The sequence below is a fragment of the Oncorhynchus keta genome, chromosome 4, assembly GCF_023373465.1.
Source record: "Oncorhynchus keta strain PuntledgeMale-10-30-2019 chromosome 4, Oket_V2, whole genome shotgun sequence".
In the NCBI taxonomy this organism is placed as follows: Eukaryota; Metazoa; Chordata; class Actinopteri; order Salmoniformes; family Salmonidae; genus Oncorhynchus; species Oncorhynchus keta.
The window spans coordinates 65,421,968-65,494,056 of NC_068424.1; the positions used below are offsets into that span (position 1 = coordinate 65,421,968).

The following is a 72,089-nucleotide window of genomic DNA, read 5'->3' on the forward strand; positions in this document are numbered from 1 at the left end:
GCAACTTTTAGAAGGTATTGGCTCACAAGCTGCTCCTGGAGAATATCCTGATGATCAAGAACCAGAGGGTGGAAGCTGAGGTGTAAAGGCTATGCAGACAGCTGTCCATCAAACTGGTGGTTTACAGTATTTAGCTGACCTGGCGAATACATGACCCTCTTGAAAATAGCCATAGAAGTACTGGCGCAAGTAGGCCTGCCGTGTTGTGTAAGAGGGTGTGTGTGACTCAATGGGCAGTAGTAATTACATCTGCCACACTGTGTTGATCTGTAATTGTAGGTCAGTAAAACCAGTTAATTTATCTCATTGAGCAAACCCCCCCAAAATGACATAATTTAGAATAACAGAATGTATCACTATATAATATCTGCTAAGTATGTGAGGTGATTGTATACATAAATCATGTATGATCAAGTCAAATAGGATGGAATGTTTATTTCATCATAAATAAAAACACAAGCATCATATTGTTGTAAAAATCTACTTGGGAGTTTCACAGTGTTGACACAGTCACTTGGAGAATAAAGGATTATTTGTCAGAATGTGCAGTAATCACGGGGAAATATTTACAATCAAAACAGTACGCGTCACGACAACAGAACCTCACTAACAAGGTCTCTGTGGCACTTTTCTACTTTGCTGAGGCATTTAAGAGAGAATACATATTTAAAGACTACCTTTACACACTTTTCAAATGGGCTATTGTTATTAACAATTATGTTATTATTATAGTTATTCACCACACACACACTGCATGTCTTTGTTTTTCAATGTAACTTTACCAAGTTGTAGTCAACAGTAAAATGTTATACATTCAAATGTATAAAACGAGTGCAGTACACTATCGAAGGACAAGAATGTCCCAAATTAAATAAGTATAATGAAAAACACAGCAGACTTCTCTCTCCCTATTGGTACAATGATTCACAATGAATCACTGCTTTGGTTGAAGCCACATTGATAGATATTTAGTATAGTTAAGGACTGTGAGAGAAAATGTTTGGTATTGATGAACATCTTCTTCACTTATTGACATTCTCTATTATAATCAACTCCAGAAATGACTGAAAGACCAGGAAGTAACATAATGATGAATTCTGCAACAGTTAGTATAATGGCAGGTGTTTTGGAAGGTGAAAGGCTCAAATCTCTTCATTAGATGTGTACTAGAGAGCTCTTCTCAACGGTCGCTTCTGTGACAGTTTGGGCAGCGCATTGAGGGATATCGACATTTTTAAGTAGATAATTTCTTCTTCTTGTACTTCAAGTTTGAGTGTAGGTAGTTTGAAAATAAACTGAAAAGGTGCATACCAACAGCTACTATGCTGAAGTGTGTAAAGAACAGGTATAAAGTCAAGGTTGGTGATTTACTGCCACCTGCAGTTACGGAATATTTGCTCAGGAGTATAATTAATTGGTTGACTGACCCTGCTGTCCTGGATGGAATTCTATGATCCTTCCTTAACTCATAGCAAGTCCTACCCAGTTGATGACACCAAAATGGGGAAAGCCCTATGAGGAGCTGCCCATGCTGTCACAGAAGTGGCCATCGAGAGGAGCTCTCTACTACACATCTATGGTATATAATAATAATACAAATAATAAACTTGGTGGGTGCTTACATTTGTCCTATTTCACACAAGTGTGTATTAATTGGGAATGTGTTTTTTGCATATCCCACTCTCCCTGAGACACCTGTGGAGAGTGGAGTCACGGGTCAGGGTCTGCCATTATCAATGGTGACCATGGAGCAATTTGGGGTAAGTGCCTTACTCAAGGGCACATCAACAGATTTCTCACCTTGAGGATTCGAACTAGTAACCTTTCGGTTACTGCCCAAACGCTCTAAACGATAAGACTACCTGCCGCCCTTATCTTATGATTTTAGTAGTCTAGAAGCAGTCTGACACTAGCTAGCATTATGGGTACTGTAGTTCTTGGGAGTATAATTATAATATTATAGTCATTTAGCAAACACAGTTAACACACATACAGTACACTATTCAGTATTATGTGGCCCATGTGGCAAACCCATAACTCAGTGATGCAAGCACCATGTTCTGAACAACTAAGTCATCAGAACTATAGATATACACATGGGTGTTAAAGTTTATCTTAAAGGTCCAATGCAGCCATTTTTATCTCAACATCAAATCATTTCAGGGTAACAATTAAGTATCTTACTGTGATTGGTTTCAATTAAAATGGTAAAAAGGAAACAGAAATAGCTTCTTAGCAAAGAGACTGTCTGTGAGTGGTCTGAGTGGGGAGGGGAAAACAGAAAACGATCTGTTATTGGCAGAGAGATTTGGAACTCTCTTTCTTATTGGTCTAACTAATTTACCACCTGGTGATGTCAACAGGCAGGCCAAAACTCCATCCCACCAAAACAGGCTGACATTTCTGGCAGTCGTTTCAAACAGCTCTTACACGATAAGGGCATTATTAGGATTTTCACAGTATTATTCCAACCTCCTAGTGCGGAAATATATATCAGACACAGGACATCTAGATTTGACTGCACTGGACCTTTAAGGCATTTCAAATATAGTGTTTCTTGCTGTGTGTGTGTGCGTGTGTGTGTGTGTGGGGGGGTTATCATTCCAAAGTTTCAAACTCGTCTGGGCTTTTGTGGTTTTCTCTACCACCAATCTCTTGAATATTTACCATCAATGAATTGAAATGTATCACGATTAAATACAATCAATGGCAATCCATCAATCAATAGTCATCGTACAGTTGCACAAATCCTGCATGTCTACTTTAATTATCTTTGGTTAGCATAAGTTGCCTGGCTGATACCAAAGATCCAGGCCTCTGAGTCTGGGGAGGGAGGCTGTTTGATGTTGTCAGCACGATGTGTCAATAATGAAATGGGCTGTGCTTTTTCTGGTTGGTTCTCATCTGTCTATCGTACCCAAACACCCACAGGCACAGCCACACACATCTGCCGGGCTCCGCCCCCTTCCAATACAATTGATGGCTTTTCAAACCCCCAGGAAAAAGTTTCAGAGAACCAACCAATGTAGCTGCTCTCTGAGACAACCGGAATATGACTTTCTGAAGACTGTATTTAGACCAGTGGGGCGCAGTGTGTCGTGTACCACGTGGGTTTGGGCGTCAGCCAGAACATAATACAAGAGGGAGTTTTGTCTAAAGTAGCCAACATAATATATCTGTACAAGGAAGGATAATGTCTCATTTTCTCTTCTCATTACAGATATCATAACGACCATCTCAATCAGTACATCATAGTACAGTACATTCCAGTATATTCTTGGCCATGTTCTATAGCAAAAGGAAACTGTTATAATCCTCATTGAAAAACTACACACTAGATTTGTCTTAATTGTCATTTGGAAATGACCCAGTTACAGTCAGACCTACTGATTGCTGTAGCTCCCTTAGTTTGCGAAATTCTGTATTACTGTATGTAACCCTTTTCTAAAATTTTCCACAAAGCAATGGCAGAAGGAAGACTGAGGGAAAACTAGCGTTGTAGTTTTACAAACAGTTGAATGCTTTCATGTAACTTAATAAATGCATATTACAACATTGGAACATTTGAGCAGAACCCCCCCAAGAAAATAAGCCCCAAAAACAGCTGTTTTAGAATGTTCAATGGGGAGACTATTTCCTCTTGAATGTTGTTTGAATGTTATTTTCCTGCCCTGCTCTGTAGCATTACGGAAGAAGAGCAGGTTAGTACCAGTTGGTTCGGCCTACAGTTCTAACATTCTCATCCTCATTGTCTTACGTCAGATAGCGTTAGTTTCATCTGAACCAGTGTTATGATACTGATGACTTGTCACCACAGATGGTCTGTTTAGGATTCTACTGTTGTGGCTTGATGGAGTAGGCCCACATCGCCATCTAGTGGGCGTGTCGGGGACAACAGTTGTTTACAACTAGCATTGTAGCTAAGACTAACTCTAACCCTTTTCCTAACCTGCCACACTAATTATCCTAACCTGCCACACTAATTATCCTAACCTGCTATGTAAACAAACCATCTGTGGTGACAAATCAGCAGCATCATCACCTCGGTTGAGGGACTAACATCGCGTAGGAGTGACGCCACATGTTAGAAGACAGTGGTCAGGATTAAATCCAAGTCGCATTGTAGAGCAACGCCCTAAACAGCCAACAATGTGCCCTTTAAAGCTAATTTACGCTTGAGACAACATTTGCAGCGTTCACCATGAATGCGATCTCTGTGAAATTGCCTTTAAAAAGGCGCACTGTCGGCTGTCTAGTGTGCTTCTCAATAACGCACCTTGGATTGAATCCTGACCAAGGCTTCATTCCTTCTCCTTTCAATCCCCCAGGCCATTGTGAGAGCCCTTCAGGTACACTTCCTCCTGTGACAGGGGCCCGTCGTAAGCCTCCATGTAAAGACTGCTAGTGCTACTGCCACTGCTGCCCAGGAAGGTGCCCACGGCCCGACCCTGGCGAGCATGGCCCACCGCGTCGCTGAACACCTTGTTGATCTGCTCCTCAGAAGGCATCCACCAGTCCGGGTTAGAGGCACAGTGCATTCGGATAAACTCTGAGGAGTACAAGTAAATATTTGTTATGATTAGAAAAACAAACTGCACAAAATTTGATGTTGCCAACATCTGTTCACCAATCTCTTTAGAAGCATACATGTTGCTGTAGTACCCATCTCTTCAGTTTAATAAAAAAAAAAAAAAATATTTCACCTTTATTTAACCAGGTAGGCTAGTTGAGAACAAGTTCTCATTTGCAACTGCGACCTGGCCAAGATAAAGCATAGCAGTGTGAGCAGACAACACAGAGTTACACATGGAGTAAACAATTAACAAGTCAACAACACAATAGGAAAAAAAAGGGGAGTCTATATACATTGTGTGCAAAAGGCATGAGGTAGGCGAATAATTACAATTTTGCAGATGAACACTGGAGTGATAAATGATCAGATGGTCATGTACAGGTAAAGATATTGGTGTGCAAAAGAGCAGAAAAGTAAATAAATAAAAACAGTATGGGGATGAGGTAGGTAAAAATGGGTGGGCTATTTGCCGATAGACTATGTACAGCTGCAGCGATCGGTTAGCTGCTCAGATAGCAGATGTTTGAAGTTGGTGAGGGAGATAAAAGTCTCCAGCTTCAGCGATTTTTGCAATTCGTTCCAGTCACAGGCAGCAGAGAACTGGAACGAAAGGCGGCCAAATGAGGTGTTGGCTTTAGGGATGATCAGTGAGATACACCTGCTGGAGCGCGTGCTACGGATGGGTGTTGCCATCGTGACCAGTGAACTGAGATAAGGCGGAGCTTTACCTAGCATGGACTTGTAGATGACCCGGAGCCAGTGGGTCTGGCGACGAATATGTAGCGAGGGCCAGCCGACTAGAGCGTACAAGTCGCAGTGGTGGGTGGTATAAGGTGCTTTAGTGACAAAACGGATGGCACAGTGAAACTGCATCCAGTTTTCTGAGTAGAGTGTTGGAAGCAATTTTGTAGATGACATCGGCGAAGTCGAGGATCGGTAGGATAGTCAGTTTTACTAGGGTAAGTTTGGCGGGGTGAGTGAAGGAGGCTTTGTTGCGGAATAGAAAGCCGACTCTTGATTTGATTTTCGATTGGAGATGTTTGATATGAGTCTGGGAGGAGAGTTTACAGTCTAGCCAGACACCAAGGTACTTATAGATATCCACATATTCAAGGTTGGAACCATCCAGGGTGGTGATGCTGGTCGGACGTGCGGGTGCAGGCAGCGAACGGTTGAAAAGCATGCATTTGGTTTTACTAGCGTTTAAGAGCAGTTGGAGGCCACGGAAGGAGTGTTGTATGGCATTGAAGCTCGTTTGGAGGTTAGATAGCACAGTGTCCAAGGACGGGCCGGAAGTATATAGAATGGTGTCGTCTGCGTAGAGGTGGATCAGGGAATCGCCCGCAGCAAGAGCAACATCATTGATATATACAGAAAAAGAGTCGGCCCGAGGATTGAACCCTGTGGCACCCCATAGAGACTTCCAGAGGACCGGACAGCATGCCCTCCGATTTGACACACTGAACTCTGTCTGCAAAGTAATTGGTGAACCAGGCAAGGCAGTCATCCGAAAAACCGAGGCTACTGAGTCTGCCGATAAGAATATGGTGATTGACCGAGTCGAAAGCCTTGGCAAGGTCGATGAAGACGGCTGCACAGTACTGTCTTTTATCGATGGTGGTTATGATATCGTTTAGTACCTTGAGCATGGCTGAGGTGCACCCGTGACCGGCTCGGAAACCAGATTGCACAGCGGAGAAGGTACGGTGGGATTCGAGATGGTCAGTGACCTGTTTGTTGACTTGGCTTTCGAAGACCTGAGATAGGCAGGGCAGGATGGATATAAGTCTGTAACAGTTTGGGTCCAGGGTGTCTCCCCCTTTGAAGTGGGGGATGACTGCGGCAGCTTTCCAGTCCTTGGGGATCTCAGACGATATGAAAGAGAGGTTGAACAGGCTGGTAATAGGGGTTGCGACAATGGCGGCGGATAGTTTCAGAAAATAGAGGATCCAGATTGTCAAGCCCAGCTGATTTGTACGGGTCCAGGTTTTGCAGCTCTTTCAGAACATCTGCGATCTGGATTTGGGTAAAAGAGAACCTGGAGAGGCTTGGGCGAGTAGCTGCGGGGGGGGGCGGAGCTGTTGGCCGAGGTTGGAGTAGCCAGGCGGAAGGCATGACCAGCCGTTGAGAAATGCTTGTTGAAGTTTTCGATAATCATGGATTTATCGGTGGTGATCGTGTTACCTAGCCTCAGTGCAGTGGGCAGCTGGGAGGAGGTGCTCTTGTTCTCCATGGACTTCACAGTGTCCCAGAACTTTTTGGAGTTGGAGCTACAGGATGCAAACTTCTGCCTGAAGAAGCTGGCCATAGCTTTCCTGACTGACTGCGTGTATTGGTTCCTGACTTCCCTGAACAGTTGCATATCGCGGGGACTGTTCGATGCTATTGCAGTCCGCCACATGATGTTTTTGTGCTGGTCGAGGGCAGTCAGGTCTGGAGTGAACCAAGGGCTATATCTGTTCTTAGTTCTGCATTTTTTGAACGAAGCATGCTTATCTAAAATAGTGAGGAAGTTACTTTTAAAGAATGACCAGGCGTCCTCAACTGACTGGATGAGGTCAATGTCCGTCCAGGATACCCGGGCCAGGTCGATTAGAAAGGCCTTCTCACAGAAGTGTTTTAGGGAGCGTTTGACAGTGATGAGGGGTGGTCGTTTGACTGCGTAGCATACATGTTCCTGGAGTACCCATCTCTTTAGTAGCATACATGTTGCTGTAGTACCCATCTCTTTAGTAGCATACATGTTGCTGTAGTACCCATCTCTTTAGTAGCATACATGTTGCTGAAGTACCCATCTCTTTAGTAGCATACATGTTGCTGTAGTACCCATCTCTTTAGTAGCATACATGTTGCTGGAGTACCCATCTCTTTAGTAGCGTACATGTTGCTGTAGTACCCATCTCTTTAGTAGCATACATGTTGCTGTAGTACCCATCTCTATAATAGCATACATGTTGCTGTAGTACCCATCTCTATAATAGCATACATGTTGCTGTAGTACCCATCTCTATAATAGCATACATGTTGCTGTAGTACCCATCTCTATAATAGCATACATGTTGCTGTAGTACCCATCTCTTTAGTAGCATACATGTTGCTGTAGTACCCATCTCTTTAATAGCATACATGTTGCTGTAGTACCCATCTCTTTAGTAGCATACATCTTGCTGTAGTACCCATCTCTTTAATAGCATACATGTTGCTGTAGTACCCATCTCTTTAGTAGCATACATGTTGCTGTAGTACCCATCTCTATAATAGCATACATGTTGCTGTAGTACCCATCTCTATAATAGCATACATGTTGCAGTAGTACCCATCTCTTTAGTAGCATACATGTTGCTGTAGTACCCATCTCTTTAATAGCATACATGTTGCTGTAGTACCCATGTCTTTAGTAGCATACATGTTGCTGTAGTACCCGTGTCTTTAGTAGCATACATGTTGCTATAGTACCCATCTCTTTAGTAGCATACATGTTGCTGTAGTACCCATCTCTTTAGTAGCATACATGTTGCTATAGTACCCATCTCTTTAATAGCATACATGTTGCTACAGTACCCATCTCTTTAGTAGCATACATGTTGCTGTAGTACCCATCTCTTTAATAGCATACATGTTGCTACAGTACCCATCTCTTTAATAGCATACATGTTGCTGTAGTACCCGTGTCTTTAGTAGCATACATGTTGCTATAGTACCCATCTCTTTAGTAGTATACATGTTGCTATAGTACCCATCTCTTTAATAGCATACATGTTGCTACAGTACCCATCTCTTTAATAGTATATATGTTGCTGTAGTACCCATCTCTTTAGTAGCATACATGTTGCTGTAGTACCCATCTCTTTAGTAGCATACATGTTGCTGTAGTACCCATCTCTATAATAGCATACATGTTGCTGTAGTACCCATCTCTATAATAGCATACATGTTGCTGTAGTACCCATCTCTTTAGTAGCATACATGTTGCTGTAGTACCCATCTCTTTAATAGCATACATGTTGCTGTAGTACCCATCTCTTTAGTAGCATACATGTTGCTGTAGTACCCATCTCTTTAGTAGCATACATGTTGCTGTAGTACCCATCTCTATAATAGCATACATGTTGAAGTAATACCCATCTCTTTAGTAGCATACATGTTGCTGTAGTACCCATCTCGTTAATAGCATACATGTTGCTGTAGTACCCATCTCTTTAATAGCATACATGTTGCTGTAGTACCCATGTCTTTAGTAGCATACATGTTGCTGTAGTACCCATCTCTTCAGTAGCATACATGTTGCTGAAGTACCCATCTCTTTAGTAGCATACATGTTGCTGTAGTACCCATCTCTTTAGTAGCATACATGTTGCTGGAGTACCCATCTCTTTAGTAGCATACATGTTGCTGTAGTACCCATCTCTTTAGTAGCATACATGTTGCTGTAGTACCCATCTCTTTAATAGCATACATGTTGCTGTAGTACCCATCTCTATAATAGCATACATGTTGCTGTAGTACCCATCTCTTAAGTAGCATACATGTTGCTGTAGTACCCATCTCTTTAGTAGCATACATGTTGCTGTAGTACCCATCTCTTTAGTAGCATACATGTTGCTGTAGTACCCATCTCTTTAATAGCATACATGTTGCTGTAGTACCCATCTCTATAATAGCATACATGTTGCTGTAGTACCCGTGTCTTTAGTAGCATACATGTTGCTGTAGTACCCATCTCTATAATAGCATACATGTTGCTGTAGTACCCATCTCTATAATAGCATACATGTTGCTGTAGTACCCATCTCTTAAGTAGCATACATGTTGCTGTAGTACCCATCTCTTTAGTAGCATACATGTTGCTGTAGTTCCCATATCTTTAGTAGCATACATGTTGCTGTAGTACCCATCTATTTAATAGCATACATGTTGCTGTAGTACCCATCTCTATAATAGCATACATGTTGCTGTAGTACCCGTGTCTTTAGTAGCATACATGTTGCTGTAGTACCCATCTCTATAATAGCATACATGTTGCTGTTGTACCCATCTCTTTAGTAGCATACATGTTGCTGTAGTACCCATCTCTTAAGTAGCATACATGTTGCTGTAGTACCCATCTCTATAATAGCATACATGTTGCTGTAGTACCCATCTCTTAAGTAGCATACATGTTGCTGTAGTACCCATCTCTATAATAGCATACATGTTGCTGTAGTACCCATCTCTATAATAGCATACATGTTGCTGTAGTACCCATCTCTATAATAGCATACATGTTGCTGTAGTACCCATCTCTTTAGTAGCATACATGTTGCTGTAGTACCCATCTCTTTAATAGCATACGTTTTGCTGTAGTTCCCATATCTTTAGTAGCATACATGTTGCTGTAGTACCCATCTCTTTAATAGCATACATGTTGCTGTAGTACCCATCTCTTTAATAGCATACATGTTGCTAGTAGTACCCATCTCTTTAATAGCATACATTTGCTGTAGTACCCATATCTTTAATAGCATACATTTGCTGTAGTTCCCATCTCTTTAATAGCATACATGTTGCTGTAGTACCCATCTCTTTAATAGCATACATGTTGCTGTAGTACCCATGTCTTTAATAGCATACATGTTGCTGTAGTACCCATGTCTATAATAGCATACATGTTGCTGTAGTACCCATCTCTTTAGTAGCATACATGTTGCTGTTGTACCCATCTCTTTAATAGCATACATGTTGCTGTAGTACCCATCTCTTTAATAGCATACATGTTGCTGTAGTACCCATCTTTATAATAGCATACATGTTGCTGTAGTACCCATCTTTATAATAGCATACATGTTGCTGTAGTACCCATCTCTTTAATAGCATACATGTTGCTGTAGTACCCATCTCTTTAGTAGCATACATGTTGCTGTAGTACCCATCTCTATAATAGCATACATGTTGCTGTAGAACCCATCTCTATAATAGCATACATGTTGCTGTAGAACCCATCTCTATAATAGCATACATGTTGCTGTAGTACCCATCTCTTTAGTAGCATACATGTTGCTGTAGTACCCATCTCTTTAGTAGCATACATGTTGCTGTAGTACCCATCTCTTTAGTAGCATACATGTTGCTGTAGTACCCGTGTCTTTAGTAGCATACATGTTGCTGTAGTACCCATCTCTATAATAGCATACATGTTGCTGTTGTACCCATCTCTTTAGTAGCATACATGTTGCTGTAGTACCCATCTCTTTAATAGCATACATGTTGCTGTAGTACCCATCTCTATAATAGCATACATGTTGCTGTAGTACCCATCTTTATAATAGCATACATGTTGCTGTAGTACCCATCTCTATAATAGCATACATGTTGCTGTAGTACCCATCTCTATAATAGCATACATGTTGCTGTAGTACCCATCTCTATAATAGCATACATGTTGCTGTAGTACCCATCTCTATAATAGCATACATGTTGCTGTAGAACCCATCTCTATAATAGCATACATGTTGCTGTAGTACCCATCTCTTTAGTAGCATACATGTTGCTGTAGTACCCATCTCTTTAGTAGCATACATGTTGCTGTAGTACCCATCTCTATAATAGCATACATGTTGCTGTAGTACCCATCTCTTTAGTAGCATACATGTTGCTGTAGTACCCATCTCTTTAGTAGCATACATGTTGCTGTAGTACCCATCTCTATAATAGCATACATGTTGCTGTAGTACCCATCTCTTTAATAGCATACGTTTTGCTGTAGTTCCCATATCTTTAGTAGCATACATGTTGCTGTAGTACCCATCTCTTTAATAGCATACATGTTGCTGTAGTACCCATCTCTATAATAGCATACATGTTGCTGTAGTACCCGTGTCTTTAGTAGCATACATGTTGCTGTAGTACCCATCTCTATAATAGCATACATGTTGCTGTTGTACCCATCTCTTTAGTAGCATACATGTTGCTGTAGTACCCATCTCTTTAATAGCATACATGTTGCTGTAGTACCCATCTCTATAATAGCATACATGTTGCTGTAGTACCCATCTTTATAATAGCATACATGTTGCTGTAGTACCCATCTCTATAATAGCATACATGTTGCTGTAGTACCCATCTCTTTAGTAGCATACATGTTGCTGTAGTACCCATCTCTATAATAGCATACATGTTGCTGTAGTACCCATCTCTATAATAGCATACATGTTGCTGTAGAACCCATCTCTATAATAGCATACATGTTGCTGTAGTACCCATCTCTTTAGTAGCATACATGTTGCTGTAGTACCCATCTCTTTAGTAGCATACATGTTGCTGTAGTACCCATCTCTTTAGTAGCATACATGTTGCTGTAGTACCCGTGTCTTTAGTAGCATACATGTTGCTGTAGTACCCATCTCTATAATAGCATACATGTTGCTGTTGTACCCATCTCTTTAGTAGCATACATGTTGCTGTAGTACCCATCTCTTTAATAGCATACATGTTGCTGTAGTACCCATCTCTATAATAGCATACATGTTGCTGTAGTACCCATCTCTATAATAGCATACATGTTGCTGTAGTACCCATCTCTTTAGTAGCATACATGTTGCTGTAGTACCCATCTCTATAATAGCATACATGTTGCTGTAGTACCCATCTCTTTAATAGCATACATGTTGCTGTAGTACCCATCTCTATAATAGCATACATGTTGCTGTAGTACCCATCTCTATAATAGCATACATGTTGCTGTAGTACCCATCTCTTTAGTAGCATACATGTTGCTGTAGTACCCATCTCTATAATAGCATACATGTTGCTGTAGTACCCATCTCTATAATAGCATACATGTTGCTGTAGAACCCATCTCTATAATAGCATACATGTTGCTGTAGTACCCATCTCTTTAGTAGCATACATGTTGCTGTAGTACCCATCTCTTTAGTAGCATACATGTTGCTGTAGTACCCATCTCTTTAGTAGCATACATGTTGCTGTAGTACCCATCTCTTTAGTAGCATACATGTTGCTGTAGTACCCATCTCTTTAGTAGCATACATGTTGCTGTAGTACCCATCTCTTTAGTAGCATACATGTTGCTGTAGTACCCATCTCTTTAGTAGCATACATGTTGCTGTAGTACCCATCTCTATAATAGCATACATGTTGGTGTAGTACCCATCTCTTTAGTAGCATACATGTTGCTGTAGTACCCATCTCTTTAGTAGCATACATGTTGCTGTAGTACCCATCTCTTTAGTAGCATACATGTTTACATTTACATTTAAGTCATTTAGCAGACGCTCTTATCCAGAGCGACGTACATGTTGCTGTAGTACCCATCTCTATAATAGCATACATGTTGCTATAGTACCCATCTCTTTAGTAGCATACATGTTGCTGTAGTACCCATCTCTATAATAGCATACATCTTGCTGTAGTACCCATCTCTTTAGTAGCATACATCTTGCTGTAGTACCCATCTCTATAATAGCATACATCTTGCTGTAGTACCCATCTCTATAATAGCATACATCTTGCTGTAGTACCCGTGTCTTTAGTAGCATACATGTTGCTGTAGTACCCATCTCTTTAACAGCATACATGTTGCTGTAGTACCCATCTCTTTAACAGCATACATGTTGCTGTAGTACCCATCTCTTTACTAGAGATGCCGCCAGTACCTCTGAGGCAGGTGACTTTGACGGGGTTGAGGGGCCGTCTCTCCGGCCCAGGCTCTCCTGAGTGAACTGAGCGTTTCCTCTTGCCCAGGCCGCACGAGTACTTGAGCTCGTCCGTAGTGAAGACGAACCGGATCAGGTAGCGCAGCAGCCGCCGGCCATCTTTCTTGGACGAGTTGACTGCCTCGTCCCACTGCTTGTTGGTGATGAAGAGGGGGTAGTTCCCCAGGAGCTGTTTACTGCCCTGAGGAGGGGTATGAAGAAGTGAAGAGGGTGAGAATGACAGGAGGTAGGTGAGGGAAAGATGGCTCATAATAATGGCTGGAATGGAATGGTATAAAACCATGTTTTTGATGTGTTTGATACCATTCCATTTATTCAGTTTCAGCCATTACTATTAACCTGCCCCCCTTTAAATTGCCACAAACCACAACTGGTGAGAATGGAACGGCTTAGTTATGAGCTCTGAGTACCCTGCCATAGAGCCACCAGGGTTGGGGAAAATTCCATTTCAGTTCCGCCAATTCAGAAAGTCAACTGAAATTCCCTTTCCATTTTTTTCCTCATGAAAAACAATGAAACGAAAAAGGAAAATTGGAATTGGATTACAGTTGATTGACTGAATTGAAATGGAATTGACCCCAATCCTGAGGGGCACTAGCAGGGTATTGAAAAGTGCATTCAAGCTGTCAGAGCATTCAAAAGAAGTGCAGTCATTCATGTGTTATAACAAGGTTGTTAACGTCATGCTCAATATGTGATGGAGAACTATGATATTTTTTAGTTAGTCTAGTTTCTCAAATGAATCTAAAGCATTAATTGTGCTATACACCTGATAGCAACAATAACCAGTTCCTATCGTTGTAAACCCATTGCCCCATAGAACAAGAAGTTATTGCCAGATGTAACGGCAATGTTGAGGAAAAGGCGGTGGTGGTGTCCATGAACCTTTTCTCCATTTAACAGAACCTATTTTTATCTTGTTATGCAACACTGTTGCAAGATGATATTTTCACATCCTTAATAGAGAAGCTGATTTGAATGGCAGTTTCACATCTTGTGCCACTAGTTTCGGTTTTATCTATAAAGCTGCTGTGCAACTGAGTTGAACATCACTTAAAGGGAGTCAGTGACAACATCCCAAAAAAATCTATATATCCACTCCCCTATTTAACTGAGCTTTTAAGTGATTGTTTACTCCAAAATCAAAGTGTGTTAGACTGTCAGAGAGGAGTCCATGCCCAATGCCATTTGATGTGTCGGTCTAGCTATATGCTCGATTAAAACATGAATGGGAAAGATAGGCCCCAGTTAATTTCACATTTTAAATGGATCTATATAACAGATTGTGAAACTCTTTCTAATAGTGGACTACTTTTGACAAACTAGGATGGGGGTGGGGACGACAACGCTTCTCATGCTTCTCATGCCGAGAAATCCACCAAGGTGAGTTGGTGATATTTAAGGCCCATTAGAGTAAGGCACATTAGAAAGACACAAACTAAGTGAGGGGTCATTCCCTTACATACAGTAAGAAAACACATCTGGAAAACACAAACCTCATATAATGTTTTCTGTTCTTCTTCCTGTAGAGATAGAGCGCTCTTTAGATCTAAAAGTTCACCCTGGTGTCTTATTTTGCATCTCTCATGTAACATATATAATATACACATTGGCCGTGTCCGAATAGCCGTACTAAGCTTCTAAATAGTAGACATTTTGAGTATGCAAAAATAGAACGTTTTATGGTATGTGAAATTTCAGAAATGTAGTATGCTATATAAAGGATGTCATACTGTACTCACTTCGGCTTTTCTGAATGAGTATGGCTGGGGTCCTCCCTGGGTCAGCCCTAGCCCTCCCTGACCCTCTCCACCCATCTCCCCGGGGCAGGGAGCTGGCTGGATGGAGTTGCGTCCCCTGGCAGCCTTGGCAGGGTTTGCTCCGACTCCCCTCCCTGGGGGTCGCCCCCAGCCCTACCTGGCCCTCTGGAGCTATCTCTCATTCAATTCAGTGAAGCCCAGGTAAATGGTTGGAGTGACTAGGACTCTCTTGGAATTCATGATTCACCTGAGAGGGCCCCTGTCGGCCGGCTTCTAAATGGTTCCTCGCTCCCCACGTGGATTGGCCTCCATCGGTGGAGGCACTTTCGGAGACGGTTCACCTTTGGTGACTCTCGATAACCTTGAGCCGATCGCGCGCCCTTTGTGGCGGTGACGCTCCAATAGCGTATCTTAAAGTTGCTGCAGTTAAAAAGCCTATAGTTGGATCTCGGGACCGCCTGTCCCAGCCCCTGCTTCTTGTTGCTCCCTTGATGTGCCTAATTGAATGTCCTGTGTGGTCCAAAGCGTTGACTTTGAAAACATTTGTGTTCAAATTAGGCCCGGTAACTTGAATACCTTAGCTAGGATTAATGGAATAGGACTTTGGTTCTATTTTGTGGGTTTTTCTTCTGAACTGGCGCCATGATTAAGAGGGACGGACGGAGTTCAACCCAGAAAGCGCCACAGTTTCTTAATTGAGAAAGGTGGTAATGACAAGGGCAAGTCCTCATTCAAGGGTAATGACTGTTTATCCTGGAAACTGAATGGAGAGGACTTGCACTTAATTGGGCGTGAGGAATCCTAAAAATATCTTGGAATGCAAGTGAACCCGTAGGCAGGCATTGTTAAACTGAAACTGATCGGGCTACTTCGTGACTGGATATGCAAGATCGGATGGGCGGTGCTAAAACCTTCTCAGAAGGTCTTTCACTGTCCCGAGGCTAATCTACAGAGCTGACCACAGCAACCTAAAGGGGATCGACCTGACCAAAATAGATGGAATGATAAGAACCGCTGTGAAAGAATGGCTCCCCCACCCACGAGCACATGTAACGGGTTGCTCTATGTGAAACACCGATACGGGGGTCTAGGTATCGTGAAGCTGGCCCCCCAGATTACATCGATCCAGGCCAGAAGGATCCACCGGCAGATCAGGGAATATGGCTGCAAGCCGGTGAGAGCGACACAAAGATGCCCTCCCTCGACAACAACACAACTGGCTTAGTGACGCTGCATTTCCCAATACCGTGTGATTGGAGGCAGGAAGAAATGTGAAAATGGATATGCCTGTCAACTCAAGGTGTGGGGACGCAGGCCTTTGGCCGAGATAACATCAGCAAAACTAGGCTTACCTCCTCAGTGGGATTCGGCCAGTATAACAATGGACTGAAGTTGAGGGCAAATGTCTATCCTACTCGGGAGATGTTCAAAAGGGGAAGGCCGGAGAAGGATTCCCCTTGGAGGCACTTTCCAGCCCTGTATGAATCTTGCTGACATATACTGGGTCGATGCCAGTTGATCCAAGGAGCCTGCATAAATAGGCACAACAGGGTGTGTGACCTATCAGTAACGGAAGCCGAAAGAAGCGGATGGAACGTTATCAAGGAGATACATATCTCCATGCTGGATTGGAGACTAAGGAAACCAGACTTGATATTCGTGAGAAATGGTGCCGCTTTGGTGGTTGACGTTACAGTGCGATACGAAGACGCCGTTGACACCGTCGAGGTGGCTAGATCGGAAAAGATTGCATACTACATCACTGTTGCTGCATCAATCATTAACAAGCTGCTGGGAGTCGATAGGGTCACCTTGTTTGACTTCTTGAGAGGGGCCCTGAGCAAGTGGCCTACTCCTAACGATTAAGTATTGCAAGCTATGGGACTATCTTGGTCTTGAAGGGCGGACTTCGCAAAGCTGGAAAAACAAAGAGTCCTGCTCTACTCCATAGATCTGCTAAGAGATGTCAATCGTGTAGATCGGCTCGGCGAAGAGGCACAGAGTGATGAAGGTGTTTAAACCACATCAGGCAAGTGGGTCTGATATTCCTCCCTACTCCATAGAAGGAAAACCCTAACCGTGGTCGGGAGTCCACTTATGTGTCCGTCAGAGCATGGTGGAATACAAGGGTTTGTCGGGACAAGATCCGATAAGAAGGGTAACTGACCGGGGCTATGTGTCCATTAGTGATTATCATGGGTAACTGGGATCCCGAGACTGTTTTATCAGAGTTGGTCCCCGTTAAGATATAGTACCTTGATGCTTAAACTATTTCCACTCTTTATCTCCCCCGTTATTCATGATCGATCTGTATAATCATCAACTTGATTTAGCCAAATATAGGATATATTTATTATATTAAATATTCTGTCATTCCTTAAAGGAGGTTATCTAGCAAGCTTAGCAACTTTGTTCATTTGACTTTTGTTGGACTGCCATTACAAAGTTTGTATGATTCGACAACGCTATACGAGGGGTGCACTCCGTGTGTCCTAATTTAGATCTGTGTCCAGTTAGCCGACTGCTGAAATGCTCTGAATTAATTGAGGAACATTATGAACGGCCTGTTTTGCTATTCAAAACAATGTTGTTGGCCATCAAAGATAGTTCCTCTATCATTACTGAATATCAGTTTAATTTGCCCTGAAATCAAGGTGGCGCAGCGACAATCTTATTTGCGGAGAACCCTGGCATAGTGACCATATCTTCGTTGTACACGCTTTAAATGGGCACTTGAAAATATGAATCCCTCCATGGAACAGAGTCCTGCAGGGGTAAACGGCTAGGTTGAACTCACATGGCCCCTGGATCAGCCTAAATGTACTGTATGTCAAAGTGAAGCTATGGGACCGGCCTCGCCCAATAAATATCAAAGGGAAGAGGGGACCATGCACAGAGAAGGAAGTAAACACTGGATGACACTATAAGGGCCGTCCTCTCGCAACACACATCCACCCATACTCACACACATACAGTACGGTAACAAGCATCACAAACACAATCACACTGGCAAAACACACAGTCTTACACTTTCATATATTGGCCGAGGGCGCTACCATCCGATTCCTAGCCAAATAATCCCTCTTGTGTTGCCTTAGGTGTTCTCAAGTGCCGGACAGAAACAAGCAGTGAAAATAATACTGATTACCGCTCACCCCAGCTGAAGCACGCCGGTTAGTAGTGTCAGCCCTTGGCTCTCTCTTCTCCAGGGAAGTAATGCGTAGCACATTGATGACTAGACAGGGCGACTGACAGCCAGTCTGGAAGCCAGAAAAGGATCAGAACTACACTGACATGTGGCTAAACCGAATGATAAGCCTCGTTTAGCCAGTGCTCCTCATCTCAAAGTGAAGAAATTCAATGAAGCGGGTAAACGGTGGGCAACTTTGAGCCTCTTTAGTTAGCCAACTAGTTACCAGATACACTGCTGGACCCCCAGCCCACTCCCGAGAGCCCCTGGCCATTGACTCCCTGTCAAAATTAATGAATGGCGGGAAACATTGCAATTGCACATTAGATGACGCATTCTCAGAATGGATGAGCTTAGTATGTTGATATTTGCACGTACTGCATTCGTTTTTTACTGAACAATACATTCTAAATATAGTATGTAGTACAATTAATACACAGTGTGCAGTAAGCAAGACAGATTTCAGACACGGCCAGTATGACTAGTGATAAAACATAAAAGGTACAGTACAGTACCTGACAGAAACTGGAACAGACCAAGAGTATTTCTTTCTAGAAAGACACAGTCTGTGTTTTGAGACAAACTGATTTCTTGCCTCTGTTAGTTGTTCCTCTGCCATGGGCTGTATAAACTGGTCATGGTGCTGGAGAACAGTCTTGAAGAAGTCCAGCACATTCTGGCAGGGAGCTGGAAGGAAATCAGGGTTATAAAAGCCATCAAAAAGATTTGATTGAAGACACAGAAAGAATGTGATATATAAATCGAGTCCGGGGTGTCTAACTCTAAGTCGCTCTAGATAAGAGCATCTGCTTAATGACTAAAATGTCAAATACAGCCCCCCCCGAAATGATTGGGACAGTGACACGTTTTGGCTCTGTACTCCAGAACTTTGGATTTTAAATGATACAATGACTATTGACTATTGAGGTTAAAGTGCAGGCTGTCAGCTTTTATTTGATGGTATTTTGATCCATATCAGGTAAACCATTTACAAATTAAAACAGTTTTTGTACATAGTCCCCCCATTTTAGGGAACCAAAGGTATTGGGACAAATTCACTTCACTCAAACTTTTCTCCCCAAAGTTTCTTATTTTATTTATTTTTATTGACCCTTTATTTAACTAGGCAAGTCAGTTAAGAACAAATTCTTATTTACAAGGATGGCCTACCCCAGCCAAACCCTAACCCGGACGACACTGGGCCAAATGTGTGCCGCCCTATGACTCCCAATCACGACCGGTTGTGATACAGCCTGGAATCTAACCAGGGTCTGTAGTGACGCCTCTAGCACTGAGATAAAGTGCCTTAGACTGCTGCGCCACTCGGGAGCCCAGAAAAGTGCTGGAGTACAGAACCAAAACAACAACAAAAAATTCCAGAGGGCACTGGAATTCTTGAACTTGACATAAAAAGTTAGGTACTACATCACATGGTTACCCCCCTCATTTGGCACTGTGTCATTATTGTGACATGTCAAGTCACAGGGTAAAGACCCAAATCCACGGAGTTGTCTTGGGCAGCAAAATTAGCACATCGTCTCACTTGAGGCTTTTACGGGTGACAGCCTTCTATAGTATCCACATACCAAGTCACAATCTCACATGAATCTGCCTTTACTGGGTTCTATGATCCTGAAACCCCGGTACTGTACCTGGTATGTTGTCCATCTTGTTGCGCAGCTCTTCGTTCTCCTGCTGCAGACACAGCACCTCCTGCTCCAGCTCCACACAGCGAGGGCAGCAGCTCTCCTCCTCCTCCTCTTCCTCCTCCGGCAGGGTGGACGAGGGGTGGCCATACGAATCTGAGGGGGCCGGGGAGTTCCAGCCCCCCAGGTTGTGGCCCGGCGACCCCCCAGACTCGGGCTCAGCTGGTGGGCATCGCTCTCCCTCGAGGCCCGGGCCCGGGTGGGGCTGTTGGTTCCCGGTGAGCAGATAGCTCTGGAGGGACTCAGTGAAAATGCGCAGGAAGGCGGATGTTTGTTGTTGGCTCCAGTGGCTGTGCTGGGCTTCGTCATCAGGGTCGACGGTGGCGCTCTTGTCAAGATGTGGCGTGCCCAGGGTGGGGTAATTACCCCCCTGACCCGCGACTGGCCTTGACTCCGCCCCAGGTCCAGAGGGGCAGCTGTCCTCCTGCTTGATGTGGGAGGAGGGCAGAGGAGCTTGAGGCTCCACAAACCGGCCGTTGTTGTTGAGAAGAGTGAGGACCCGGCTACACTGCTGTGCGAAGGCATCCAAGATGAGGCGATTTTCTAGAGGAACAGAGAGCGAGTAGATAAAGATAGCCAAGACGTTCACTATGACATGAAGGCCAACCAGCATATTTTGGAGTCAAAGTTTGGGCATCAACACATTTCTACATTTCCACAGTCCTTGATTACTTGGCATTGAATTGATAGCATGGATTTTTTTTTAAACACAGAAGAGCGTGGACTAGATTAGTTGTTCATAATACTACAGTAGGATTGGTTCAGTCTTATCCCTTTCTCAGTCACCTCTACTTGACTCTCAAATTCTATATAAAGATGTTGGCGTTTCTGCTTCGCTGCTCTGGCTTCCTCCCCTCAACACCCTCACTCCCTCTATCTGGCTCTTCCTCTTTCTCTACAAGACTCATATTTTACCCGAGTACAGGTTCCCTCCATTCAATGGCACTCTTGTACAAGGAAGCTGGTTGAGTCAGACGTCAATATCTAGGCCTACACTAGTCCTTCCCTTGCCATTGTTGCCTGCGCTTGCTCTTTGAGGGTTATAGGCTTTGGTTGCAGTTGAGCACTTTTTGACAAATGCATTTGATTTGATGATATTTGATGCCCCCCCCACCCCCTCCTCTTGGGCTTAAATAATCACCCAAGCCAAACAAATGGGTTTATGATGCTACTGAGCGATAATATCATCCATAACAGCTCATAAAAACAGCTCTCCCTGTGTCCTTCTCCCAGCAGTCTCAGCACATCGGAATGAGATGATCTCGCACATCTCTCCTCTAATGATTACGAATGTGTTGCCTTCACACACAAAGAGACAAGGCAGGTAATTATGAGCGCAGACAGCTACCCACGGCGTCCTCGCTGCAACTGGGCGGGAGGCCTGGCACTCTGGCAGCCGCTGAGACGTGTCTATCGGCCTGGCGCAGATGTGTCGCATTTATTAATATGCGTGCCGTCTTTGTTTACCCGCCGAGATGTATCTGATATCATCCCCCGTGCCTCCGTCCCTCCCACCCGCCCCTCTTCTCTTGCTCCCTGGTAGTGTGCACGGGGAGACAGCCTCATAAAATGTCATTAAATACAACATGCTCCGCAGAGGCAAATTTATGAGCACCATTTATTTTCATCACAACTCTTTGGAAAAGCTTTTAAATGCAATTTGCTTTATTGTGTGTGGATCTCAGGGCTGGCGTCCTTGGGTTCCTCCTTCTGTCTGTGGGATGCAGAATGGGAAAGAAACACCACCTCTGTCTGACTGTCACCTCCAGGGAAATGTGCTCTTATCACTGGAATCATTAAATCACATGAATACTTAGTTGTGTTGGCTAGCTTTTGTCGTATGGTTAACAAAATATATACCCTTTTTGTACTATTGCGCCAAACTGACCCAAACGTTCTTGCTCGATTATTTTCTTTATGCGTTGTTCCTTTCAGCATAATTACAACAGCTTGGTTTAGGTCAACTCGGTTGGCTCAGTGAGTGAAAAGTTCTGTACTGTATCGAATGCAGATACCTAATAACTGTGTAAAACTGGGCTTTGAATTGGGTTGTTAATTAAGACAAAATTGGAAGCCCCAGTACCATAGGAGCAGGTTAGTTATAACGTAGTGATTGTTCAGGGGAGCCTATAGGCTTACCATAGAGCATGTAATACTGTATGAGGCCTGTACTTTGTCACTGCCCTGGATAATGGCATGAGGCGACATTACAACTATTATACCAATTTGGCTTAATGCTACAGCACAGTGCTAACACAGTATAAGCTAGATAGTGCTGTGTCAGCATAACAACAATCTCAGAATACTGAGCTCAACCTCCCCTGCTAGTGGAGCGATAAAGAGATCTATATCTGTGGGGGAAATATGATATCTGTTTAATTTAGTAACAACACTGCTTCCGGCTCTGGTCAAAGGTAGTGCACTATAATAGGGATATGGTGCCAATTGGGACGCAGATCAAGGTTCCTATAGAAATAGAAGTGTAGTGTATTTCTATGCTTACTCTTCCTTTGAGAAACCAGTTTGCCCGCTTTTGCTCAAAAGAAGTGCACATCATTACAATGGATATTCACACAGACATAAACACAAACACACTTCAACAACTGCACAACCCTATCACTCATTTGAGCACACACAGACCCTATAGTGGGCCTACTCAGTCATGGCTGCTTATTTTCAGTAGTACATAATATCTATCACAGGAAATTATAGAGAGATCGGAGATTGATGGAGATATGGGGGGATCAAATGAAATTTTGTCACACGCAACCAATACAACAGGTGTAGGTAGACCTTACCATGCTTACAACAAGCCCTTAACAGCAATGTTGTTTTTTATAAAATAAGAGTTAAGAAAATATTGACTAAATAAACTACAGTAAACAAAGTAACACAATAAAATAACAATAACAAGGCTATATATACAGGGGGTACTGGTACAGCGTCAATGTGCGGGGGTACAGGTTAGTTGAGGTAATTGAGGTAATATGTACATGTAGGTGTAACAGTATAACTTTAGACTGTTCCCTCGCCCATACCCGGGCGCGAACCAAGGACCCTCTGCACACATCAACAACAGTCACCCACGAAGCATCGTTAACCATCGCTCCACAAAAGCCACGGCCCTTGCAGAGCAAGAGGAACCACTACTTCAAGGTCTCAGAGCAAGTGACGTCACCGATTGAAACGCTATTTAGCGCGCACCACCGCTAACTAAGCTAGCCGTTTCACATCCTTTACATAGGTAGGGGTATCCATTGATAATAAACAGCGAGTAGCAGCAGCGTAAAGTGGATTCAACTGGTTAGTCTAGGACATGGTAAGAGCAGGTGTTCCTAATGTTTTGTACACTTAGTGTATAGATACTACTCTCTGCTGGACTGATATGCCATTATGGTTTAATTTGTTGTTCTATGACTATTTTATTAGGCTATCTGTATCATTTTAGCCTACAATACCTCAAATAGGCCTAGGCCCTACTTGTGGTGAATCGATAATTGTCTTTGTGCAAAATACAAAAAACCTTAACCAAAAACTGTTGTTTGACAACAAAATTGTGTCATTTTGGGTCAACCATGCAAATAGCCTACCTAGTAAGGTCTGGATATGGCTAAATACATACAGCATATTTTAAAATGTGTGTTTTATTACACTCATAGAAAAAAAGCTGCCCCCATAGGAGAACCCTTTGAAGAACCATTTTTTGTTCCAGGTTAAACACTTTTGGTTCCAGGTAGAACCCTATTGGGGTCCATGTAGAACCCTTTCCCCAGATAATTCTACATGGAATCCAAAAGAGTTATACCTGGAACCAAAAAAAATCCTATGAGGACAGCCAAATAGGCTTTTTGGGATCCTTTTTTCTGTGTGGGAAAGGATTGTAAATACTAACCAGAGAATGTATTTCTAACAGTGGTTGCATTGCATTTACGCGCACAGGCAACAGGCCTAGACATCCTCTAGTCTAGTCCAACACCTAATTTCTAAAATAAAGGCTAAACTTTTCCTAATTTCACTTTCTCAACAAGTTTGAAAACATACCTGAGCTTATCCCGTAAGTGCAGTCGGGAGATTCGTGGTTGAGCTCGGCTTTTCCAGGCGAATACGTGGGGTCCTGGCGCACCGCGGTGCCGCTGCCGACCCTCTCCTGGAAGCCAAGTGATGCTGCCGCCACACTCCCCACTGTTGCTGAGGTAGATGTCGCGGCTCTACTGCTGGGCCTGTTATCGCATGGGAAACGCTGTTGCTGCTGCAGCTGCGGTGTCGCGAGATACTGGCTGCTGCTGCTGATGGTGAGGGAGGTTTGGTGGAGCTGCTGCCGCTGTTGCTGATACTGTTGTTGATACGGATGATGGTGATTGAGATTGTGATTGTAGTGATGACCGCCTCCGTCTCCCAGCAGTGGGATATCGACCATTGTGGGTCTGTCGAACCGCGCCTTCCCCACCAACCGCTTGTTTGGGAAGGTCTTGAGGCTGCTGTATGGACCCCGCTGCTGACTGCACATCTTTGGGGCGCAGAGACCCTCGTCGGCTGGTTGCATTTCCCCCTCCATCACTGCAAGTTTCAACACGCAGTGGTGACTCGAGCTCGCTCTTGTCGCGTCCTTGTCTGGTGACTGGTTATTTTTTTCGTCACCGTCTCGCTGTCTGGCTCAGTTTCCCCCCCAGTAGTGCACTTTAATATTCAGAGGGTGGGCTAATTTACTGACAAGACAGAGCTCCAATCCCCAGACGGGGGGCGCCGCGTTAAAAAGTGATTGTGCCAAGCGGGAAATACAGGCGCGATCTGCACACCTCGCTGTCTGTACATTGTGTCTCTAATCGTCTTCATGAGCATACAGTTTTAAAGCAAAATTATATCGATGAAACTATAGCGGCCATTTTGCCTCTGAGGACAAACTGGGTGAAGAGAGAATATGCTACCCCTTCACTATGACAACGGTCTCAAATAAGTGTGTCTCTAAAAATGACAGCTAAAATTAATAGGATAATCTAATTGGGTTGTGTTTGGCTTTTGGAATGTTTGAAATAACCTACATGAGACCAAACATGGCATGATTGTGTACCTTTACATGTACACCAACAATTCGATATAAAAGTGATTATAGCAGAAGGCCAAGTATTGCATTTGTCATGTAAACCCTTTACTGTTTATCTTAATCGCCGCAAAGTCATAATCGAAGTAAGCATACGCCGATTAAAACACCTGGTTTTCTGAGCAATCTTTCGAATGATTAGGACATGTAAACAGTTTAAATCCGCGTTCCATGGGTTTATTTGATCTGCGCATGTGCCAGCACCGGGTAGCGCAAGCCTCTCTCAGCGCAAGTGAGGTGAGTTCAGGAAAAACTGTACATTTGTGTCTTATAAGTAGTTTCGCATACAATCAGTTGTGGAAAAAGTACCCAACAGTCATACTTGAGTAAAAGTAAAGATACCTTGATAGAGAATGACTCAAGAAAGAGTGAAAGTCACCCAGTAAAATACAACCTGAGTAAAAGTCAAAAGTATTTGTTTTTAAATATACTTAAGTATCAAAAGTAAATGTAATTGCATAAATATACTTAAGTATCAAAGTAAAAGTATAAATAATTTCAAATGCCTTATATTAGGTAAACCAGACGGCACAATTGTTTTATGTTTTATTTACATTTACGGATAGCCAGAAACACTCCGAAACTCAGACATAATTTACAAACGAAGCATATCAGCCAGATCAGAAGCAGTAGGAATGAACAGGGATGTTCTCTTCATAAGTGCGTGAATTGGACAATTTTCCTGTCCTGCTAAGCATTCAAAATGTAACGAGTACTTTTGAGTGTCAATGAAAATGTATGGAGTAAAAGGTACATTATTTTCATTAGGAATGTAGTCCATGAAATGTTTCATAATTCACTAATCAACAGCGTTTCTCATAGGTCTACGTACCATTATTATACGACCAAACAAATATAATAAGGAAATTATACAAAATAAAAGTGTCATTGTTGTTTTCCTTAGATTTACTTTTCTCTCCAAATAAATATAATGTATAGGCCTACACTCTTAGAAAAAAGGTTCCAAAAGGGTTATTCGGCTGTCCTCGTAGGGAACCCTTTCTGGTTCCAGGTAGAACCCTTGGTGGTTCCAGGTAGAACCCTTGGTGGTTCCAGGTAGCTTCTGTAGAAAGGGTTCACCTGGAACCAAAATGTTTTTTTTCAAAGGGTTCTACTGTGGGGACAGCCACAGAACCCTTTAAGGTTCTAGGCATCACAGTGAGACGCCATCTGTGTATGCTTTCCTCATTTATTTTTATCTAACCTTTATTTAACTAGGCAAATCAGCTAAGAACACATTCTTATTTACAATGATGGCCTACCAAAAGGCCTCCTGCGGGTATGATATATATATATATATATATAGGACAAAACACTACATAAAGAGTAGCATGGTAGCAACACAAAACACGTTACAAACATTATTGGGCACAGACAACAACACAAAGGGCAAGAAGGTAGAGATAACAATACATCACGCAAAGCAGCCACAACTGTCAGTAAGAGTGTCCATGATTGAGTATTTGAATGAAGAGATTGAGATAAAACTGTCCAGTTTGATTGTTTGTTGCAGCTCGTTTCAGTCGCTCGCTGCAGCGAACTGAAAAGAGGAGCGACCCAGGGATGTTTGTGCTTTGGGGACCTTTAACAGAATGTGACTGGCAGAACGGGTGTTGCATGTGGGGGATGAGGGCTGCAGTATATATCTCAGATAGGGGGGAGTGAGGCGCTTTTATAAATAAGCATCAACCAGTTGGTCGTGCGACGGGTACACAGAGATGACCAGTTTACAGAGGAGTATAGAGTGCAGCGATGTGTCCTATAAGGAGCATTGGTGGAAAATCTGATGGTAAAGAACATCTAGCCGCTCGAGAGCACCCTTACCTGCCGATCTATTTAATTATGTCTCCGTAATCTAGTATGGGTAGGATGGTCATCTGAATCAGGGCTAGTTTGGCAGCTGGGGTGAAAGAGGAGCGATTATGATAGTCTAGATTTAATTTTAGCCTGCAGTTTTGACACGTGCTGAGAGGACAGTGCTTCAAGCCTCTATTAAAAGCCTACATTTAGCTATTAGATGTATAGAATAATATCCATTAACCTCTAGATAGGAAAACCAAACCATTAATCGAATAAAGTAATAAATCCAACCTTCACAAACGGCAATAAAATAAACTGACAATCAAAGTTTTTGAAGGCCACCAGAGGGCGACACATCAATATAAATTTGGCGATTTAAGGGAAAGTTACAGTTGAAGCTTCGCTGCAAACAAAAGACAACTGAAACCTTAACCTGAGCATATACAACTTCCTCTTGGTAATATGAATAGGCTATATTATATATATTTCTAAAGGTGTTTTTCATACAGGGTACAAAGATAAAGATACCAAATAATGGTCCCTAGCATAGGGTATTGGAAATTAAAGACCAGAGATCATCAACTAGATTCAGTCGCGGGCTGAGCGGATGGTCAGGGGGCTGGAACATAATTACAAATTATTTGTAGAATGCAAATTGATGGCAAGAACCCTACACGGATATAACATTACACTAAAACATAATCATTTCAAACCTTGCTTAAAATTTTCATTTGATCACATGTACATTATATCTCCATTATGCGTGGGAATACTTTGGAACAGATTTCCAAAATTAAAATCACTTGGAGCTGATTTGATAAGGACAGATAAGGGCACGCATGACTACTGAAGCCTATGTCCTCTCAGCATCACTTTGCGATAGGCTTCTTTCCGCGTAGGGACGCAAAAGCGACCGCTCCATCATGAATGCGCACGTCTGGTGGTCAAAGAGATGCGTGCGCGCCTACTGAGTCGGTCAAAAAAAGCAGCAGATTTCAAATGAGGCTGGACACAAGACGACCGTAGCCATCCATAGCACGTCGTCTTCACCGACCCGAACAACAACTTGGATTAAGAAAGTACACCTTTTTTTCTCGTTATATAAATTACGCAGTGAAGAGAAGAAAGGTTTGGGTAAAGTTCGGATACACTCTTGGCTAGTTATATTTCTGATGTGTTTTGCCTGTGCAATAATTACATTTTGAGAGGAGAGAAACAGTCATTCATTTGGACAACCGTGAGAGTTCAGTTAAAGCTTATTTTACACCTGTGACCTGATACGGGATCGACTTTGGTTGAGGAGATTATATGACAAATGGATGGAAATGCAAACATAAACTTAAATGCAAAAGTATTCGTATGGTTAAATTAAAATCAAACGAATGATGACAATTCTAACCAATTGAACCAGTTGATGGTTTCAACCGTGGGATTGTTTCCAACCCTCATTCATCATGCAAATGTGTTAAATGCAAAGACAACGCAAGAGATAAAGAATTGTGCGTAGGCTACTGGGCTGCTAATAAAGTGTTGTCGTGATGGTGCGCCTGCTAAACTACCTCATGCTGGGGTACCTGACCTGGAATCTACGGATATCAGACGCACAAGGAGAGTACTGCCATGGGTGGCTGGACAGTAATGGAAATTACCACGAGGGCTTTCAGTGTCCGGAGGACTTTGACACCATGGACGCAACCGTGTGCTGCGGGTCTTGTTCCCTGCGGTACTGTTGCGCGGCCGTGGACGCACGGCTGGACCAGGGAAGCTGTACCAACGACAGAGAACAGGAGAACACGGAGTTTGCAGCGCGTAAGTTTAGACTTCCAAAGCATGCCGAGCCTGGGAGGAGAAGACAAGTTAATGCACAATTAACTTCAATGCAAAACACTAAACTTGGGAGTGTTGTTATTATATAACATTCAAAGATTTCAAAGGTTTAATAAAGATTTTATATTGTCAAATATTTCAAAATAAAAAATGGCATTTAGACACGCTTTTAACGAGCCATGTCACTCAACATTCATGTTTGTCACCATTCAGCCTCTTCAGGTCACTGCCAGGCATGTAGGCATAGCATAATATATTTCATTATAAAAGTTTTTGTTTTCAATCGGTTTAAATTAGTCTATATTAAGATGAAATATAACCTATAAATATACATAATCGTTTGTCCTATTTGAAAAAATAATTTAGAAGACAAAAATGACTGATTTAGAAGACAAAAATGACTGATTTAGAAGACAAAAATGCTATTATATTTCATTTATCAAAGCCTACATTTTGTTTTTATAAGCATATTGTACAAATAATCTCATTAAAATGGATCTTGTCATTTTGAAACCTAAGATAAGCACTGAAAGTAACTTTTCATTGAGTTATAACAACGTAATTGCTCTATCAAGATGCAGAAATTACAGCCTATCTTGATTTACAAAGAAAAAGCACTAGGCAGCTCCAATTCCATGCATGTGGGGCACCTGTTTTTTTGGCTTGGGCTTCATTTGACCTCAGGTTAGGTACATTGTGGGCATGTGATACACCTGGAGAGTGTCACCATGCATTCCTCGAGTTACATGATATGCAAGAAAAAACATTGTGTGATACTACCCCAGACCTATGTGAAAATAAGTGGATGGAGTTTGACCACAAGGCCCTATATAAACCATGCAACGTTGAAACAATCATGCAATTTAAATAATCATTTTGCACACCAATGGCAGAATATCCTGTCCAAAGATGGCATCAGATTGCCACCAGAGTGTGTATTTGATACCTTAGGCTATTTCACTATACTTCACAATATTTTGGCATGCCTGTGTAGTAGAGGTTATTTGCTTATAATTTAAATTTAATTTAAATTTAAAAACAAGAGCTTTCATTCACATAAAATATGCTTATTCAAGGAATTATTCATCATTAGTTCAAAATGTATACCATTTATGGAATAAAACAGAATCTAGACTTACATTTAACTAATTTCACCAAATCTCAAAATAATTTGTCTCCAGTTTTGCGATGCCCTAGCTGGCGTGGTCAATACAATTTCCATTTTTTAATGAAAAGAAATGATCTTCAAATGATTTCCTTCCATTGGCGCCAATTGCCATTTTAAACTGTAATCTGAACATTTAATCTAAGTTTTGGAAAGATGTATTCAGACAAAAACGCTTCTGTTAAATTATTTTAAGAATATTCGCAGTTAAATGTTGCATAGTCCAATTCAGGCCTAAAACAATTCATATAAAGACAATTACTCAACAACACCCAAGAAATAGAAGGCTATTAATAACTACAAAACAGATGGTTTTGTCAGTGGATGTTGGTTACATGAAATTTAAAAAATATAGTATAAACATGCCTTTTAACACTTTGAATACATTGTTTTGACAGCCTAACTGTACTTTTGTTATAGAGCAGATGTTTCTTTTTTAGCAGCACTGCATTGTATTGTATAATTCACCTCAGTGGCCTACTTACATTATATCGTGCAAACGTTTACTACCATTAAAATGAGCTATTGAAAATATGCTTTGCAACAATAAAAAATGGTCTTGTGAGTTAATGTAAAGAAATACTGTATATTAAGGGGATTTAGGAAAGGATGAGTAAAAGAGTAACATTTCACCTTTGTCTTCTAAAACATCCTTTCTCCTGAATCCCTCTCCATTTAAAAGGTGTACACCTGGATTCTGTACAAAACAGAAAGAGAACATACAGTTGAAGTCGGAAGTTTACATACTTAGGTTGGAGTCATTAAAACTCGTTTTTCAACCACTCCACAAATTTCTTGTTAACCAACTATAGTTTTGGCAAGTCGGTTAGGACATCTAATTTGCTCATGATACAAGTAATTTTTCCAACAATTGTTTCCAAGCCGAAGAACACCATCCCAACTGTAAAGCACGGGGGTGGCAGCATCATGTTTAAGCCCTGACCTCAATCCTGTAAAAAATGTATGGGCAGAATTGAAAAAGCGTGTACGAGCAAGGAGGCCTACAAACCTGACTCAGTTACACCAGCTCTGTCAGGAGGAATGGGCCAAAATTCACCCAACATATTGTGGGAAGCTTGTGGAAGGCTACCCAAAATGTTTGACCCAAGTTAAACAATTTAAAGGCAATGCTTCCAAATACTAATTGAGTCTATGTAAACTTCTGAGCCACTAGGAATGTGATGAAATAAATAAAATCTGAAATAAATCTTTCTCTCTACTATTATTCTGACATTTCACATTCTGAAAATAAAGTGGTGATCCTAACTGACTGATACGGAACCCAAACCGGCTGTGCGTGTGTGCCATCGTGCATAAATTAATTTTGTCCCCCTACACCAAACACAATCACGACACGCAGGTTAAAATAGCAAAACAAACTCTGAATCAATTATATTAATTTGGGGACAGATCAAAAAGCATGAAACATTTATGGCAATTTAGCTAGCTAGCTTGTCCTATTTAGCTAGCTTGCACTTGCTAGCTAGCTTGTCCTATTTAGCTAGCTTGCTGTTGCTAGTTAATTTTTCCTGGGATATAAACATTGAGTTGTTATTTTACCTGAACGCTCGCGCACACGACGTGTCCGGTCTGGTCAGCATGTTGACAGGGAATTTTTACTAGGATTAAATTTCAGGAATTATGAAAAACTGAGTTTGGTGTATGTAAACTTCTGACTTCAACTGTAGGTCTGTACACATTTGCAATACAGTTTATTATGCACACTTGGTATCACACATATGTTCACTGACTCCACATAGTTCATAGTTAATAAACCTCCACTTCTTATGTTTCCATGAGCTTAGCACAGGTCTGTAAGTGATTGATGGGGTAAGCAATGTTACCACCCTATTACCTTCACAAATCAAACCAGTATTCAGATCTGTGATTACCGAAAGGTTAAATTATGAATTTAAGTATTCAAACAGGTATTCAAATGAACGTTTTCAAGTATTCCAACACCTGTTCCTCCTTGCAGAGCCCATCTACGTGCCCTTCCTGATGGTGGGCTCCATCTTCGTGGCCTTCGTGGTGGTGGGCTCCTTGGTTGCTGTCTACTGCTGCACCTGCCTGCGGCCCAAGCAGCCAACACAGCAGCCTATCCGTTTCCCTCTGCGCAGCTGCCAGACCGAGACCATCCCCATGATCCTGACCACTGCGCCACCCAGCCTGCGCACCCCTCGCGCCAGTCCAGCACGGCCACCACCAGCTCCAGCTCGGCTGGCGGGGGCAGCTCGGTGCGCCGCTTCTCCCTCGGAGGTCAGGGTCAGCAGCAGCACGGGTGCTTGGTGTCAGCATCTGCATCCTTCTCCCCCTCCACGCCCCAGCCGCTGCTGCCACCACCCCCGCCGCCCCCCTACACCTCCCCCACGGCCTGCATGCCAGGTGGCTGCCAGCAACCCCATCCCCACGCCCACCCCCACACCCAGCTGCACCAGCCCATGCACCAACACCCGGCCCAGGGCACGGGCTTCTTGCTGCCCCAGCAATACTTCTTCCCCCTGCAGCCGGAGCCCTTCTCCGGGGCCAAGGGCTTTGCAGACTTTGGACAGAGCTGACGGGGCTCCACGGGCAATGAGGAGGGGGATTACAGGAGCACTGTGTGATGTGAGCAGGGTTGTGTTCACTCGGCACCAAATGGAAGAAAATGGACCGAAACTAGGAAGGGACTACCTGAACCTGTCCAGAATGAGTTAGTTTAACGCTGTGAGACGTTTTAAATCAGTGAACGTTACTGAACATGAGCCTGGTGTGTTGTGTTGACAGACAGTCAGCAGCTAAGGGGAGGACTGCACTGACGTGCAGTACAGTTGGTCTGTTGAATGGAGACTGGGTGACAGGACAGTTAGGAGGTGCTCAAGATGAACCACAAGAAATCTCCCTAGTCGAGCAGAATACATGGGCCTTGTCTAAGTCAGTGGTTCCCAAACAGTGCGGGTCGGTGGGGGGGGAAGACTCAGTGCGGCTTTCAACTTGCTCTTGAAAGTTGTAATAGTAGAATGCACAAGGTGCAATTTCAAAATTGGGTAGTGCATCATCAGTTCCTCTTGTCATGTCAGTCATTGCATTACTTAGAGAGCTATTTATCAGAAATGTCCACATGAACTAGTCAATGTCAGCTAATATTTTCTTTTTGCCCATAGATGTTGTAATTTTTTTGTCACTCAAATATCACATGAATACACATTAGACATGGGAAAATGTGTAGAATTGCAGGATATAAGCTTTAAAACTGCAACAATACAAAATTTACCAACAAGAGGGGTGTGAAGAGTTTGTCATGAACAGTGCTTGTGTCCATTGAAATAGACGTGGTGCACTCATGCGCGGGTGGTGACAGATGTTCTCCAATGCTGTAAGGGGAACCTGAGTGAAAACGTTTTGGGAACCCTAGTCTAAGTTACAGGAATGGAATCTGCTCAGACCAGACAGGACCTGTTTATTGGTCTTTATTGTTTTCAATGTCATGCACTTTTTTTTATATATACATTTGTATTGTAATCAAGAGTATCTGTCTTCTTTTATACACACTTTGGTTAAACAGTGATTTTCAATTGTCACAATAACTTTTGTGGCATCAACATCTTTTAGAAGTGTTCTGCAATTTTCTTGGGCAAGCTGTTGGACATTTAATGCAATGGAAATCAAATTATAATTTTGACAATCACAGGCCCCTCTAAAAAGAGGGAAAGGACTGACACCAAGTTGTGCAGTAAGGTGGACAAAGCCAAAGGATGTACTGTGTACAGTGTTCACTGGTTTGATGCTCTAGACCAGATGTGTCTCAACTTCTTATGTAGGGCTATGACACACAAATCAATAAACTATCATATTAGCCAACACCAAATAAGAGTCCAGTATTTTATCTTGTCATGCAACGCTACAAATGATAAATTATAAAATGTGAAAAACACTCCCCAGAAAAATGTTACCGTCTCTTAAATAATCTAACAGTGGATGGTTGAGAATTGCTTCATTGCTCATTTATTAATACATTCGGTAGTAATACTTACTGTATAGTACAATCTTCTGAAAATGGCTTTTCAACGGTTTCCTTTAGGCTGTTAAAGCCACAATCCTGAGTTTGTATTTTAAACATTCAGCCCAACTGCAGCCTCCCCATTTGTTTATGAAACTACAAATAATGGATTTTCCCCTTCAGCCACAGACATATAGGCAACTAAAACTGTTGGAGATCACTTATTCGCTACCTGTCGCTCACTCTTATGCCATACTTCACATGAGGAATGTGGCAATGAGATCAGTCATTGTTAATGCTCAATGAGCATGTCATAGCCACAGTGTTAAAAACAACTGGTCCCAGAAATAGGGAAAAGTTTTGGGTTGCACGAGCAGGTATGGCTAGAGTCCACAAAGACTGCTCTGTTTTCTAGTCATTCAAGCGTGAAATCGACTTGGAAATCACTGTCCTATTATGGCAGATAAGATGGAATAGTTCATAAAGCGGATAGTGTTTGGGGCTAGATTCTGAACCTGCCAAACAAAGGAAAAATGACAGCAACACCCAAAGACGACCACAATTCATTTCTCATTTTTTTGAAAGTCTCAGAATCAACCATGTTTAGCCAGACAAGCACCCCAGTCCAATAGAAACCTTTACACAGGCAGACCTGCATCCTACTGATTGGAGCTATTCTTGCTCAAATGTCACCACAATAGTTTTCCTATATTATTACGGGTCTTGTTAAAGCATTTGACAGGGCACCTCTAGTCATTAAAGACACTAGAACTGATCTTCTTTCAGATACTGTATTTTAGAGGTATCATACTGCTCTGAATCATCTCATAACTCAAAGAAAATACTTCACAGATTTCCACTTTTTGAAAGTTACATTGGCAGTAATACAAATCTCCTCTTTAAATCTGCGTATTCCTTCAAAGATCAGTTGTCCTGAGACTGCACAACTCTGCCAGGACCTAGGATCAAGAGAGACACAAGTGTTTTAGTACTATATCTCTTGACACAATGATGAAATAATCATGGCCTCTAAACCTTCAAGCTGCATACTGGACCCTATTCCAACTAAACTACTGTAAGAGCTGCTTCCTGTGCTTGGCCCTCCTATGTTGAACATAATAAAGTCTCTCTATCCACCGGATGTGTACCAAACTCACTAAAAGTGGCATTAATAAAGCCTTTCTTGAAAAGCCAAACCTTGACCCAAAAATATAAAAAACGAATCGGCCTATATCGAATCTTCCATTCCTCTCAAAATTTTTAGAAAAAGCTGTTGCGTAGCAACTCACTGCCTTCCTGAAGACAATGTATACGAAATGCTTCAGTCTGGTTTTAGACCCCATCATAGCACTGAGACTGCACTTGTGAAGGTGGTAAATCACCTTTTAATGGCATCAGACCGAGGCTCTGCATCTGTCCTCGTGCTCCAAGACCTTAGTGCTGCTTTTGATACCATCGATCACCACATTCTTTTGGAGAGATTAAAAACTCAAATTAGTCTACACGGACAAGTTCTGGCCTAGTTTAGATCTTATCTGTTGGAAAGATATCAGTTTGTCTCTGGGAATGGTTTGTCCTCTGACAAATCAACTGTACATTGCGGTGTTCTTCAAGGTTTCGTTTTAGGACCACTATTGTTTTCACTATATATTTTTTCTTGGGGATGTCATTCGAAAACATGTTAACTTTCACTGCTATGCAGATGACACACAGCTGTACATTTAAATGAAACACTGTGAAGCCCCAAAAATGCCCTCGCTAGATGCCTGTGTTTCAGACATAAGGAAGTGGATGACTGCAAATGTTATATTTTTAAACTTGGACAAAACAGAGATGCTTGTTCTAGGTCCCAAGAAACAAAGAGATCTTCCGTTGAATCTGACAATTAATCTTGATGGTTGTATAGTCATCTCAAATAAAACTGAAGGACCTCTGCGTTACTCTGGACCCTGATCTCTCTTTTGACGAAAATATCAAGACTGTTTCAAGGACAGCTTTTTTCCATCTACGTAACATTGAAAAAATCTGAAACTTTGTCCAAAAATGATGCAGAAAAATTAATCCGTGCTTTTGTTACTTCTAGGTTAGACTACTGCAATGCTCTACTTTCCGGCTACCCGGATAAAGCACTAAATAAACTTCAGTTAGTGCTAAATATGGCTGCTAGAATCCTGACGAGAACCCAAAAATGTGATCATATTACTCCAGTGCTAGCCTCCCTACACTGGCTTCCTGTTACGGCAAGGGCTGATTTCAAGGTTTTACTGCTAACCTACAAAGCATTAAATGGGCTTGCTCCTACCCATCTTTCTGATTTGGTCCTGCCGTACATACCAACACGTACACTACGGTCACAAGACGCAGGCCTCCTAATTGTCCCTCAAATTTCTAAGCAAACAGCTGGAGGCAGGGCTTTCTCCTATAGAGCTTAATTTTTATGGAATGGTCTGCCTACCCATGTGAGAGACGCAGACTCGGTCTCAACCTTTAAGTCTTTACTGAAGACTCATCTCTTCAGTAGGTCATATCATTGAGTGTAGTCTGGCCCAGGAGTGTGAAGGTGAACGGAAAGGCTCTGGAGCATCGAACTGCCCTTGCTGTCTCTGCCTGGCCGGTTCCCCTCTTTCCACTGGGATTCTCTGCCTCTAACCCTATTACAGGGGCTGAGTCACTGGCTTACAGGTGCTCTTTCATGTCGTCCCTAGGAGGGGTGCGTCACTTGAGTGGGTTGAGTCACTGACGTGATCTGTCTGGGTTGGCGCCCCCCCTTGGGTTGTGACGTGGCAGAGATCTTTATGGGCTATACTCGGCCTTGTCTCAGGGTGGTAAGTTGGTGGTTGAAGATATTCTTCTAGTGGTGTGGGGGCTGTGCTTTGGCAAAGTGGGTGGGGTTATATCCTTCCTGTTTGGCCCTGTCCGGGGGTATCATCGGGTGGGGCCACAGTGTCTCCTGACCCCTCCTGTCTCAGCCTCCAGTATTTATGCTGCAGTAGTTTATCTGTCAGGGGGCTAGGGTCAGTTTGTTATATCTGGAGTACTTCTCCTGTCTTATCTGGTGTCCTGTGTGAATTTAAGTATGCTCTCTCTAATTCTCTCTTTCTTTCTCTCTCTCTGAGGACCTGAGCCCTGGGACCATGCCTCAGGACTACCTGGCATGATGACTCCTTGCTGTCCCCAGTCCACCTGGCCGTGATGCTGCTCCAGTTTCAACTGTTCGGCCTGCGGCTATGGAATCCTGGCCTGTTCACCGGACGTGCTACCTGTCCCAGACCTGCTGTTTTCTCTAGAGACAGCAGGAGTGGTAGAGATACTCTTAATGATCGGCATGAAAAGCCAACTGACATTTACTCCTGAGGTGCTGACTTGCTGCACCCTCGACAACTACTGTGATTATTATTATTTGACCATGCTGGTCATTTATGAACATTTGAACATCTTGGCCATGTTCTGTTATAATCTTCACACGGCACAGCCAGAAGAGGACTGGCCACCCCTCAGCCTGGTTTCTCTAGGTTTCTTCCTAGGTTTTGGCCTTTCTAGGGAGTTTTTCCTAGCCACCGTGCTTCTACACCTGCATTGCTTGCTGTTTGGGGTTTTAGGCTGGGTTTCTGTACAGCGTAGCCTAGTGGTTAGAGCGTTGGACTAGTAACCGGAAGGTTGCGAGTTCAAACCCCCGAGCTGACAAGGTACAAATCTGTCGTTCTGCCCCTGAACAGGCAGTTAACCCACTGTTCCCAGGCCGTCATTGAAAATAAGAATATGTTCTTAACTGACTTGCCTGGTTAAATAAAGGTAAAATAAAAAATAAAAATAAATAAATAAATAAAATATCAGCTGATGTACAAAGGGCTATATAAATACATTTGATTTGATACAAGTACTCTTGTATGAATACTCTAGCAAGGGTACACCTGGTTGGGAAAATATGGCTTTGTAAACTAACAACTAAAGAGAAACTACCCATTCCCAAAATGGGGTAGATTGCTGGACACTGGATGGATCAGACACATCCATCTATGTTGGTTTTGTGATACAGCTATGATAGTGGATACTTTGTCAATAACAGAGACAAATATTTGTAATTATAACGGATGTGATATCCTACCGCACGGCCGCACAGTAAACCTCAGATGACCAGTTATCAGGGAATACAACAGGAGAGGGTCAGCTAAATCATACATGATAACCATAATGACGGCTTTTGTTTGTTTGTCACACATGGAAGGGAATGATGTTTTCCCTGAGTGTCCCCTGCCTTTTCCTGTTTAGGTTCTCAGCGCTCTGTATGCCCTATTTGCTGCCGCAACTAGCTGCCTTCCCTCATTTTGGATGGTTACAAAGTCCTAAATGAGGGATGGCACTTTATCCCAACACAGTGCACTACTTTTGCCCAGTGTAATACACTACATAAAGAATAGGGTGCCATTTGGACTGCAGACAGACATTCATAGATATTGTGATAGTAGATGACAAAGGTTGGTTTCCATGTTTGAAAAGTTTATTTTAGTAGTAGTCCTTTATGGCAGTAAAAGACAGAACACTTAAAAGTTTGCAGTCCCAACATGCAGAACAATCATTAAATGATATTGAAACAAATTGAAAAGTGCATTTTTTTCTGTAAAGTGACCCACACTTGAGGGAGAATCAAAGTAGTACAATAAACACTTAACCGGAGAAGGTTTTAGTCCATTCATGCAGCCCACAACTTTCACAGACAAAAAGCAACAGTCCAAGCCTTCCACAACCACTTTCACATCAGAAGACTCACATTCAGCATTTTGGAATTGTGACAGCAGTTGACATCTAATCAATCGAAACACAAAAGTATAGCGTAACAAATACATCTTTACTGATACCCTCACTTAAACCAGGAAGAAACACAAAAAGGTTTGTAGTAAAGTAGAGGTACACTGCATGAGAGACAAAAAACTAAACAAGTTACAAACATGTAGACCCAGAGAAAATACACTGAAACCAATAACCAGATAATACCAAAATATCCACTATTGGAAAGGTAACAGAGTGCGTTGTGCAACATCTCCTGTCATGCGAGAGCCTTAGCGTCAGAGCCCAGGACCCCCAGGGCTGAGGTCTGGCCATACAAAGAGGGCCATACAGCAGCAGACAGTACACCATAATTATACCTGGAGTCATGCAGACAGACCAGAGGAGCAAGCGACACCACACACACAGTCAGTCACCCACACATCCTCAAACATATACAAAAACACAGTCAAAGAATGCAAAAGGAGACCTGAGGTTCTAAGGGCTCCCAGTCTCACACAAATGACAGACATGCGTATGTAGAAGTTACCCACAGTAGAAGAGGTTACACACACACACGCACATGCACATGCAGATGGCGGATTAACACACACACATACACACGCAGCCGGTATGGAAACCGATCTCCCATAGGGAGAAGAGAACAAACACAGTTAATTATTAAATAAACAAAGCAGGTACTATAATGACAATAATAAACAACAAGACATTTAAGAAATATATTTTTCGGCATTCATTTGGGCATTCTTTTTTTTGTCTGAGAGAAAAAAAAGGAAAAACATGGACAATTATTCATTACAAAGCAGGTCAATGCAAAAATTCGTACTTCTCCAATATAAAAATACAAATTCTCAAAATAACTATAGAGAAAGTCGTTTTGATACTGTGTGGAGTTTCCTGGCAAATTTTCTCTCTCCCTTAAGCTAATGGCACTTATGTTAGAAGGATAAACTCTCTATTCGAAGGGAAAAGACGTTTTTGAAAGAAGAGCCGCCACTAAGCATACGGAAATTCAACAAGATCGTCATACAACCACCCCCAAAACACTGGGTAGAAAGAAAGCAACAATGGAGCCTGTGATTTTAAATATACCACTTTACTTTTTACCACATTGTGTACTGGGGAGCAATATATGGGGGACAATGAGCTCATCTTGCCAATTAGTGGGTAGAGCACTGTTCTAAACTAGCTAGCTAGGATATCTTACGTATTCTAATCAGGGAAAAAGTCAGGCACCATTGTGATTGTTGCAGCCGAGTAATGTGTGGAATGCAATTACTTGTATAGAGCAATCAAAGTGCTGTAATAAAATGGTGGAAATTGGACGAGTTGTAAGCGGCTATCATGAAAAAAAAACGACTCAACTTGGGCACGATAACTACATCATTCTAAAATAATAACATTTAGAAGAAAAACAAACAAGTATGGCTGAAGGCATGAACAAATGTAAGGCCTTTTTATACAGTAGAAGTGCAAAATAACAACAAAACAACAAAATGTCTGTTCTGAAGTGGTCCATTCAGAGCTGGAATAGACTCAGGAGTGTCAATATTCTTGGTTGAGTTTTATTTGAATTTTAATCGAAGCTACAGCCGACTTGAAAGAGATTGCATTTACAACTGCTATTTCGCAATCTGCATTTACAAACAAAACAAAATATTTGGTGGGGTGGTGGTGGGTGATCAAAATCAAATTTGGATTATTCAGTCACCAATTAGAGTACACACACAACAGTTTTGACGATTTTGGAGCAAACTACATATTTTTTGGGGTGTATTAATAGGAATGGAGGAGATATTAAGAAGTGAAACCTCTTCATTAGATAGAACAAGAACAGAGGAACTTCAGACCACAGACTGCTAAAAATGCAAGCACAGTGCTCATGTCTGCTGGACACACAACTACAGCAGTGAATACTTTTTGAACACTTTTTTGTTCCTATTTTTTTCCCTTTTTGAAGTACAAGACATCCCTCTTTCTTTTCCTTTATCATGTCCAATATCCTGCGATGCTTGGGCTGGGGTTATCCGGAGACTTCCCCATCAGGTTCAAATCACCGTCGAAAACGGCTGTGGCTCTTAAAAGGCCAGCCGGGCAGAGAGGGGTGTGGTTTCACCACTCGTTGGTCCGCTGTTTGGTGGTGTCGTACGCCCGGATGACCTCCGACTGGGACACCACTCCGTTCTCATCTTGAGAGAAGGCGTAGCCATCTGCAAGCAGGACAGATGGACAGAGTGAGAAACGATGGCAGACGTTCAAATTCCAAACGTGATCAGAAAGAAGTAAACCATTTCGGAACAAAAGCAGAAAACTCATAAAACATTTTTTATAAACTAAATAAAAACAGATTAAAGAATGGCTTTAAAAATAAACCAAGAAATAACTTATACAATTACATTGACTGAAACATTATTTTTGTGTTGTCTTTCAAGCTCCCCAAGAAGCTTGACCAGTGCTAAGCGAGGGAGGGGCAGTCATGTTACCTGACACCTCTCTTTACTTAGCTACACAGCCACTACCTGCAACTACGGGAGTTCTTATCCTAACCTTTGACCCCCTAACTCACCTTTAGGTCTCAAATGATTCAGTCACTACCTGCAGGCCAGCAGATGAGTTCAAAAGGCCCGGTGAGGGGAGTGCATTGTGGGAATAATATTGCAGCATTTAATGAATCGTTAAATATGTGTAACCACCACTCACAGTTGAAGTCGGAAGTTTACATATACCTTAGCCAAATACATTTAAACTCAGTTTTTCACAATTCCTGACATTTAAACCTAATAAAGACTCCGTCTTAGGTCAGTTAGGATCACCACTTTATTTTCAGAATGTGAAATGTCAGAATAATAGTAGAGAGAATAATTTATTTCAGCTTTTATTTATTTCATCACATTCCCAGTGGGTCAGAAGATTACATACACTCAATTAGTATTTGGTAGCATTGCCTTTACATTGTTTAAATTGGGTCAAACATTTTGGGTAGCCTTCCACAAGCTTCCCACAATAAGTTGGGTGGATTTTGGCCCATTCCTCCTGACAGAGCTGGTGTAACTGAGTCAGGTTTGTAGGCCTCCTTGCTCGCACACGCTTTTTCAGTTCTGCCCACAAATTTTCTATGGGATTGAGGTCAGGGCTTTGCCACAACTTTGGAAGTATGCTTGGGGTCCTTGTCCATTTGGAAGACCCATTTGCGACCAAGCTTTAACTTCCTGACTGATGTCTTGAGATGTTGCTTCAATATATCCACATACTTATTCTTCCTCATGAAGCCATCTATTTTGTGAAGTGCACCAGTCCCTCCTGCTGCAAAGCACCCCCACAGCATGATTTGTGCTTCATGCTTCAAATCAAATGCTTCAATCAAATGTATTTATAAAGCCATTCTTACATCACCTGATGTCACAAAGTGCTGTACAGAAACCCAGCCTAAAACCCCATACAGCAAGCAATGCAGGTGTAGAAGCACAGTGGCTAGAAACAACTTCCTAGAAAGGCCAGAACCTAGGAAGAAACATAGAGAGGAACCAGGCTATGAGGGGTGGCCAGTCCTCTTGTGGCTGTGTCGGGTGGAAATTATAACAGAACATGGCCAAGATGTTCAAATGTTCATAGATGACCAGCAGGGTCAAATAATAATAATCACAGTGGTTGTCGAGGGTGCAACAGGTCAGCACCTCAGTAGTAAATGTCGGTTGACTTTTGATAGCCGATCATTCAGAGTATCTTTATCACTCCTGCTGTCTCTAGAAAGTTGAAAATAGCAGGTCTGGGACAGGTAGCACATCCAGTGAACAGGTCAGGGTTTCATAGCCGTAGGCAGAACAGTTGAAACTGGAGCAGCAGCACGGCCCGGTGGACTGGGGACAGCAAGGAGTCATCATGCCAGGTAGTCCTGAGGCATGGTCCTAGGGCTTCACAGTTGGTATGGTGCTCTTCGGGATGGAAGCCTCCCCCCTTTTCCTCTGAAAATAACGATGGTCATTATGGCCAAACAGTTCTATTTTTGTTTCATCAGACCAGGGGAAATTTCTCAAAAAAGCACAAATTTTGTCCCCATGTGCAGTTGCAAACCATAGTCTGGCTTTTTTTATGGCGGTTTTGGAGCAGTGGCTTCTTCCTTGCTGAGCAGCCTTTCAGGTTATGTCGATATAGGAATCGTTTTACTGTGGATATAGATACTTTCGTACCTGTTTCCTCCAGCATCTTCACAAGGTCCTTTGCTGCTGTTCTGGGATTGATTGGCACTTTTCGCACCAAAGTACGTTCATCTCTAGGAGACAGAACGCATCTCCTTCCTGAGCGGTATTGTGTTGCAGTTGCGTGGTCTCATGGTGTTTATACTTGCTTACGATTGTTTGTACAGATGAACGTGGTACCTTCAGGCATTTGGAAATTGCCCCCAAAGATGTGACTGTCTACAATTTTTGGGCTGATTTGTTTTGATTTTCTCATGATGTCAAGCAAAGAGGCACTGCGTTTGAAGGTAGGCCTTGAAATACATCCACAGGTACACCTCCAATTGACTCAAATTATGTCAATTATCAGAAGCTTCTAAAGCCATGACATAATTTTCTGGATTTTTCCAAGCTGTTTAAAGGCAGTCAACTTAGTGTATTTAAACTCCTACCCACTGGAATTGTGATACAGTGAAATGTAAGTGAAATAAACTGTCTGTAAAAAATGGTTGGAAAAATTACTTGTGTCATGAGCAAAGTAGATGTCCTAATCGACTTGCCAACTTGTAAACTTCCGACTTCAGCTGTAGGTCACAGCACACAGGGGAGGGGACGTGGCTACAGAGGGCTTTTCACACTATTGAGCTGAACCAAACTGTACTAAGATGGCCTGGTTACACATCCACCATAGTTGCTGAAAGCCTGCTGAAAAGGACAATGTGTTTTGGATCGGCACGATACTGTGAAAAGGGCAGTGGTTGGGTTTCTAATAGAGATTGGGGGGTTTTCGTTTCTCTACAGGTAAGAACGTCAAAATAAAAAAGGGGTCACAAGAACGATCCCTTCCCCACCTACGAGACAAACAGGGGTCACACAAGAACAATCCCTTCCCTGCCTAATAGACAAACAGGGGTCACACAAGAACGATCCCTTCCCCACCTACGAGACAAACAGGGGTCACACAAGAACGATCCCTTCCCCACCTACGAGACAAACAGGGGTCACACAAGAACGATCCCTTCCCCACCTACGAGACAAACAGGGGTCACACAAGAACAATCCCTTCCCCACCTACGAGACAAACAGGGGTCACACAAGAGACAAACAGGGGTCATCGATCCCTTCCCCACCTACGAGACAAACAGGGGTCACACAAGAACGATCCCTTCCCCACCTACGAGACAAACAGGGGTCACACAAGAACGATCCCTTCCCCACCTACGAGACAAACAGGGGTCATACAAGAACGATCCCTTCCCCACCTACGAGACAAACAGGGGTCATACAAGAACGATCCCTTCCCCACCTACGAGACAAACCGGGGTCATACAAGAACAATCCCTTCCCCACCTACGAGACAAACAGGGGTCATACAAGAACAATCCCTTCCCCACCTACGAGACAAACAGGGGTCATACAAGAACGATCCCTTCCCCACCTACGAGACAAACAGGGGTCACACAAGAACGATCCCTTCCCCACCTACGAGACAAACAAAAAACATACAAAAAGATCAGCGAAACAAACAGAAATAAATCCAATTAACCAATAAGGCCTGAGGGGTTGTGGTATATGGCTAATATACCATGGCTAGGGCTGTGTCCAGGAAATCCGCTTTGTGTCGTGGCTAAGAACAGCCCTTAGCCGTGGTATATTTAAGCAATAAGACCCGAGAGGGTGTGGTATATTGACAATATACCACGGCTAAGGGCAGTTCTTAAACCACGACATAGCCTGGACACAGCCCTTAGCCGTGGTATATTGGCCATATATCATAAACCCCCAAGGTGTCTTATTGCTATTATAAACTGGTTACCAACGTAATTACTGCAGTAAAAATAAATTCTTTGTCATACACTTGTTAATCGGTCTGATATACCACGGTTGTCAGCCAATCAGCATTCAGGGCTCGAACCACCCAGTTTACAATCCAAAATAAAACCCATCTGTGTTGTCTTATAGCTTCTATCTAGACTACTATGAGATTTGTATTAGATGGGACGTGGCTGTCCATTAGGGTGCGCCATAAAAAGCCCCTTATTCTCTATATAGTGCACTACATTTGACGAGAGCCCTATGGGCCCTGGTCAAAAGTAGTGCACTGTAAAGTGGAAAGGGTACCATTTGGGATGCAAATATAGTGGTGGGGGGGGGTTGTATTAGCAGGTGGAGAGACCAACGGGGGAACAGTGGGATGTTTTGTGTTACTTAATGAGGTTAATGACAGGATCATGTATGTGGATGTCATGCTGGCTAATGTGGAACATGGATATCAAATTGTAAAGAGCGGTGGGATCAGCAGAGTATTAGCACTTCTGCAACGCTGAGGCACCCTATTCCCAAATGGCACCCTATTCCCTGCGCCGTACACTACTTTTACCAGGGCCCATAGGGTGTCGTTTAAGATGCAAGTGGAGTCCCCTTTGAAGCTACAGTATATATATATAGAATCTCCATAGCATGGAGCTATGTATCCACATAGGAACTACACTTAATTTTAAAGCCTGTCTTGGTGTGTTGGACCAGTGCTGCTACAGAGAGAAAATGGGTCTCTTTCTCTGAGAAAAACAGCATGAGGGCTTTCCTTCAGGTCAGGGTGTGAGGTGTGTGCATGTTTTAATATTGTGTGTGTGACTTACGTAGCAGATTCTGCTGCATGGAGTCCGATCGGTACATACTGACAGTGCTCTTCTTGAAGACGTTCTTCAGGAGCTGTGCCCTCTCCGTCAGGCTGTAAAGACAGAGACAGAGAGACAGTGAGTGCCACAGTGAGCCCTTCAGCCAGATTTAACCACTCATACATCAAGCCCTCTCTCTCACAGTACAGTCCTCCACAGTACAGAGGAGAGACCAGACAACTGCACTTCCTGCTGAGGAGAGACCAGGCATGGGGGAGAGGAAGAAGGGGTGGATTCTGTGTGTGTGTGAGAGAGAGTGTGCATGTGTGGTGTGTGTGTATATAATTGTGTGAGTGTGAGAAAGGAACTGAGTGAGTGCATCTACATGCGTCCGGTCCAGGGCCAGGTTCCTAGCCTGCTGGGCCTGGGCCTGTGGCCAGATAGGGGGGTTCACTTTCAGCTGGCAGGAGATTTCACACTGGTCTGATCCATGCTAATGCACTCCACAGGCCATCGATGGGACCCGGCTAACTGATCTCTGTGTCCCAAATGGCACCCATTTCCCTATGGGCCCTGGCCAAATGTAGTGCACTATACAGTGCCATCTCATGATTTGCAACAAAAATCATCTCTGGGAGTTTAGCTCAAGATGCAAGTCTCTAATTAGCTGGAGGCTCCATAGTACACTACAGTCTCTCTTCACACAGTTTCAGAGGGAGAGAGTCATGTTCCAAGCATGTATAACAGCCTGGATGGATGGCCTGGAGCAGAGTTCAAAGAGTAGAGTTAAGAGTGAACCGTATAGTATACAGTAGGCAGACCGTGATTACACCATACGTACTAAAAACAGGGAAGCCAAGATAAATATTACTGAATCCTCAGGGGGTAAATACACATTTAAACTTTTAGAAGTTATAGACTAAGTCAAGTGTTGTACATGCGGTGTATGCAGTAATATAAAGAGTATTTGTGAATTCATGAGATGGAGAAAAGTTTGAGATGTTCTGGTTGTAAACTCAGCAAAAAAAAGAAACAGCCCTTTTTCAGGACCCTGTCTTTCAAAGATTATTTGGATTTTTACGAATTATCCAAATAACTTCACAGATCTTCATTGTAAAGGGTTTAAACACTGTTTCCCATGCTTCTTCAATGAACCATAACAATTAATGAACATGCACCTGTGGAACGGTCGTTAAGACACTAACAACTTACAGACTGTAGGCAATTAAGGTCACAGTTATGAAAACTTAGGACACTAAAGAGGCCTTTCTACTGACTCTGAAAAACCCCCAAAGAAAGATGTCTAGGGTCCCTGCTCATCTGAGCGAATGTGCCTTAGGCATACTACAAGGATGCATGAGGACTGCAGATGTGGCCAGGGAAATAAATTGCAATGTCAGTACTGTGAGACGCTTAAGACAGCACTACAGGGAGACAGGATGGGCAGCTGATTGTCCTCGCAGTGGCAAGCCACGTGTAACAACCCCTGCACAGGATCGGTACATCCGAAACATCACAGCTGCGAGACTGGTACAGAATGGCAACAACAACTGTCAGAGTTACACCAGGAATGCACAATCCCTCCATCAGTGCTCAGACTGCCCCGTAATAGGCTGAGAGAGGCTGGACTGAGGGCTTGTAGGCCTGTTGGTATGGCAGGTCCTCACCAGACATCACCGGCAACAACATTGCTTACGAGCACAAACCCACCGTCGCTGGACCAGACAGAACTGGCAAAAAGTGCTCTTCACTGACGAGTCGCGGATTTGTCTCACCGGGGTGATTGTCGGATTCGCGTTTATCGTTGAAGGAATGAGCATTACAATGAGGCCTGTACTCTGGAGTGGGATCGATTTGGAGGTGGAGGGTCCGTCATGGTCTGGGGTGGTGTGTCACAGCATCATCGGACTGAGTTTGTTGGCATTGCAGGCAATCTCAATGCTGTGCGTTACATGGAAGACATCTTCCTCCATCATGTGGCTCATCCTGACAATGCCACCAGCCATACTGCTCGTTCTGTGCGTGATTTCCTGCTGACAGGAATGTCATTGTTCTGCCATGGCCAGCGAAGAGCCCGGATCTCAATCCCATTGAGCACGTCTGGGACCTGTTGGATTGGAGGGTGTGGGCTAGGGCCATTCAACCCAGAAATGTCCGGGAACTTGCAGGTGCCTTGGTGGAAGATTGGGGTGACATCTCATAGCAAGAACTGGCAAATCTGGTGAAGTCCATGAGGAAGAGCTGCACTGCAGTACTTAATGCAGCTGGTGGTCACACCAGATACAGACTGTTACTTTTGATTTTGACCCCCCCTTTGTTCAGGGATACATTATTCAATTTCTGTTGTCCACATGTCTGTGGAACTTGTTCAGTTTATGTCTCAGTTGTTGAATCTTATGTTAATACAAATATTTACATGTTAAGTTTGCTGAAAATAAACGCAGTTGACAGTGAGAGGACATTTATTTTTTTTGCTGAGTTTATACGGGTACTGTGAAGGACAAAAGCTAACCTACAAACAAAGCATTTTCAAGGCTGCGCCCCAAATAGCACCATATTCCCTATATGGTGGGACCTGGTCAAAAATAGTGCACTTTATCGGGAATAGGGTGCCATTTGGGATGTCCTCTTGGAAAAGGAGGAAGGTGAGAAAAGGGTGAGAGACGGTCCAGTACCTCTTCCCGTGCACCAGGGCTCCTGGGTCCTTGGACAAGGCTTCCAGCTCCTGCACCTCATCCACCAGGGTTTTAAAGCACACCTTCTTCACACTGGCTCAAAAGAAGCAGACGTCACCAACAGGCATTCACAACCACAGCGTTAAATACAACACTATTCCTTATATTATTATACAGAAGGATTATATTGTATCTCTAGGTAACAGACCATCCCAAATCAGTCCAAGAGGCTTTCTCAGAAATGTACATGCAATCTGAATCAATTCTGCATATCAGAGGCAAAGTAGATGTCTGGTAAATGATACCACAATGAGCTTTTAGTTGCTGCTTCAATCTGCTGTAAATGTGATTTCTCTGGATTTCCCAGAACTATGAATCAAAGTCTCCCAATGACCTCAATTAATAATTTCATTCTGAATGGTCCACACTTATTTAAACTCTGAATCGGACAGTATTAGAATACATATCTTGCTATGAATCAAATAACTATAAAATGTTACACTGCATGTTATTTATTGGTGGTCTAAATAGTTTCTCAAGACATTTCTCCAAGAGCAGAATCTGCAAAAAAAAACATGATATACCGGTAACTATAAATGTTACACCTGCATGTCTGAGACCGGTTTAGTATTTATTTAGTATATTTCCCATTTCCTGATTTATTTATTTTTAAGCAAAGAATTTTCAGCTGACACTAGAATACATTTCTGAGTGACAGAGTGAGGGCTTTGCATAGGTGCTTTGTTGTGTATCTTGTGGGACTGGAAAAAAATGCCTAGAGTGTAAAATAAAGTTATTAACCGGTTCCCATGTTTTAAAAATAACAGTTCTGTTTCGGAACAATATGAATCTCTTTCTTTTGCGGTTCCGATTGTTTCTCGGAAAAAAATATTTGACGCTTTTCGGTTCTGTTCACTGAAACGGTTCCAACCCCGGCACCACATGGATCCTATAAATGACTTCTATTTGTAATTGGACATGTGATCTAAGGAATTTCCCGTGAGCAGGACATGTGGAGGGGGTGGTGGTGATGAGTGGGGGGAACTCACACTTTGTAGGCCACGTCAAAGACCAGGGAGGTGACAGGGATGAATATCAGGCCCATCCAGAAGACTCCCGAACTGAACATCATGTCCGCCTGAGACACACGCACATACAGAAAAACAGGAACACATTCCTTAGGTCATTGCAGACAAAACAGGGCTCAGTAGGTGCAGCAGTAAAGGCTCAGATTGCTTTAGGCAGTCTTGTTACATCTTGTATAACAACCAAATTACCCACAATAAACAAATGAATAGGCAAAATAATTACATGGATCAACTCAGTTTGACAATATATGGTAATCCACTGTGACTAAATGACACGTTGCTGTTTGGGTTTTAACTATGATCTTGAGAAGCCTGGGAAGGAAGTAGCTTTGGCAGTGAGTTAGTGTGGTGCCCTTTACCAGGGTAGGCAGTTACTGTGGTGTTCTTTACCAGGGTAGGCAGTTACTGTGGTGTTCTTTACCAGGGTAGGCAGTTACTGTGGTGTTCTTTACCAGGGGTAGGCAGTTACTGTGGTGTTCTTTACCAGGGGTAGGCAGTTACTGTGGTGTTATTTCACTCTCCAAACAGACCAATGGGAATCATGTCCAAACCCCTTATTCTAATTATTCCCTATCAGTAGAGAAACCTTGGGTAAAGCTCAATTTCTGACAAGGAAGAGGTATTGGACAACATACCTGTGGACAGAGTCGAGCGGGGGGTAGGGTGTAGCTGATCTAAGGTCAATTTTGCATTCAACCCTCAAATGATTAAGGTAAGCATGTAGCTAATCCGAGATCTGTGCCAAAAGGAAACCTTTAGCCAGAGTGGAGGAAATACAGTAGGAAACACTTCTTCATACTTGTCATTACATTTTCAATGGCATTTTTGCCCTAACCCATTAATTTCCCATCCTGGTGGCAACTGTTAGCTTCAGTGACTGGCCTCAAGAGCAGGTGGGGAATGACGGTGCAGCGGAGCGGGATGCCTCCTCAGCAGACAGGCCACTGGTGAGGTATCAATGGGAAGAAGGGTGAAGGGGATTCTCAACTCGAACCCCGAAACCCATCTCCACTAGCAACCTGTTGCCCTGATGATGCCTGAAGGGCGTTCACTCGATCCTCAGTACAAGGAAAGAGAAACATTAGAAGGGGATAGCAGCAACACATGAAAGTCCACTGAGTTCAGTTCTAAAAGGTAGTCTTTCCATTGACCTATTCAAAGATGGTGGGCAACTACAGCTGTGTATGTTCCATTTGGTCTGGCGGGGCGGAGACAGAGAGGAATCCTCTTGGCTCAGGCCGTCACATACAGCCGTCTGCGCAGGGCTGTGTTTTCTTTGGCCTGGCTGCTGTGAAACTATCGGTCATTACATGTCAAAAAGCAAAACACACGCCTCCTCGCATCAGCAATTTGGGCAGTACATGCTTGTGCCAGTTGTTCAAACCGCAGGGGCCCCCAGACAAGGGTCTTCCTGTAATTAGGAACAGGCTGGACCCTGGGATAGCGCCTTAGGAGACACACACACACGGATCAATGTCAAAGTTATCAAAGGGTTCAGGTGTTCCTAAATGAGCTAATCTGCTCTCCATTATCAGGCAAACGGACTATGATGTCTGACAAAACATCGGGGAAAGAGGAAATCCCAAATGAGTGGAAATCAAAATGGCTTTTTCCAAATGTTTGAAATGATATTGGAATGAATGGAGCTTTTCTATTTTGGCCAGCAGTGACCAAAATACAAGTAGAGGGAAAATTACATTAGCGCACAGGACATATTCACGTCAAGTTTGAAGTTAGGCAGTCCCGGGTAGAAACATAGACTTTTCTTTATCGTAACGCCAACTTTAATTATTTTTGTTTTCATCCAATGTATCACACATTTTAATAGCCGCATTTAAAGTGTCTAGAAAAATAAAAAAATAAACCGCGGACAGTGTCTCAGCACATTAAATACAATAAATTGAAGTCAACGAGCATGGAAAATAAACCAGCTCCTAATTTAAACTCCAACTTCTTACAAATACTGTTCCAAAATATCATCATAAATAATACAAAGCACAAACAATATAACCAAAACAACAAATCATAACAAACGTTTACAGCAAACTGCATTGAATGTCTAACTACTTCTCTAATCTGTAAATTCAATGCTCAACTAAATCTTAATAAATGTTTATCTGTTGAGGATTTGAAGACAGACACATTAAATACTGGCAGAGCCAGCCATTTTGGTAGATGCTAGAGATGGAGCTGGGGTGCAGGTGGATGTATTTTAGGACAAACAAATAAACTTGTCTGGGCGGGCAGACAGTGGTGTCCGCAGCTACAGGGCAGAGTGTTTTGACAGGCTGTCAATCCTTCACAGCCACTGGGGAGACAGACACACTCACAAAAATAGACACACACACAGCCAAGTTAGTTCATAGCCATAGGTGAAAAAACATTCACTGTGTCACTTAAATCCTTCGATCTGGTTTGAAGTAGACCAGCAAGATCTGGTTTAAAGCAGGCTAGCAAGATCTGGTTTAAAGCAGGCTTTTCTTGCTGTTGCAGAGCTGTTGAAGGCTATTTGTTTGAGATACACATTCTAAATATATTTAGATCTACAAAAAGAAGCAGTGGTTTCACTCTGAATACGATATGGACACGCCAACAGTCGCTTGTCATTTTTCACAATTTTAAAACTTTGCGTCTCAGTTTAAGAAAACAGATTTTTCAAACCATCCTTTATGTGGCTGTCAAAGGACAGGACTGATCCAATCGGCTCAGTGCTGCGGCGTCTGATTACTATGCTTGGATGCATTGATCAGGGGATCTCAGCGCAGCAGCAGTTGGCTGATCATGCCAAGCAGGCCACAGTGATAGTAAGGCCTCAAGAATGTTAATGCCTGCCATTGTGATGGTAAATATGAAGGAAGGACAATCAAGGCCTTCACTATTCACCCCGTTCCAAGGCCTTTGGCTTTAGAAAGCATAGATTGAGAAAAGCCAACTTTCCACACACGCCCACCTCATACACGCACACACACAGAAGCATGCAAACACACACACACACACCTCACTCTTCAGATGCCTCGTTCTGTCATATCTGAAAGGTTGTCAGATTTGAGTCTCTCCCCTTTTCTCTGCATGGCCCTGGTGCTGCCATAGCCAAAGCCTCTGGATGCTAATATTTGGACACTTGCAGCCTGGGTGCAGAGTCTCTTTGTACGGCAATTTTTTAATTTTTTAATTTTATGAAAGGACGAGTAAAAAAAATAAATAAAAAAGAGTCAAATCCAGTCCCAGTGAATGATTTGGTCTACCTCCGTCCATATCCGTTTGGCTAAATTCAGCTGGCTCTAACGGACCATACGACTGGGGTGGATGTTGGAACAGAGGGGTAGACTGTTCTGCTATGGAGCTAAGGATCTAGGGAAATGGCTATTGGGTGATTTGAGGGTGCAGATTTCTATGCTACAAATTGAAGCTGGATCTATACGTTTGGCCAAAAAAAGCCCCCAAAAAGTCCTATGACCAGCTCCATGCTACCAGCCGAAACCAAATCCTTTATGTTATTGAGTGGTCGGATAGGCTGTGAACACAGTCGCAGAATGAAAAAGCCAGTCCATGAGGATGGTGGGAGAGAAAAGAGATGGAGGCAAACTTAATGTCCTGAAGAGAGAGCGAAGGAGAGAGAGAGAGAGAGAGAGAGAGAGAGAGAGAGAGAGAGAGAGAGAGAGAGCGAAGGAGAAAGAGAGAGAGCGAAGGAGAGAGAGAGAGCGAAGGAGAGAGAGAGAGCGAAGGAGAGAGAGAGAGCGAAGGAGAGAGAGACCCCTCCTGTCTCAGCCTCCAGTATTTATGCTGCAGTAGTTTATGTGTCGGGGGGCTAGGGTCAGTTTGTTATATCTGGAGTACTTCTCCTGTCCTATTCGGTGTCCTGTGTGAATCTAAGTGTGCGTTCTCTAATTCTTTCTTTCTCTCTCTCGGAGGACCTGAGCCCTAGGACCATGCCCCAGGACTACCTGACATGATGACTCCTTGCTGTCCCCAGTCCACCTGGCCGTCCTGCTGCTCCAGTTTCAACTGTTCTGCCTTATTATTATTCGAACATGCTGGTCATTTATGAACATTTGAACATCTTGGCCATGTTCTGTTATAATCTCCACCCGGCACAGCCAGAAGAGGACTGGCCACCCCACATAGCCTGGTTCCTCTAGGTTTCTTCCTAGGTTTTGGCCTTTCTAGGGAGTTTTTCCTAGCCACCGTGCTTCTACACCTGCATTGCTTGCTGTTTGGGGTTTTAGGCTGGGTTTCTGTACAGCACTTTGAGATGTACGAAGGGCTATATAAATACATTTGATTTGATTTGAGAGAGTGAAGGAGAAAGAGAGCAAGAGTGTGTGAGGGGCCTTTTTCGGACGAGGCCCACAAATTCCCTGCATGTCATCATTGCAACGCAAAAGCAAATCCCTAACACCCCCACCCCAGTAAGCTTTTACTATGGAAAACTTAAACTGGGCCTGCTCAATTGGGTCCATCTGTTTACTCTCTGCGTGTCGCCTCTCAATAGCCCTGAGATATCCCGAAGAAAAACATAGGACAGAACGCTAACAAAAACAGTAATAGCTCAACAGAAGTCATCCAGGCACAACTGTCCGATAGTGATTTACAACGTGACTCAAGAATTATTAAAGTGAGATAGATTAGCCGACAGACTGTGTCAGTTTGACATGTATTAGCTCACGGATAATGACAAGTACGCCCATATCCATGGCCATTCAACTACATATACTGACATACATAACACACACACAGCAAGTCTCACACCATGGACTATCCCGTGGCTTCCACAGCCGCTCAAGTCTTCCATAAATCATTGGGTTTTCAACGACAGCGCAGAGGGGGCTACCATACGACACAGGAGCGGTTCTTAAAGGCCTTAAGTATTCCTAAAACACAGACACAGAGGGAAACCAGTGGAGGGGACAAAGTCAATAGAAATGCTGAAGTGCCTTTAATTCCATCATAGCTGTCACTGGTTTAATAGTGAGGAACCTTGTGGATTCTATAAAACCACAGTGGGCTGGAAGCCTCGTTTCACTCGTCCTGCAGTTTTTAGGGGTCCCTGGTAATAGTGGAGAAATTGGGAGATCTGTCATCTGTGGCCCTGCTACTTCAATCGCAGGATCACTGGTGATAGTGTACGTACACACACACACACACATACACACCGTCAAAACACGCACGCACCATCTCTATTGTCCTAGACTGGTCATGGCTGCTCCACTCAGGCCAGTGGAGCTGGCCTGAGTGGAGAGAGGATGGGTTATGGGCCATTCTTGTTCTTCAAAGCAAGTGAGTCCTGATGAGCTGCCTGCACTGGAGGCTCTATAGTTGTACTTCCAATATAAATAATTCCATTCAAACAAACGTGTGAGTGAATGTCACCATATTCCATACATAGTGCACTACTTTTGACCAGAGCCTAAGGAGACGGTGAAGTCACCTTTCATTATCGGTGTCCTGGATTTCTTCTTTTTAATACCTTTTTATTTTACATGAACTGATATGTAGCCCTTCCATGTACTGTTAACATTTCATGACTACGACTGATCAAAGTAACCCAAAAGGATTAGTTAATCCGACATTTCTGGAGGGTTCAATTTCCGAAAAGTTAACTTTCGGTGAAGGTTCTCAGGACACAAAAGACAAACAAATTGTGAAGATAACCTTTAATTCTATTTTCTTAAATATTCATATTTCCTTCGTATTAAAAACGTCTCTGTCGCTCTGCTGTACGTCTGTAGTATGCCAAAAATATCAACCTCTCCCTTCTGAGCAAAACACTGAGGAGAACGTGTTGCTTATCGCTTGGCACAAACTGCGGGAGGAATGTGATGCGTACCTGTTGAGGGGTGAATCCAAAGTGTCGATGACAAGCGGTCAAGTGAGTGTGAGAATAAGTACTGTTCCCTGCAGACGCTGGCAAAAGCAAAGGAAATGGCAGGTGTCGGAAAGGCACAGAGTTATCTATGCTCTAACATCCTTACAGCTGTGTTGTTGATAGCGACAGGAAATCGTCAGGAGACGGGCCAGGGTGATGGCATTTGCCGTGTCATCTCGTATGGTGTGCCTAAGCCCCTTACTATAGCAGCTCATGTCACTCCTCGGAAAATATCAGATTTGAATCTTCCTTTTTCATCCACGTCAACTCAAGGCTAAAATTAATGTGTGGTTTGGGCCTGGGCCAACCAAGCATCTTGTCAAACTTAAGATGTCTGTTTCAAGATGTTTAAGGGATGGTCCAAGGCACCTGTCTTGTCAATCGTCCAAGTAAAGCTCAAACTCACTGACACTGACAAATGCTATCGCATTAAGTCAGCCATTGCTCAACGTCTTTCTTGAATGAGGTGAATTGTGGAGTCAGAAACTGTAGAACAAGAAGTGGTGTCTATATCATCATGACCCTCAGGCATTACAAACAGACACAGAGACAGAGGGGAAGGTGGGTGATAGAGGGAGGGGGGAAAGAGAGAACATGGAAAAGAAAGAGGAGAGGGGAAGAGGCAGAGAGAAAGAAAGTGTTAGTAAGTGAGAGATCAAGCGAGAACGACAGAGCAGCAGTGACAGAGGGAAAGCGAGTCAGCGAAAGAGAGGTGTTTGCTACTTAGTGCAGGGTCGTTCCATGTCATTTCAGAAATGCAAAGCAGGTCAATAGTACCAATTGCATTGCATTTTCGCTCTTCATATCCAAATCATCTACAGTTTAAGTCAGAAGTTTACATACACCTTAGCCAAATGCATTTAAACTCCGTTTTTCACCATTCCTGGCATTTAATCCTAGTAAAAATTCCCTGTCTCAGGTCAGTTAGGATCACCACTTTATTTTCAGAATGTGAAATGTCAGAATAATAGTAGAGAGAATGATTTATTTCAGCTTTTATTTCTTTCATCACATTCCCAGTGGATCAGAAGTTTACATACACTCAAATAGTATTTGGTAGCATTGCCTTTAAATTGTTGTTGTTTTTTGACAAACATTTTGGGTAGCCTTCCACAAGCTTCCCACAATAAGTTGGGTGAATTTTGGCCCATTCCTCCTGACAGAGCTGGTGTAACGGAGTCAGGTTTGTAGGCCTCCTTGCTCGCACACACTTTTTCAGTTCTTCCCACACATTTTCTATGGGATTGAGATCAGGGCTTTGTGATGGCCACTCCAATACCTCGACTTTGTTGTCCTTAAGCCATTTTGCCACAACTTTGAAAGAATGCTTGGGGTCATTGTCAATTTGGAAGACCCATGAGCGATCAAGGTTTAACTTTCTGGATTGATGTCTTGAGATGTTGCTTCAAAATATCCACAATTTTTTTTCCCCATTATGCCATCTATTTTGTGAAGTGCACCAGTCCCTCCTGCAGCAAAGCACCCCCACAACATGATGCTGCCACCACTGTGCTTCACAGTTGTAAAGTACACCTCCAAGTGACTCAAATGATTTCAATCAGAAGCTTCTAAAGCCAGGACATCATTTTCTGGAATTTTCCAAACTGTTTATAGGCAGTCAACTTAGTGTATGTAAACTTCTGACCCACTGGAATTGTGATACAGTGAATTATAAGTGAAATAATCTGTCTGTAAACAATTGTTCGAAAATGACTTGTGTCATGCACAAAGTAGATGTCCTAAATGACTTGCCAAAACTATAGTTGGTTAACTAGAAATTTGTGGAGTGGTTGAAAAACTAGTTTTAATGACTCCAACCTAAGTGTATGTAAACTTACAACTTCAACTGTATAAGTAACATAATTGAGTTACACAATCAGTTTTTCAATACTTTGGGATGATTTGAATATGAAGCTTGAAAATACTAATATAGGTATTAGGTACCATCATTTTGGATTTGTGCTACAAATGCTAAAAAGTTAGCATTTGACACCGTGACCGACAAAACCAAAGCATGGGTTGCTGTCATAACTTGTCCAGAGACTGCTTACACAGTAAGCAAACCAATATATACAGTGGGGCAAAAAAGTATTTAGTCAGCCACCAATTGTGCAAGTTCCCCCACTTAAAAAGATGAGAGAGGCCTGTAATTTTCATCATAGGTACACTTCAAGTATGACAGACAAAATGAGGAAAAAACATCCAGAAAATCACATTGTAGAATCTTTAATGAATTTATTTGCAAATTATGGAGGAAAATAAGTATTTGGTCAATAACAAAAGTTTCTCAATACTTTGTTATATACCCTTTGTTGGCAATGACAAGAGGTCAAACGTTTCCTCTAAGTCTTCACAAGGTTTTCACACACTGTTGCTGGTATATTGGCCTATTCCTCCATGCAGATCTCCTCTACAGCAGTGATGTTTTGGAGCTGTTGCTGGGCAACACGGACTTTCAACTCCCTCCAAAGATTTTCTATGGGGTTGAGATCTGGAGACTGGCTAGGCCACTCCAGAACCTTGAAATGCTTCTTACGAAGCCACTCCTTCGTTGCCCGGGCGTTGTGTTTGGGATCATTGTCATGCTGAAAGACCCAGCCACGTTTCATCTTCAATGCCCTTGCTGATGGAAGGAGGTTTTCACTCAAAATCTCACGATACATGGCCCCATTCATTCTTTCCTTTACACGGATCAGTCGTCCTGGTCCCTTTGCAGAAAAACAGCCCCAAAGCATGATGTTTCCACCCCCATGCTTCACAGTAGGTATGGTGTTCTTTGGATGCCACTCAGCATTCTTTGTCCTCCAAACACGACGAGTTGAGTTTTTACCAAAAAGTTATATTTTGGTTTCATCTGACCATATGACATTCTCCCAATCTTCTTCTGGGTCATCCAAATGCTCTCTAGCAAACTTCAGACGGTTCTGGACATGTACTGGATTAAGCAGGGGGACACGTCTAGCACTGCAGGATTTGAGTCCCTGGCGGCATAGTGTGTTACTGATGGTAGGCTTTGTTACTTTGGTCCCAGCTCTCTGCGGGTCATTCACAAGGTCCCCCCGTGTGGTTCTGGGATTTTTGCTCACCGTTCTTGTGATCATTTTGACCCTACGGAGTGAGATCTTGCGTGGAGCCCCAGATCGAGGGAGATTATCAGTGGTCTTGTATGTCTTCCATTTCCTCAAATATTTGCTCCCACAGTTGATTTCTTCAAACCAAACTGCTTACCTATTGCAGATTCAGTCTTCCCAGCCTGGTGCAGGTCTACAATTTTGTTTCTGGTGTCCTTTGACAGCTCTTTGGTCTTGGCCATAGTGGAGTTTGGAGTGTGACTGTTTGAGGTTGTGGACAGGTGTCTTTAATACGGATAACAAGTTCAAACAGGTGCCATTAATACAGATAATGACTGGAGGACAGAGGAGCCTCTAAAAAAGAAGTTACAGGTATGTGAGAGCCAGAAATCTTGCTTGTTTGTAGGTGACCAAATACTTATTTTCCACCATAATTTGCAAATAAATTCATTAAAAATCCTACAATGTGATTTTCTGGATTTTTTCTCTCATTTTGTCTGTCATAGTTGAGAAAATTACAGGCCTCTCATCTTTTTAAGTGGGAGAACTTGCACAATTGGAGTCTGACTAAATACTTTGTTACCCCACTGTACCTTTGTAATAGTTGTCAGAATCTGGTAAGGACGTAGGATGGGACATACAGTTGTCATTTAAGTTATGTGTATCTGAACAGGGGGAAGAAAACGTCACCAACTTCATATTACAAAGGATGACGAAACAATACCCGAGCTGTAGCTCCATACTCCTTGTCAGACAGAGACCTGATAATATATACTCGTTGTGGGATTGGTGTGGGCGGACCGTGGTTGACTTTTGACTATTTCTTTGGATTCCTTGTCCCTACTCATTGTTAGAAAAGAGTTTGGTCCAAATCGAATATTAGGGACTATAGTTATGGAATATTACATGAATCCTATAAATTAAAATGGCCAATTTGGATGCAATCAATTAGCTCAAAGAGATCTAATTATATTTCAACACAATAATGTTGCAGGAATGTAATCTTATCTGTTTCTAACAGAAACAATATCACAACAATCTGAGATGGTTGGTTTCGAGGTGGAACAACCCTGTAGAGACCTCCACTCTTCCTCTGCCACAACTGGGGCCTGGGAGGCCTGGTGTCATTTAGCAGGACTCTGATATGTTCTCGGGTGTCAGGAACATAATTCCAGTGTGATGATGTACTGGGGTCCCCACGGCTGAGCTAGGCATAGGGTTACCAAGCTGTCCAGAGAGCACCATCACTCCCTTTACTCCAAAACTGCAGGGACTGTATGAAAGCACCAGTGTGTGTGTGTGTGTGTGTGTGTGTGTGTGTGTGTGTGGGCGGGGATGCACCAAGGGAGCAGTGCCTTATGTGTCATACCGCAAAATGCATTTAAAACACTTTACCTTGTTCTGAATATCTGTTTGATTTTGTTTAATTTGGATGTATTACAAATACAATGCTTAGACACAAATACCTGCTATAATATAACTTTGCTGAAAACACCACCACAAATACTTCAGGTTTTAGTGTGAATTGTTGAATCGCTCCTCCGTACAGCGACAAGGTTTCACCGTCACCTGCAGATACTTAGGGGGCAAGCGAGGGTGACATAACACAAACAGTGGGCTAATTGGGCCCAATTAAGTCATTCCGCAACACAACCCAGAATCTGTCAGTCCCGACAGTCTAGATCCCCTCTGGCCCTCCGATGAGAAACACAGAGTTGGGTTACGGCATAGACACATTGAAATCCTTCTCAACAACTACCACCTTCGTCAGTAACAGCAATGTTAGGAGATACTGTACATTCTGTTGAGTTATGAATGACAGCATGATACAGTAGGGTTTATCACTGCTGGGGGGGGGGGGTGAACATTCCTACAACGTTTGTTAATTTTCCAATGGAGCCCTTACTAACTTTCTGGGAACAAAGAGGTGATCAGACATGTTTTGCTGGGTTTAAAGGAGGGTGGAGGGTAAGATGAGTGTTTACCTCGCCAGACATGTCCGGAGCCAGAGAGATGAGCGGCCACAGAGAGGAGTAGATACCGAAGAACACCACCCACAGGCTGATGCTGCCCCAGATGGCAATGTGACTGAACTGGAGGAGACAGAGAATGTTACTTCCTTTTGTCTTTACATAAATAGAGTGTTGGCAGTGAGAGTTCCAACAGTAAATACATAGTACTAACCATCTTATTGTAGAGTAATTATACACAATGACTAAGTTATTCTGCTAGTAGCTCTGCTGAAAAGCCTATGTCATGTGAATGGAGGCCAGGAGTGGCAGGAGGAAGAAGAAAATCTGGATGGTGTATTATTATGGACCTTTTAAGATCTGCCTCTGTTACAAGGGTCTGTGGTACCATAAGAGAATGACGATGAAAAGACAAGATATTGTAGTGAGAGGAGAGAGCCTACCATAGTCCACGATGAGGTCTCCAGGCCAGCTTTAAGGCACACGGTGATGACCACAAACTAGGAAACAGAACATCAATGTTAAATGCTAAACCAACATCTTCCTCACCATTGAGAATAAGTCAAAATCAAAGTCAGAAGTTTGACAGGAAAACGCACATATTTTATATGACAGCTAAATGTGTATTCCTTAGTTTAGAATTTGAAATACTGTTTGACTCACACATATTTGATCAAAACACAGTAATGACGCTCAAGACGGTCAAAAATAAATAAAGAAATTCAAAACAAACTGTAAAATAATCTCACAGCAAGACACTGAGGCTAACACAAGGTTACGGATAGACAGACAAAGATGTCTTCATTCTCAAAGCTAAAAAAGCAGAAATACAACACTGGTTATCAGTCAGGGGAGGGCTGAACTGACTGTGTGCTCATCCAAAAGAGACTCAGGCTGTGTCCCAAATAGCACCCCGTTCCCTTCATAGTGCACCACACACACACACACACACACACACACACACACACACAAAAGGGTGCCATTTGAGACACATACTTACTGTATAAACCATGTTGCCTAAGAGGAGATAGTCCGGGGTCTTTCCGTTGCCAAAGACCGTATCTGTGAAAAGGATGAACATGAAAAGCTTTTAGACGTATGGTCATATCCCTCTTTGCTAGTTCCACTAGACCAGAAGAAATGTGAAATCTCAGCTATGGAGAAAACTACCAAAGAGCAGACAGACTGTCTGCATTTATTTTATTTCATCTTTACTTAACCAGGTAGGCCAGTTGAGAACAAGTTCTCATTTACAACTGCGAACTGGCCAAGATAAAGCAAAGCAGTGTGACACAAACACTGAGTTACACATGGGATAAACAAACGTACAGTCAACACAATAGAAATATATATATACAGTGTGTGCAAATGTAGTAAGATTAGGGAGGTAAGGCAATAAAATAGGCCATAGTGGGAAAATAATTACAATTAACACTGGAGTGATAGATGTGCATGTAGAGATACTGGGGTGCAAAGGAGAAAAAAAATATATATATATGGGGATGAGGTAGTTGGGTGGGCTATTTATAGATGGGCTGTGTACAGGTGCAATGATCGGTAAGCTGCTCTGACAGCTGATTCTTAAAGTTTGTGAGGGAGATTTGAGTCTCCAGCTTCAGTGATTTTTGCAATTCGGTCCAGTCATTGGCAGCAGAGAACTGGAAGGAAAGGCGGCCAAAGGAGGAGTTGGCTTTGGTGATGACCAGTGAAATATACCTGCTGGAGCGAGTGCTACGGGTGGGTGCTGCTATGGTGACCAGTGAGCTGAGGATAAGGCGGCATCACAAACGGCACCCTATTCAGTCTATAGCATACTACTTTTGATCAGCACCATATGGACCCTGGTCAAAAGCAGTGCACTATAAATGGAATAGGATGCCATTTGGGATGCAGCCTGTGAGTACTGTATGTGCAGGCGAGCATCATTCCCCATTAAAGATACAACACTGGACATGATGCCCCATTAGACATGCAACACTGGACATGACGTCCCATTAGAGCAGTGAGATGTAACACTGGACATAATGGCCCATTAGAGCAGTGAGATGTGTGTGGACATGTTTCACTATTCTTGTGGGGAGTAAATAAATAAACATTTGACAGTTAGTCTCCACAAGGTCAAATACTATTTCTAGGGGGTTTAGGGTTAAGGTTAGAATTAGTGTTAGAATTACATTAAGGGTTAGGAGCTAGGCTTAGGGTAAGAGTACGGATTAGGTTGAGGGAAAATAGGACTTTGAATGGGACTGAATTGTGTGTCCCCACAAGGTGAGGTGTACAAGACTGTGTGTGTGTGTGTGTGTGTGTGTGTGTGTGTGTGTGTGTGTGTGTGTGTGTGTGTGTGTGTGTGTGTGTGTGTGTGTGTGTGTGTGTGTGTCCATTGCATATGCTTAATGGAGTAACCTGATGGAGGAATCAGGAAGCAGTCTGGACTATGGTTGATGTGACCAGTTAAGCCATGTTATTATTGAAAACAAAAACAAGAATTAGTCCAGTAATATTTGACAAATAAAGTATTCAAATCAAAGCAAACCGGTAAAGGCATGGGTCAACTCTTTGTTCAGTTAAAAAAAAAAGAATTCCCTCATTGATTGTACTAGCAAAATTTACTTCAATACCCCCTAAATTCTGAGCATCCTCCAAATTCAACACATGGGCGTGCTTGGGGAGAGTGTTAGGGTGGGAGAGAAGAAGAACGAGAGAGGGAGAAAGAGAAGAAGAAAGAGGGAGAGCAAGAGACTGGCTCCTTTTTGCTTTCGGCTAGTCACATGCCTATGTGTGCTTCGAAGCCTTGCTGACAGCCTGTCAGTCAGACTGAAGGGGCTTCACTCTTCACTTTATTTGGAGAGCAGGCCCAAGCCTGTGTGGTCCTCTGGCTCCACCAGCCAAGACTCCATCGACTCAAAGATACCCATTCTCTCAACCCTGAGCCTTACCACAGTCTGAGAATTGTAGCTACTTGGCCATATAGTGAAGTGTGAGCTGAACAAGGGAACTTGAAAGTGTGTCTATGTTTGAGTGTGCGTGCGTGCCAAGCATGCCAATGTTTATAATTCATGAGGTTGTGGGTAAAAAAAGAAAAGTAATCAAGATAAGGTATGTGTTAACTGGCCTCATTCTACCCAGAGCATGTAGAGACTAGAAATCCAGGCTGAGTCACAAATAGCAAGGTGCCAGATGAGTCTCTGGGAGGTCAGGGTTAGAGTCCCTGGGAGGTCAGGGTTAGAGTCCCTGGGAGGTCAGGGTTAGAGTCCCTGGGAGGTCAGGGTTAGAGTCCCTGGGAGGTCAGGGTTACAGTCTCTAGGAGGTGCTTACCGTGCTGGAAGGCTGTGAGGGGGACCCAGAAGAGGATGACCGAGTGGAAGAGGCCATTCAGACAATGGGCCCAGAAGACCTGCAAGGAGGGGGGATAGAAGGATGGAGGAGAGAGGGGGTTGGGTAGGTTGGGGGGTTCCAGGTGGGGGGGTTCCAGGGAGAAAAGGAGAAGAAAAAGCATGAGAAACACGTTGGCCGACCCCACCCGCCTAGCGACCACTGACCTTGGCTCTTTGTCCCGGCTCAGCAGTTGACTAAGTGGCGGTTTTGTAGGGCCTCCTCTCTGAATGGCCACCCCGCTGACACACACTTTGTATATCCTCCTGTGTGTAGGACTGGAGAAGAGGGTGCAGGGATGTGTGTAGGTTTGGTGTGTGTGTGCACGTAAGTCGGACTATGTGGGGGGCAGGACTTCCCTTTCCCTGTCCTTTCCTGTAGACCCCCCCCCACATCAAATTTCAACAGTCTTTCATATGCAAATTTAAGATCGGGAGAAAAATAAATGAAGAGGGCACTGAACAAGCACAAATCAATCTGAAAACATGGAGAAGTTGACATGTTTGACGTGGATTAACTTGTTTTTACGGTAATTAGTAAGAAGCTGGAAAAGAAGGGGCACACAGTAGTTTGTGTGTTTCCACACAGGCGACTCTACAGTATGTGTGTGCTGTTGGTGTGTGTTTGTAGATTTTGGATGAGCCGTTTAAATCAATAGTCCTTCTCCCAAACCACAGTGTTTCAAATGTACATTATGCTCGGATGTCGCCAAACACAACACTAAAGGGTGATGTAGCATGAAATGGCCGTGAAATCAACTCCGCCAAAAAAGTCTGTATTCATGCCCCCTCGTTCATATACCCTGCTCCACAAAAAAAAGTTGAAATAGATTTGAATAAAACGGGGTGGCGGAGGAAATAAATAAATAAAATAAAAAGCAGGCTTCATACAAAAAAACACTAGAAACATAATGAGGAAACCAAGTGTTGTAGTCCACAGGTGGGGAGGGGAACAGGAGGAGAGGAGGAACAGGAGGAGTGTGTCTGGTTCTGGGCTCTATGTCATACCTTGGCCTCTCTGGCATGACCTTCTCACCTTAACAAAACATGAGCCCTTAGTCCCACCCCTATCCCCCCTTACTTCACCTCCCACCCTGCCAACAGGCCCCCACGCTGGGGTAGGAGCACCCCCCTCTCTATGTGGTTCAGATGATCTCCAATGTTACAACTACACGTTTAAACCCAATTAACCTCCCACTGGCAACAACCCCACCTCAACCTCCAACACAACAGTGTGGAACAACAACCCGCCCCTCCAACACAACAGTGTGGAACAACAACCCGCCCCTCCAACACAATAGTGTGGAACAACAACCCCTCGTCACATCACCCTCCTCACTCTGCCCAGCACAACACCTCCTCACATCACCCTCCTCACTCTGCCCAGCACAACACCACCTCCTCACTCTGCCCAGCACAACACCACCTCCTCACATCACCCTCCTCACTCTGCCCAGCACAACACCTCCTCACATCACCCTCCTCACTCTGCCCAGCACAACACCACCTCCTCACTCTGCCCAGCACAACACCACCTCCTCACATCACCCTCCTCACTCTGCCCAGCACAACACCTCCTCACATCACCCTCCTCACTCTGCCCAGCACAACACCACCTCCTCACTCTGCCCAGCACAACACCTCCACACTCTGCCCAGCACAACACCACCTCCTCACATCACCCTCCTCACTCTGCCCAGCACAACACCACCTCCTCACATCACCCTCCTCACTCTGCCCAGCCCAACACCACCTCCTCACATCACCCTTCTCACTCTGCCCAGCACAACACAGTGTGGAACACCACCTCCTCACATCACCCTCCTCACTCTGCCCAGCACAACACCACCTCCTCACATCACCCTCCTCACTCTGCCCAGCACAACAGTGTGGAACTCCACCTCCTCACATCACCCACCTCAACACAGTGTGGAACAACACCTCACATCACCCTCCTCACTCTGCCCAGCACAACACAGTGTGGAACACCACCTCCTCACATCACCCTCCTCACTCTGCCCAGCACAACACAGTGTGGAACACCACCTCCTCACATCACCCACCTCAACAGTGTGGAACACCACCTCACATCACCCTCCTCACTCTGCCCAGCACAACAGTGTGGAACACCACCTCCTCACATCACCCACCTCACTCTGCCCAGCACAACACAGTGTGGAACAACACCTCCTCACATCACCCACCTCACTCTGCCCAGCACAAGACAGTGTGGAACACCACCTCCTCACATCACCCTCCTCACTCTGCCCAGCACAAGACAGTGTGGAACACCACCTCCTCACATCACCCTCCTCACTCTGCCCAGCACAAGACAGTGTGGAACACCACCTCCTCACATCACCCACCTCAACAGTGTGGAACACCACCTCCTCACATCACCCTCCTCACTCTGCCCAGCACAAGACAGTGTGGAACACCACCTCCTCACATCACCCACCTCAACAGTGTGGAACACCACCTCCTCACATCACCCTCCTCACTCTGCCCAGCACAACAGTGTGGAACACCACCTCCTCACATCACCCACCTCACTCTGCCCAGCACAACACAGTGTGGAACAACACCTCCTCACATCACCCACCTCACTCTGCCCAGCACAACACAGTGTGGAACAACACCTCCTCACATCACCCTCCTCACTCTGCCCAGCACAACACAGTGTGGAACAACACCTCCTCACATCACCCTCCTCACTCTGCCCAGCACAACACAGTGTGGAACACCACCTCCTCACATCACCCTCCTCACTCTGCCCAGCACAACACAGTGTGGAACAACACCTCCTCACATCACCCTCCTCACTCTGCCCAGCACAACACAGTGTGGAACACCACCTCCTCACATCACCCTCCTCACTCTGCCCAGCACAACACAGTGTGGAACACCACCTCCTCACATCACCCACCTCACTCTGCCCAGCACAACACAGTGTGGAACAACACCTCCTCACATCACCCTTCTCACTCTGTCCAGCACAACACAGTGTGGAACAACACCTCCTCACATCACCCTCCACACTCTGCCCAGCTCAACACAGTGTGGAACAACACCTCCTCACATCACCCTCCTCACTCTGCCCAGCACAACACAGTGTGGAACAACACCTCCTCACATCACCCACCTCAACAGTGTGGAACACCTCCTCACATCACCCTCCTCACTCTGCCCAGCACAACAGTGTGGAACAACACCTCCTCACATCACCCTCCACACTCTGCCCAGCTCAACACAGTGTGGAACAACACCTCCTCACATCACCCTCCTCACTCTGCCCAGCACAACACAGTGTGGAACAACACCTCCTCACATCACCCACCTCAACGCAGTGTGGAACAACACCTCCTCACATCATCCTCCTCACTCTGCCCAGCACAACACAGTGTGGAACAACACCTCCTCACATCACCCTCCACACTCTGCCCAGCACAACACAGTGTGGAAAAAACCAGACTTTCCAAGTGCCCAGCAACCTAACGAATACTAATTAAATCAATAAATTATTTAAAAAAATGTATTTAACCTATTATTTAACTAGGTAAGTAAGTTAAGAACAAATTCCTATTTACAATGACGGCCATTGTTCTGTGGCAGAACGACAAATTTTTACCTTTTCAGCTTGGGGGATTTGATCCAGCAACCTTTCGGTTACTAGTCCTAAACTCTAACTACTAGGCTACCTGCCACCCCGAATGTTCATAATAATTTGTCACAGTGAAGCCTCACTCCCCTCCCCCCACTTCTACCCCCCTGCGCTGTATTCCGGCGAGTTTCGAAGAACACCAGTGTGAATGCCTGCCTGTCCTTGTTCGTGCCCAGGCTAAAAGATTCAGGCCCATTGTGCAGCACCTAATTGCTTAAAAAAGCATGAATGCATGTACTTTATATCGAGCCAAATATTTCCAGTCCTCACCCCTTCCTCTTTAATGCTGTTGCACAGAGCGGGGGGGACAGTGTAATTACTGGTGGCCACATCAGGGGACTGAGGTTTATTAGAGTGACTGAAGTGTCAAGAATATGTAATTAAAAGTGAAAGGGGCCACAGTGGTGAAAGGGGGCCCAGTGGCGAGGGCGGGCGACGTCTTAAATATTTCACACCCTTCCCCTGCCCCCTTCCTCAACACAAATGCCTTTAATTCACCCAGACAGTATCTGTTTGTGTACAAAAGACCCAGGCGTGCAGAAAGAAAGGGGATTCGGGCAAATTCCTGCTGGATTTTTGGCACCTCGCCTTGGGCCATGTGGCAAAGACAATATCAGAGAGAAAGAGTTGACAGTCCATTTAAAACACAACGGTGACCTGGACAAGTCATTATTTACATGTGTTAAGAAATTACTGGTCAAACAAAAATGGAGGAAAACCAATCAGTTTTTTCAGAGATTGTGGCCTGTCTTGCACAATATCATCCTGCTATTCCCTGGAGGGTCATGTAACACTGGGCCATACGGAGCCCTTCTCTCAGCTAGACACAACTAAAAGCTATGAGGGGGAAATGCCGGCTGTGGTCCGTGGGTCACTAACTGAGGTGACTGGCCCCATGCAGGCCAACTTCCTGGGGTCGAGAGAGACCAGTAGACTGGGGTTGTCTTATTTACAGTACTTAGGTCAAGCTCTGCCAGACTAGGCAGAATGACTCCAGTGCAAACAGGCCCTTGCTTAAACAAATTGCATCATTTTCCACATTGGATGCCATCACACCCTGGCAGAAGAGCACTCTTCCTTTACACCCCCACTCCTCCGGGCCGCTATCCCCCCACTTCTCCTGTCCCTGTCGCCCATGACCTCTGTGGCCACTCGGGCTTTAATCTGTCTCCATGCTGCACTAACCGGCTCTCCACGGCTGTAAAGTAAGGGAGTTAGGCGGGGGTGGTAGATGGAGGGAGGGAAGGGAGGGGTAGGCGTGGAGAAGGGGAGACATCTTCATTAACAGACAGCAGGGAAAGCTAACCGACAGCCCCTCCAGACAGACAGACAGAGACAGGCAGACACCCTCTGACCATTGCACCCGGTCAGACTGGTGGTAGAGACCCCATAGGTCAGACACAGGCCATTGGGGAAAGACGCGTTTGGAGCTTATCAGGTCTCCATTGTGTGTAAAGGATGTCAATTCGGAGACAGAAAGGAGGTTTAGAAAAAAAACAGCTAGGTTAATTGCAGTCCTCTCTATCTCGCTTTTTGTTTGTTGGTGCAAAGTAAACCTAAGTTAACCTATTTAAGCTTAGAAATACTTAAGCATTGACTTTACTATGAATGAAAATGTGTCCCAGACAAACATGATGCATAAAACATGATGCATAAAAGTTGAAAATTATGGAATTGTTGAGACAATGTTCCTTTAACGTTCTTCAATGCAGCATAAACGGACACATGACCTACCTTGGTGTTGAAGCCCATGGCATTCTGAGAGGTTTTGTAGAGTTCCGGGTACTTCAGCATGTTCTCTTTCCTGCATGAACGCTCAAATATGCCCAGCGTGAGAGGAGGCAGAGCAGTGAAAATCTAAACACAAACACACTAATGTCAACATATCCCCTGACAAAACTCAGAAATTAGGATAAAGGTAGTAAAATCAGAATCCAAGCAGATGAAATTAACGGCCTGTTAGCAAAGACCGTATTAGATACAATTTTAGATGGGAATTCTATCATTCCACAGTGAATAACTCAATAAAAGCCAGGGTTTTTATAATGGCGAGGACCTTCAAGACGTTATTGATTCCATTACTTTGTTAGTGAAAACAAGGAGACACAAATTATGTCCTATTAAGATACATGTCTGGAAAGAGACAATTTGCTCACTATGATCAACAACATGAGATTATTCATCCTGTCCATTAGACAGGTCATCCCCCAGTTCATCACACATTTGGGATAGCATGTAATCTAGTGGTTAAGTAGCCACTAGTGGCCAGTAACCGAGTCGACTAGGTGAAAAATCTGTCGATTTCCCTTGAGCAAGGCCCTTAACCATAGCAAATTACAGGAGCAGTTAAGGTTAAGAGCGTCTGCTAAATTGACAAACCTTTTTTATTTTTTTATGTGATCATAAAACATTTTGGGGAGGAAACAGTGTACACAGCATCATTGAAAACACACAAAAAATGCTTCACTTTTGCATTGATGGTCATATGCTGAAGTTATGACTGACTGATTTTATTGAGTGGAGGCTGTTGAGTGTTTAGCACTTTTGGGCTTTAATTTTAATTTGACACGCTCCGTCTTGGACAAACATCTGCAACGCCCTTACTAGTTAGCAGGTATTTCCGCGGCGCTAGTGTCATTTCTATGTGGTGTTGTAATGCTTCTCTCTGCAGAGAGAGACAGACGGCGAAGAGGAGTGAGAGAAGAAGTGAAAGGAGTGTCAGTATTGTACAGTATGGCAGTGGTGCCCTGCGGACTGGTGGGCCGCATTAGGACATGCTGCACTGCATAGGCTCTATTCTCATTCAGGGTGCTAAGCATTGCCATGGGGGGCCTGCTGCTTCTCACAGACTGCCTTCCACAGAGCCACGGTTTATTGAGCAGTTCTGAAAACAGCCAGAGCTGTGACTATGTTATAATTTCTTGGTCGGTGACGAACTCACTTCCGTTTGCGGGCCGTCAACGATGTGTGGGCAACTTCTCTCATCTCACTTCCTTCACTTTTTTTGTCTATGGACTTGGGTACATCTTTAATAAACAGTATAATGCTACAAGTTGAAACCCAAACAATGCAATATTATATATTTTTTAGTTTGTGTTAAAAAAAAATAATTTCCATCCGTGCGCTCACTTCATTTGACAAATGAGAAACATGGTCCACACACACCAACACAGTTGTGAAGAGGGCACGACAAAACCTCTTCCCCCTCAGGAGGCTGAAAAGATTTGGCATGGCCCCGCAGACCCTCAAAAAGTTCTACAGCTGCACCATTGAGAGCATCTTGACTAGCTGCATCCCCGCTTGGTATGGCAACAGCTTGGCATCTGACTGCAAGGTACTACAGAGTGTAGTGTGTACCGGACAGTACATCACTGGGGCCAAGCTCCCTGCCATCAAGGAACTCTACACCAGGCAGTGTCAGAGGAAGGCCCTAAAAATAGTCTAAAACTCCAGTCACCAGGTCCTAGACTGTTCTCTACGTTACCGCATGACAAGCGGAGCCGATGCACCAAATCTGGAAGAAAAAGGAACCTGAACACCTTCTACCCCCAAGCAATAAGTAGTTAAATAGTTAGCCAAATAGATATCCGGACTATCTGCATTGAACCTTTTTGCACAAACATTTTTGACTCAACACATACAATGCTGCTACTGTTAAGAATCTGTCACATTCCTAGTTATACAGTGGGGCAAAAAAGTATTTAGTCAGCCACCAATTGTGCAAGTTCTCCCACTTAAAAAGATGAGAGGCCTATAATTTTCATCATAGGTACACTTCAACTATGACAGACATTCCTCCATGCAGATCTCCTCTAGAGCAGTGATAGAAAATCTTTGGAGGGAGTTGAAAGTCTGTGTTGCCCAGCAACAGCCCCAAAACACTGCTCTAGAGGAGATCTGCATGGAGGAATGGGCCAATATACCAGCAACAGTGTGTGAAAACCTTGTGAAGACTTACAGAAAATGTTTGACCTCTGTCATTGCCAACAAATTTGCAAATAAATTCATTAAAAATCCCACAATGGTATTTTCTGGATTTTTTTCCCTCATTTTGTCTGTCATAGTTGAAGTGTACCTATGATGAAAATTACAGGCCTCTCATCTTTTTAAGTGGGAGAACTTGCACAATTGGTGGCTGACTAAATACTTTTTGCCCCACTGTATGTACATATCTACCTCAATTACCTTGTACCCCTGCACATCGACTCGGGACTGGCACCCCGTGTATATAGCAAAGCTATCGTTATATTCATTATGAATATGTTATTACGCAATTTACTTTCCAATAATTTCTTTATATCTGCATTGTTGGGAAGGGCCCATAAACATTTCACTGTTAGTCCACACCTGTTGTTTACGAAGCACGTGACAAATACAATTTTGATTTGACATTGGTTCAATAGGAGGGGACCCAACACAGAACCCTGTGGGACACCAGTTGCTCAGAGCTGGTTGTGTGCTGCTCTATTCCACCGTTTCCTTTATAATTCACAAATGACCGCATTTACTAACTACACTCTTTAGGGGCATGCAAGGCTGTTGTTCTCACATTCGGTACATAGTTCGGGGCACGAAGGGAATATGGACTTGACAACAGGTCATAAATAAATGGGACATTTCCCGCAGTAAAGGGATCACGTCTGGAGTGCCATGGCAAATTAGTTTTCTTGCCAGAGAGCAACAGGGGAGGATAATTATATAACATGCGCTTCCACAGTAATGTAAATCACATTAGCACTCACCACATTGTACAGGCCGATGCACCAGCGCTCAAACAGAATCTGACCAGAGAATCCATTGACGAAGGCAAACCAGATCTGAAGGTGACAAAAAGGACATTAGATGTGCAACATTGAAGAACAAAGGGACGCGAGGTAATTGTTATTAATGACACAGGTAAGATAAAAAAACTAAAACATTTTGCCAACACAAAGACGATGGTTTCACATCTTTACTCAAAGTGAATATTTTCCTTTTCAGCTGTCACATTTATCTATTAG

At 43.5% G+C, this 72,089-nt stretch overlaps 3 protein-coding genes across 12 annotated transcripts in view; 1 reads left to right on the forward strand and 2 right to left on the reverse strand.

Annotated features, from left to right (window-relative positions):
* Positions 1 to 415: 415 nt before the first annotated feature.
* LOC118380737 (BEN domain-containing protein 4) lies at positions 416 to 25,195 on the reverse strand. Of its 2 annotated transcripts, XM_052512676.1 has the most exons (6): positions 23,982 to 25,195; positions 19,887 to 20,483; positions 18,830 to 18,921; positions 14,781 to 14,807; positions 13,225 to 13,465; positions 416 to 4,549 (listed from the first exon to the last, which is right to left on the reverse strand). In XM_052512676.1, exons 1-6 carry the CDS (start codon positions 24,493 to 24,495, stop codon positions 4,317 to 4,319), a joined length of 1,704 nt encoding a protein of 567 aa, XP_052368636.1. In that variant the 5' UTR covers positions 24,496 to 25,195; the 3' UTR covers positions 416 to 4,316. The 2 variants fall into 2 exon arrangements, with proteins under 2 accessions (XP_052368636.1, XP_052368642.1); XM_052512682.1 differs by lacking the exon at positions 14,781 to 14,807.
* A 2,276-nt stretch (positions 25,196 to 27,471) lies between these two features.
* Positions 27,472 to 33,680, forward strand: LOC118380747 (protein shisa-3 homolog). The gene is given in 3 exon segments (XM_035767726.2): positions 27,472 to 28,647; positions 31,809 to 32,009; positions 32,012 to 33,680. Coding segments are annotated over 3 exon segments (849 nt in total). The 5' UTR covers positions 27,472 to 28,376; the 3' UTR covers positions 32,389 to 33,680.
* A 4,605-nt stretch (positions 33,681 to 38,285) lies between these two features.
* Positions 38,286 to 72,089, reverse strand: part of LOC118380753 (phospholipid-transporting ATPase IA-like) — a 196,579-nt gene continuing 162,775 nt past the window's right edge. For 8 of the 9 annotated variants that reach the window (XM_052512694.1, XM_052512691.1, XM_052512732.1 and 5 more), the window contains 10 exons: positions 71,832 to 71,906; positions 68,824 to 68,946; positions 63,373 to 63,451; positions 61,058 to 61,119; positions 60,501 to 60,557; positions 60,073 to 60,180; positions 49,112 to 49,200; positions 48,063 to 48,155; positions 45,409 to 45,500; positions 38,286 to 40,804 (listed from right to left, as the gene is read on the reverse strand). In XM_052512694.1, the coding sequence (XP_052368654.1) occupies positions 40,707 to 40,804; positions 45,409 to 45,500; positions 48,063 to 48,155; positions 49,112 to 49,200; positions 60,073 to 60,180; positions 60,501 to 60,557; positions 61,058 to 61,119; positions 63,373 to 63,451; positions 68,824 to 68,946; positions 71,832 to 71,906 (876 nt within the window). In that variant the 3' untranslated portion in view covers positions 38,286 to 40,706. Of the gene's footprint in view, positions 40,805 to 44,207; positions 44,252 to 45,408; positions 45,501 to 48,062; positions 48,156 to 49,111; positions 49,201 to 60,072; positions 60,181 to 60,500; positions 60,558 to 61,057; positions 61,120 to 63,372; positions 63,452 to 68,823; positions 68,947 to 71,831; positions 71,907 to 72,089 lie in introns of those variants that run through there. The other variant, XM_052512699.1, reaches the window with a different exon arrangement.

Excerpts from the sequence above, each read along its gene's own strand:
- LOC118380737 (XM_052512676.1), bottom strand. The coding sequence starts at position 24,495 with ATGGAGGGGGAAATGCAACCAGCCGACGAGGGTCTCTGCGCCCCAAAG. Across the intron at positions 20,484-23,981 it reads CACTTACGGGATAAGCTCAG|AAAATCGCCTCATCTTGGAT; the intron begins GTATGTTTTCAA and ends CTGTTCCTCTAG. Across the intron at positions 13,466-14,780 it reads AACAGAAAACATTATATGAG|GGCAGTAAACAGCTCCTGGG; the intron begins GTTTGTGTTTTC and ends ACCCCTCCTCAG.